The 67,945-nt window shown below is 48.4% G+C and overlaps 17 protein-coding genes and 5 non-coding genes across 22 annotated transcripts; 15 read left to right on the top strand and 7 right to left on the bottom strand.

Annotated features, from left to right (window-relative positions):
• Window positions 1-1,916: 1,916 nt before the first annotated feature.
• Window positions 1,917-2,002, top strand: VTN77DRAFT_t52. The gene has a single exon. It is a non-coding gene; the product is annotated as a tRNA-Tyr (tRNA).
• A 1,323-nt stretch (window positions 2,003-3,325) lies between these two features.
• On the top strand, window positions 3,326-4,651 carry VTN77DRAFT_2900 (uncharacterized protein; the record flags this gene model as incomplete). The annotated part of the gene is made up of 3 exons (XM_069418791.1): window positions 3,326-3,439; window positions 3,490-4,257; window positions 4,307-4,651. 3 exons carry the CDS (start codon window positions 3,326-3,328, stop codon window positions 4,649-4,651), a joined length of 1,227 nt encoding a protein of 408 aa, XP_069278958.1.
• A 1,532-nt stretch (window positions 4,652-6,183) lies between these two features.
• Window positions 6,184-6,966, top strand: VTN77DRAFT_2899 (uncharacterized protein; the record flags this gene model as incomplete). The annotated part of the gene is made up of 1 exon (XM_069418788.1): window positions 6,184-6,966. The coding sequence occupies one exon, from the start codon at window positions 6,184-6,186 to the stop codon at window positions 6,964-6,966; it is 783 nt and encodes a 260-aa protein (XP_069278957.1).
• A 1,264-nt stretch (window positions 6,967-8,230) lies between these two features.
• On the top strand, window positions 8,231-9,451 carry VTN77DRAFT_2898 (uncharacterized protein; the record flags this gene model as incomplete). Its single annotated transcript, XM_069418787.1, has 1 exon — window positions 8,231-9,451. One exon carries the CDS (start codon window positions 8,231-8,233, stop codon window positions 9,449-9,451), a length of 1,221 nt encoding a protein of 406 aa, XP_069278956.1.
• Window positions 9,452-11,514: 2,063 nt separating this feature from the next.
• VTN77DRAFT_t53 lies at window positions 11,515-11,601 on the top strand. Its single transcript has one exon. It is a non-coding gene; the product is annotated as a tRNA-Tyr (tRNA).
• A 527-nt stretch (window positions 11,602-12,128) lies between these two features.
• On the top strand, window positions 12,129-12,217 carry VTN77DRAFT_t54. The gene has a single exon. It is a non-coding gene; the product is annotated as a tRNA-Tyr (tRNA).
• A 12,034-nt stretch (window positions 12,218-24,251) lies between these two features.
• Window positions 24,252-26,771, top strand: VTN77DRAFT_2897 (uncharacterized protein; the record flags this gene model as incomplete). The annotated part of the gene is made up of 4 exons (XM_069418786.1): window positions 24,252-24,288; window positions 24,368-24,593; window positions 24,666-26,550; window positions 26,601-26,771. 4 exons carry the CDS (start codon window positions 24,252-24,254, stop codon window positions 26,769-26,771), a joined length of 2,319 nt encoding a protein of 772 aa, XP_069278955.1.
• A 1,835-nt stretch (window positions 26,772-28,606) lies between these two features.
• Window positions 28,607-30,951, bottom strand: VTN77DRAFT_2896 (uncharacterized protein; the record flags this gene model as incomplete). Its single annotated transcript, XM_069418785.1, has 4 exons — window positions 28,607-28,627; window positions 28,724-30,012; window positions 30,062-30,580; window positions 30,747-30,951. The coding sequence occupies 4 exons, from the start codon at window positions 30,949-30,951 to the stop codon at window positions 28,607-28,609; spliced, it is 2,034 nt and encodes a 677-aa protein (XP_069278954.1).
• A 2,616-nt stretch (window positions 30,952-33,567) lies between these two features.
• Window positions 33,568-33,670, top strand: VTN77DRAFT_t55. Its single transcript has one exon. It is a non-coding gene; the product is annotated as a tRNA-Pro (tRNA).
• A 1,119-nt stretch (window positions 33,671-34,789) lies between these two features.
• Window positions 34,790-34,881, bottom strand: VTN77DRAFT_t47. Its single transcript has one exon. It is a non-coding gene; the product is annotated as a tRNA-Pro (tRNA).
• Window positions 34,882-35,794: 913 nt separating this feature from the next.
• VTN77DRAFT_2895 (uncharacterized protein) lies at window positions 35,795-37,227 on the top strand (the record flags this gene model as incomplete). The annotated part of the gene is made up of 2 exons (XM_069418784.1): window positions 35,795-36,133; window positions 36,682-37,227. 2 exons carry the CDS (start codon window positions 35,795-35,797, stop codon window positions 37,225-37,227), a joined length of 885 nt encoding a protein of 294 aa, XP_069278953.1.
• Window positions 37,228-37,675: 448 nt separating this feature from the next.
• On the bottom strand, window positions 37,676-38,899 carry VTN77DRAFT_2894 (uncharacterized protein; the record flags this gene model as incomplete). The annotated part of the gene is made up of 4 exons (XM_069418783.1): window positions 37,676-37,920; window positions 38,006-38,246; window positions 38,600-38,692; window positions 38,840-38,899. The coding sequence occupies 4 exons, from the start codon at window positions 38,897-38,899 to the stop codon at window positions 37,676-37,678; spliced, it is 639 nt and encodes a 212-aa protein (XP_069278952.1).
• Window positions 38,900-41,179: 2,280 nt separating this feature from the next.
• Window positions 41,180-41,987, bottom strand: VTN77DRAFT_2893 (uncharacterized protein; the record flags this gene model as incomplete). Its single annotated transcript, XM_069418782.1, has 2 exons — window positions 41,180-41,911; window positions 41,979-41,987. The coding sequence occupies 2 exons, from the start codon at window positions 41,985-41,987 to the stop codon at window positions 41,180-41,182; spliced, it is 741 nt and encodes a 246-aa protein (XP_069278951.1).
• Window positions 41,988-43,022: 1,035 nt separating this feature from the next.
• Window positions 43,023-44,677, top strand: VTN77DRAFT_2892 (uncharacterized protein; the record flags this gene model as incomplete). The annotated part of the gene is made up of 5 exons (XM_069418781.1): window positions 43,023-43,363; window positions 43,420-43,454; window positions 43,561-43,733; window positions 43,801-44,467; window positions 44,526-44,677. The coding sequence occupies 5 exons, from the start codon at window positions 43,023-43,025 to the stop codon at window positions 44,675-44,677; spliced, it is 1,368 nt and encodes a 455-aa protein (XP_069278950.1).
• Window positions 44,678-44,787: 110 nt separating this feature from the next.
• VTN77DRAFT_2891 (uncharacterized protein) lies at window positions 44,788-45,714 on the bottom strand (the record flags this gene model as incomplete). Its single annotated transcript, XM_069418780.1, has 2 exons — window positions 44,788-45,123; window positions 45,199-45,714. 2 exons carry the CDS (start codon window positions 45,712-45,714, stop codon window positions 44,788-44,790), a joined length of 852 nt encoding a protein of 283 aa, XP_069278949.1.
• Window positions 45,715-47,563: 1,849 nt separating this feature from the next.
• VTN77DRAFT_2890 (uncharacterized protein) lies at window positions 47,564-49,721 on the top strand (the record flags this gene model as incomplete). Its single annotated transcript, XM_069418779.1, has 4 exons — window positions 47,564-47,619; window positions 47,695-47,761; window positions 47,831-49,423; window positions 49,491-49,721. 4 exons carry the CDS (start codon window positions 47,564-47,566, stop codon window positions 49,719-49,721), a joined length of 1,947 nt encoding a protein of 648 aa, XP_069278948.1.
• A 670-nt stretch (window positions 49,722-50,391) lies between these two features.
• VTN77DRAFT_2889 (uncharacterized protein) lies at window positions 50,392-52,003 on the top strand (the record flags this gene model as incomplete). The annotated part of the gene is made up of 7 exons (XM_069418777.1): window positions 50,392-50,430; window positions 50,532-50,591; window positions 50,845-50,873; window positions 50,928-50,965; window positions 51,031-51,094; window positions 51,151-51,217; window positions 51,290-52,003. The coding sequence occupies 7 exons, from the start codon at window positions 50,392-50,394 to the stop codon at window positions 52,001-52,003; spliced, it is 1,011 nt and encodes a 336-aa protein (XP_069278947.1).
• A 694-nt stretch (window positions 52,004-52,697) lies between these two features.
• Window positions 52,698-54,047, bottom strand: VTN77DRAFT_2888 (uncharacterized protein; the record flags this gene model as incomplete). The annotated part of the gene is made up of 6 exons (XM_069418776.1): window positions 52,698-52,834; window positions 52,940-53,568; window positions 53,627-53,722; window positions 53,778-53,817; window positions 53,869-53,982; window positions 54,038-54,047. 6 exons carry the CDS (start codon window positions 54,045-54,047, stop codon window positions 52,698-52,700), a joined length of 1,026 nt encoding a protein of 341 aa, XP_069278946.1.
• A 1,323-nt stretch (window positions 54,048-55,370) lies between these two features.
• VTN77DRAFT_2887 (uncharacterized protein) lies at window positions 55,371-57,851 on the top strand (the record flags this gene model as incomplete). The annotated part of the gene is made up of 3 exons (XM_069418775.1): window positions 55,371-55,418; window positions 55,476-55,929; window positions 55,990-57,851. The coding sequence occupies 3 exons, from the start codon at window positions 55,371-55,373 to the stop codon at window positions 57,849-57,851; spliced, it is 2,364 nt and encodes a 787-aa protein (XP_069278945.1).
• Window positions 57,852-58,205: 354 nt separating this feature from the next.
• On the bottom strand, window positions 58,206-59,234 carry VTN77DRAFT_2886 (uncharacterized protein; the record flags this gene model as incomplete). Its single annotated transcript, XM_069418774.1, has 5 exons — window positions 58,206-58,637; window positions 58,728-58,822; window positions 58,896-58,961; window positions 59,027-59,135; window positions 59,223-59,234. The coding sequence occupies 5 exons, from the start codon at window positions 59,232-59,234 to the stop codon at window positions 58,206-58,208; spliced, it is 714 nt and encodes a 237-aa protein (XP_069278944.1).
• Window positions 59,235-59,765: 531 nt separating this feature from the next.
• Window positions 59,766-60,379, top strand: VTN77DRAFT_2885 (uncharacterized protein; the record flags this gene model as incomplete). The annotated part of the gene is made up of 3 exons (XM_069418773.1): window positions 59,766-59,842; window positions 60,007-60,202; window positions 60,332-60,379. The coding sequence occupies 3 exons, from the start codon at window positions 59,766-59,768 to the stop codon at window positions 60,377-60,379; spliced, it is 321 nt and encodes a 106-aa protein (XP_069278943.1).
• A 4,815-nt stretch (window positions 60,380-65,194) lies between these two features.
• On the top strand, window positions 65,195-67,030 carry VTN77DRAFT_2884 (uncharacterized protein; the record flags this gene model as incomplete). Its single annotated transcript, XM_069418772.1, has 1 exon — window positions 65,195-67,030. One exon carries the CDS (start codon window positions 65,195-65,197, stop codon window positions 67,028-67,030), a length of 1,836 nt encoding a protein of 611 aa, XP_069278942.1.
• Between the last annotated feature and the right edge of the window lie 915 nt (window positions 67,031-67,945).

Here is a 67,945-nt window from a genome sequence, read left to right as displayed (position 1 = left end):
TAGAGAGAAACTCAAGAGACCAGATCCATCTACTCTCAAGAACAATCTCAACAAGCCTGATATTCCAGTGCATACGTGTCCAACCATGCTAGAAGAACTCTTCGACCTCCTCCGCTGCTACCCAGCATCGCACCACATCCGCGGCTGGAAAAATGTCTTCGCAAGTGACTCAGCAGGCAAAAAACAAAAGACCTGGATCAAGGACTACGAGGAGGAAGAACAGGAAGGGATTGCCATCCTGCAGCGTCGCATCTTTGTCGAGGAGGAGTTGAGGGGCTGCGAGGAAGGAGAGGCTGCAACGGGAGCAGTATCAGCAGGATAATTATCAGCAGCAGAAGCAGCAAGATGAAGACGATATCATCTGCGATGACACCGAGGACTATGACGATGACGATTGCTGTGAAAACTGGGAGAAGGAATTATCCGCCCTAAACCAGAGATACTTCCTGCACCAGCAGGCGCTGCACGATCTCCTCAAGGCCAAGCCACAGGGTGCGCACATCCGCGACTGGGCAGTAAATCGCCGACGCCACCTGAAGGGCTGGCGGTGGACGAGCATGAGCTGCCTGCTACAGAAACGCGCTCTGGAGGAGAGAGAGCTCTGCGCCGTCCGCGGCGGATGCTGTGGTCGAGAATGCGGCTGCTGCGACAGGTCGTTGGCGAGGTATCATGTGTATAAGAGAACGCGGTGGTATCATCATTACTCCTTCTTTCATCTTCTGGTTCTTCCTCGTCTTCTGCCTCATCTGGGCCAAGAAGAAGAAGGAAGACGGGCACGAAAGAGCTCTACGGGCATTGCACAATCGACTGCTCCTGCTGTGCTCGCTTCCGGGGCTTTCACAGACCTGATCCAGCGCTGGTGTAAGCGTGTGAGGAGGAGAAGAAAGCGCGGAAGAAGAAGCGAATGAAAGAGCAGAAGGATGAGGAGGAGAGCAAGGCGCAGAAGAAAAAGAAAGGGGGGTGCAGGAAGTAAATCCTAAGAGACGACAGTGAAAAAAAAAAACGCAAGCAGAACGTTGGAGGTTGGGAGGGTGGGAAGCAGAATAAAGTGAAATGAGATGAAGTAAAGGCAAAAAGGGGAAGATGAAGAGGGAAGACGCGAAGGAAGTGGAGAGAGAGTTTTACCGCCATATAAAGATGATGCAATTGTGATCGTGGTCATAATCTTTTCAATCATTGATTGCTACAAAGAAAAAAATGGAGAGGGATGCCGCCTCGAGATTGATATACCATATCATACTATTGCCGTGAGAATAGATAAATAGATAGATGGATGGATATATTCAACTAATAGCTTCGTATCTATGCTATTACGTGCTAGGTACAGTACCCGCTGGCTAACTTCTAAGTATGTATGTCCCTAAATAAATAATGAAGTATTGAAAATTGCTCTTCCTGTTTATATAAATTGGGATGCAATACAGATATCTCACGTAGCCTACGAATATAATAGTACAGTACCAAGACCATATATATATATATATATATATATATAAACCCCGATCAGAGATTGAAATTGAAATCGAGAGCGAAATCAGAGAGGGAGAAAGCGTAAAATTAAAATTGAATTAAATAAATCGAATCAAATCCTTGCGTGACATGAACAGAAACAGGATTGGGCTTGATCCATGGTCTGTATACCAGCCATCCTTTCTTTTCATTCGAGAAGTAGTAGCAATACGAAGAGAAGAAGGCTTGTATGTAGGACGAATTATACGATACAAAATGACATGACGTGCAGTTACTGTATACAAGTGCTGGATACTATAGTGTCCTATGAAACTACGTAGGTATGTCTTTCGTGTCTATATCAAACTGCCCCTTACTGCGTGGGCCTTTATATTAATGTAATGCCGAGTCTCCTGACAATAGACTGGTTAATAAGTCGCAGGTCCTCCCTCAGGCAGTCAACCCAGCCGCTGGTAGTCTAGTTGGTTATGGCGTTCGGCTGTAATAGTTTATTGTGACCGAAATGTCACCGGTTCGAATCCGGTCCAGCGGAGGAGGTGATGTCTTTTTTTCCCTCGTTTTTTTTTCCTCCTCGAGGATTCACCGCGAAAAAAAGGACCTCACGAGATTGACATTTCTCATCAGCAAGATAGTTGTCGACTGGTTCAATAATAAGGATAGTGGAGTTATCCCGCAAGAAGGTTCAGGAGCTATTGTTTTTTTTTTATCATGGGCTTTTTCCCCAGAGCGAATAACCGATTGAGTTTTGATCTTTAAGAAGGGTTTTGTATCAATCATTCAAATGATTCAGGGCTTTGCAAAATGAGACAGACTCATTTAAAAAAGTATTCGTAAGTTAGGAGAAATGAAAGACTCTATATATCCTGCGTCGAGTACGTTATGTTTCAAACGAAGTCCAACTCGAAAGCGATTGTTGAGGAGTTTAATTAATATAATTCTGGACGAATTACGACAAATACCCTATTTTTATGTACTTATTTGAAGCAAAATGTCAATATAAATAAAATATGCCGAACCCGTCCAGACAAACAAGGTGTTCTTGATTATGGTTATTTTTGGAGACTGCATAATTGTTACTGAAGATTTACAGCTCAGTACAATTGCCTAAATTGTGGTAATGCAGCAGTTTCTTCTTTCTTTCTTTCTTTCTTTCTAATTCAATTCGGAATCATCTTGGAGGAACAGAACAGAAAGCATACAAGATAGGAATGAGGGAAGGATTTTCCTGGTGACTGTTTTAAAATAAAATAAATCAGCACTACAAGCAAAATGAGTCTTTTGTGTTTGTTTACTCGCAAAATTAAAAGTGCTATATATACAAGGTAGGAAAAAAGCAGATGGGGAATGTGCGAATTCTAGAAGTCTTTGCAGGTTTTTTTTTTTGATCAATTTGGGAGATTATAATTGAGAATAAGACACTCAACATTATTCTTTGCCAATATACTCTGAATAATCTATACCGATATCGTCCATAAATAGTGGTCTCGTGGGGCAGTTAAGCTCATTAGTGGCGGTTCAGGAACGGCGGGACTCAGCCAGTCAGCGCCAAGCCTGCGTCAGCTTCTCCGTACTAGTTGCATCAAATAAGGACAGGTGTCAGTAGCTACTCCGCGGAGTCTTGGATGATCTGTCTGTACGGAGTGTCGTCCTGTACAGATCAATATTAGCAGGCGATGAACCACTTCATCGCACATTATCGTCCTTAAGCGGTGTCACTGGATGACTTGCTGATTGGAGGCTGTGCATGGATCGGCTGCGACCGCATCTCTCCGCATCCTCGAGCTCGTCGAAGCTCCACCAACAACACTCCCTCCAAGGGCCACCGCGACTGGCCTCGATCAATCAATAATCAATCATGGCAGAGTCATTGACTGATGTCTGCCTTCACTGTGTGGAGCTGATCCGCAATGTCCCCGTTTCCATCCTGCTTGTCTCTCTCGTCGCGACCTTCGTCGGGTTCATTGCGCTGGTACGATGCGCGTCGTTGAAGTCGATTGCCACTGCTAACACAACATTCAGGTGTATGCGTTCCTCTTCGCGGTTGCGCCCGAACCTCGAAAGCCCTTTCCCGAAGAAAAGACTTACCGAACATTGACCGATGATGGCGCCGTTACCGAACCTCGACGACTACCGTGTTGGCAGGATGCCTGGGAATCACAGAGAAAACGTGGTCTGAAGCAAGGCGCCGGTCTTGAGCCGGAAAAGCCCGAGCTGTTCATGTCGGTGGTGGTACCGGCTTACAATGAGGAGGAGCGTCTCGCGGGCATGCTGGAGGAGGCCGTCAACTTCCTCGAACGCAACTACGGGACAGGCCAGTCGGAGAAGAAGAGTAATAATGTACGACAACGAAAAGTCAATGGGAAAGCCAATGGACACGCTACCACTTCTGCGCCATCCAAAGGCTGGGAGATTCTCATCGTATCGGATGGGTCTACGGACAAGACGGAGGAGACGGCGTTCGCGTTTGCGCGAGAACACCAGCTTTCGTCACACCCCAAGGGCCACGTCGGTCCTTGGACGCCAGAGGCCCGCGAAGGCATCAATATTCCTCCTGGTAGCATCCGGGTCGTCTCGCTGACGAAGAACCGTGGCAAGGGCGGTGCCGTCACCCACGGCATGCGACACGTCCGGGGCCAGTATGTGGTCTTTGCTGACGCCGACGGGGCGAGCAAGTTTGATGATCTGGCAAAGCTGGTCACAGCCTGTCAGGCGGCTGAGGATTCGGAGAAGCGTGCTGTTGCGGTCGGTTCGAGGGCCCACATGGTTGGCAGCGAAGCTGTCGTCAAGGTATGATTCCGTCTACGTTTCGTCTTGGGTCTATCACTAACAGACGCAGCGCTCGAAACTACGCAATTTCCTGATGCACTCGTTCCATCTGATCCTGTGGTTGCTGACGCCCCCGGCGACGGCCAAAATCAAAGACACGCAGTGCGGGTTCAAGCTGTTTTCCCGCGCATCGCTGCCGTACATCATCCCGTATATGCATTCCGAGGGCTGGATCTTCGACGTGGAGATGCTGATGCTGGCCGAATTCGCAGGGATCCCCGTGGTGGAGGTCCCTGTCGACTGGCGGGAGATCAAGGGCAGCAAGCTGAATGTCCTCTGGGACAGCATCGGCATGGCTTGGGGGCTGGCGGTGCTTCGATTGTCGTGGGGGTTGGGTGTGTATCGAAGGACATAACAGTTGCCCAGTCACCCTTGTCTGTCCTTGTTTGTTTTCATCATTTATAGATATTGTCTGCTGGCGTTTGGGCTTGGGATTGTTTAGGTACAGTATATAGTACATATTACGGTATCGATCTATCTGTCGTGTGTCATTGAAGAAATGATGAAATAGATCTTGCATCTTGTACAGAAACATTGAACAACAGTCTTTTTTACCATCTAGATTCCACATGACGGTGATGACCATTTTTCAAAAAGACTAAGGTCACAATTCGTGTCTGTTCGTCAAGTTGGCCACTGCATTAAAGTAGCAGAGGTTCACCCACTCTCTTGAGCAATCCGACACGTCCTTGCCACTCGACTGGGCCAATCGGTCTATAATACCCAGAGTAGAAAGTAGTAGTACTATACTAAGCCACGATAGATAGACAGATCAGATACCTAGATAGTTTCACTTTCATGCCAATTCACATAGATAATACATAAATAAGCCAAATTTATAGGCTAGAATAACCAGTAGAGATTTCTTCAGTTGATAAGATCAGTCGGTGTAGTAATTATTAATGTAAGTGGGTACCGACGCATGCATGCTGTACATATATCGGGATCATGGATGGGGCCAGGGGCCAGGGGCGGAGGATTCCCACCCAGGCTGCAGCACAGGTACAGAGTACGGAGTACTAGGATCGTATAAACCTGGATTGATTCTTTTTAGAACGAAATGAGACAGAGACAATTCAAGGCTCGTGATATATCCCTGGATAGGCATCGGGCAATATGTACTCCGTAGGATAGGATCATGATCGATCGGGCCATGTTGCCGGGCCACGGGCAGTTCTGATTAATATATTAATATTAATCTTCAGCTAGAAGCACTTCCTGGTGTCATGGCGTCCTGAAACCACTCTCTTTCTTAGCCGAATAATCTGCAACAACCGTACACTCTCGGACCGATCAGCCACCCGACTCAGACCACGCATCCGAACGGCTGGACCCGATGGTCCCGTCCCGGCATTGTCCGAGGTATCCATTGGCATGGCATGGCATGTCGAACCCGGTCCTGGACAGGCGTATGATCTATCCTATACGTAAAGCTTAGAAACACATGCCCCAACTAACTCTTTTTGTAATTTTTTTTGAAACAGGATGGGCTGGCCCGTCAGGTACTACATACATACATACTCTGTACTCTATACGGTAGTTAAGATTTAGATCCCTGACTCATTGACAGTGTCATCGACGGTGACAGTGTCAGGAGATCCTGGTGCTGGCCTGATACTTCAGCAAGAGTAATGATTTAATCAGACTGTTCCTACCTTTTTGTGTTTTTCTTTGTCGTGTTGTTCTCTTTTGTTTGGGTTGGGTTTAGAAAGGGTTGGTTGCAGGTCAATTTGTTCATCAATTCAGTTAAATTCATCATCCATCATTCGTCGTCATTGCTCCTTTCTCACCTGTTCATCTACCTACCGGAGCATCTTCCTGACGTATCTTCTCCGTCTGTCGTTTCTCCTCTAATCAACTCCTCTCCTGTCCCTTTCTTCCCTCAAGATGTGGCAGATGCTGGATTCCGAACCGGTTATCCAGCCCAGCGGCTACTCCAGCAGCAACAGCAGCAAGTGCAGCGAGAGAAGCAACAACAGCGATAAAGGCTCCGGTCTCCTGCGCCTGCCTACCGAACTGCGTCTCAAGATCTACGAATACGTGCTCGAGACCCCCAACGACTACCTGGACCGTCCCCTGGTCGTGCTCGACGATCGTGGCAGCGACTTCACCTCGCGCGGCCGATTTCGCGCCCTGCGCATGAATCCCAGCTGGGTGGGCGGCGAGGATGGCCGGTCTCGCAAGCTGCTCTCCGTCAATCGCCAGATCCACGACGAGGCCGAAGACTTCCTGTATTCGCACTTCACTTTCTTCTTCCTCCACTCGTTCAATCTCGAGCGCGCGGGCGACTTCCTCGACACGCTGAGCGAGACGGCGCGCAGCCGCATCCGCAACGTCGGCTTCGAGGTCTTCTTCTTCGTGCATAACCAGTCGGGGGTGCCCAAGCGGACCCTGAAGCTGTACGAGCAGGTGGGCAAGATGATGCTGGAGCGGCTGCCACGGTGGAAATCCGTCATCTTCTACCTGGACCCGCGGTTCCTTTTCCCTACGCCGCAGGTGGGCGGCAAGGAGCTCGCTGCGCGGGGCGTCTTCTACCTGGCGACCATCTTCGGCAAGATGGGCAAGGAAGTGCAGTTCTATCCGGTCCAGCCTGTCCACAAGCACATTATCGAAGAGGCGGAGCGTCAAGTGCGACGGGGAAGTCGTTCCCAGGATCGGCCATCACTGTAGCGTGTCACTTGCCAGCGTTGTGAATCGGTTACGCGTGCTGACACGTTGCCTTTTTCAGGCTATTCCGTGCGGATAACGACAACAAATGTTCTGGCCTGGACACGATTAGCATGAGCGTGCATGGGGGACAACTAAAGCAACACAAACCACAAACTGATAACGAGAGAACAGTGCATATGGTTGGGCATGGCGCATAGGTGGATTCAGGTGGATTCAGGTGGATTCAGGTGGATTCAGGTGGATTCAGGCGGATTAATCAGGAATCTTCTCTTTTTTTCTGTGGGAACCATTCTACACATTGGCGGCATGGCGCAACGGATCTTCAGGGGCATTTATGTTTGTAGCTTGCGATGCTAATGACCATAGACATAATGCTAATGATCCTGATGTGAGATAGAAACTAATCAGAGGTTAATATCTGAGGTCCAGAGTAGCTCCTGGTGCAATGCACTAAATTAAATCCAATCCACTTTGGTCTGCGAACTACGTCATGCGGGGTGCATCAAGAAGGTATCTCCAAGGTGACCACTGACGGCATCCCGTGACTGGCCAGCCCGTCTTTCTTTACAGCCATTATCTCTTTATTATTCTCTCTTTACTGTCCTTTCTTATCTCTTCTAGTCTGTATTTTCCCTAGTCAGCCTGTCATCTTCACCGTCTGCTTCCTGTCCACTGACGTATGACGGCCCGTTCCTGGAGCTCCCCGCCTGCACTGATTGGCAGTCTTCCCCGCGGGGAGAAACTACGCCGTCAAGGGTCAACTGCGCGTCGAAGATTTAGGTAATTCATTTAAATTCCTGCTCTTTCTCGTTCGTTCATCCTCTGTCTTACTTTCCCTTTCCACTGCTGAGCCTACGCGTGGCTGCTCGCCGAGCTGCCTTCGAGGACCAGTGTTCTGCCTGCTGCACGCACCTCCGGACAGACCGCGATCGATCGATCCCTGTCTCCCAGGCAGCCAGCCCGGTGAATTATCTTTCTTACTGCGAACTGCACACTGCATAGTGAGGCATAACCTCGGGTCGTACGTGGTTCCTGTAGCCGGCTGAGGGCGAGAGAGCGGGGCCTCGCTGCTAGCACGGCATCCGGTCTGATTATTGAATATTCCTGCCCGACTACTGTAAGTGAAGAGGAACGACTGCCCTCGTCGTTGGAACGAGGACTAAGGAAAAGAAAGTGACAACTCAGCTGTCATTCCTCATCCGCAACGAAACCACGATACCCATCTTCAAACTGTGGAGCATCATTCCATCTACGAGTGAACAAAATGAAGCCATCATTATCTTCTTCAAAACAGCCCAGCAAATCAACGTCTTACAAAGAGGTGCGGTTTTCGCAGGCTACTCCTCGTCGCGCGCAATCGGTTGCTACCAGTAATCCACTATTGGATCCCGGCTATACTGCTACACATGCAGCCACCAGAACGCCCGAGGTTAGCAGCTACTATGAATTCGCCGCCTATATCGAACACTCGCACTCGCTACTGGAACGCCAGCGGGCCAATTTCGAACGCGAACGGGCTGCCTTTGCAGAGGAACGCAAATTATGGGACATGGAGAGAGCGCTGTTGAAGTCCAGAATCGCCGAGCTGGAATCGAGAAAGGACAACTCCAATGGTACTTCAAAGCCGGCCCACTTCCGGACGGACTTTACGTTCAATTCCTCTCAACGAAACGGTTGGAGCAACAGTAACGGCCAGAACGGCCACCACGTCTGGGAAGGTTCCAGTCCAGGTTCGGTGCGGCCGACGCGCGTGTTTCCCGACGAGAACAAGAAAAGCGATCTCCACATCTCTCCCGTCGAGGAAAACGGCTTCGGACTCCCGCCGTCGCTAGATGCCGCTCTCTCCCCGCAATCGCGACCCGTCGACCGGTCGGAGTCCAGCGTGCCGGTTCCCATCGAGAAGGTCGACAGTGAGCTAGACGGCATCACTCTGAAGTCGACGGCGCTGCCTGCTGAGGTGGCAGCCAAAGCCATGACTCCGCCGGCCAACTCTCCGCCCAAGTCCACGTCAGAAGGGAGGACGCCGATGAAGCTGAAGCTCTCCGATCTGGGACCGCCGGATGAGAACCTGACGCGGGATGCAGGACACACGCCCATGGCGATTCTGGGCACCGAAACCGAAGCCAGCTATCAGTCTCCAACGGAAGACATCGCGGAGGAGGAGAAACCTCTCGCACCGGCGACGACCAAGCAGCAGCCTGTGGAGAACTCTGATTCCTACTTTCCGGTCGACTTAGAGGACGACCCAGCGTTGAAGGGGCCCCTCTCGTTGCAAAACGACGCCAAGGCGGACAGCAGCTTTCTCTCCGAGCTGGACCAGAAACTTCTCGACGAGGCGAAGAAGGCTGCAGGACCTGCCGCTGCAAAAGCGGACGGGCATGATGATGACGACGATGACGACGACGAGCCGGATCCCGAGCTGAAGCTGAAGAATTCGACCAACTTTGGTACCGCTTTTGGTGTGTCGCAATGCGGGAATGTCTAGCTTCTGCTGTCTAGCTCTGGTTTCAGTGTGTCTGCAGTTTTGATAATCATGTTTGAGTATCTACTGTAAAAGCAGGATTTTTCTTTCTTTCTTTCTTTCTTTCTTTCTTTCTTTTTTCCAGCGTGACTTGATCTCTGCATTGCTGTATGATGTCAAATACGGGATGAATCTGTGAATCTGTTCAGAATATAATGTTGTATAAGTTGAATACCAAAATTTCTTTCTGATGCCTGTATGAGTGTTCTGACTGTCTGTATTTTGTATGTACTGTACTAACGGAAAGGAGTGTTTGCTTGTGCATCTCGGGAAGACACTGTCTGAAACACTCTGTTGCACTCCTTACTGTGAAAATAAACAAAGCTTGCATATTATGATATTGAGCCGTGTGACTGGTTATGTAACTATTGATTTATGAGAGTTATTTCTTTTTCTTTTCTCTTTCCCCTGCATAATGAGCCTCCATCTGCATATCCATCCCTTGCATTAGACTTTCGAGAATCTGCATCTGCATCTCCAAACGTCAATCCGATCAATTCTCAAACTACTTACTGAAAACATCCCGCTCGATCGACAAAGCTATTGAATTGAAAATGACGAAATCGATGAAGGCTGGGGGCTGATTTCTTCTCTACATATCTGATTCCTCACACCATCTGGAGTTTCCGCTCATGCCTATCACATGATCTACCTGCGGAGGAGACAATCGATCGTCTTTCGCACTGTACGTACACTCCTCCATGGCGCATCTCGACATCACGATCGTCTATCTGCGTCTTCTGCCTTGCATTTCAACCACAGCTATGGTGTATCATGCAGATGATGGTTCCGACGGTCAGCTAGACAGCTGAGATTGATCCCCCTTTTCTTTCGAGATGACGAGTCGACTCGACACTTCGCAGCAACAACGACAGCAACGACATAAAAGGGGCAAGAATCACTCCTTCAGATGAGTTCTTCATCAACCAGCAGACACTTACTTGGCAACCTTTGGTATTGAGACAATCCAACTTATTATCCATCCATCCTTCCTTCCTTTGCTTTGGATTGGCGTTTCTCTGACCTGATCTGACCATACTATACCATTTTTGACTTTCCTGATCTATACTTTTGCTTACTTGAATCCTGTTAATAAACGACAAAAATGAAGTTCAACTGGACCCGTTCTGCGCTCGCTGCGCTCCTCTTCATCAGCGGTCAGATGGCCGTTCTGGCTGTTCCTGTTCCCCAAGGAAGAGCACCAGCACCAGGGGTACTACAGGATCACACGCAAGGCCAGGTTACAAATGGCGGGGAGCTGCTGGGTGATCCGGTGTCATTGGTATGTTGTATCCTTTCTTCACTACTTCTGCTTATTTATTATTAAGCAAACCTCTGCCAATATCTTTTTCCATTCTCTACTGTACAGGGCAACAACGACCTCTTCGAAGGCGGTAGTATGCCGCAACTCAGCGGCCTCAGCACCGCCCCCGGCGATCTAGACCAGGTTCTTCCGTCTGGCAACAGTGCTGTTAGCAGTCAAGGAGGACACAGTCGCTTTTGCGACTCGGGACTATGATTATCACGAGAATCATCACGACAACCAGAAGACTCCTCGCGCTGCACAAGCTGATCTCCCTGTTACAGTGGGAGGCAACAACGCCGGAGATCTATTAGGAGGTCTGTTAGGAGGCTGCTCTAGCCAGCAGAACTGTGCTGGCGCCCTGCCACAGCCATTTCAGACCTTGACAAGCCGGCAGCTCTCGCCTGAGCAGTTGAGTGGGGTAGCCAACACAGTGACGTCTCAAGTGGGGGTGTAAGAGCAGTCTCAGCTCATCTTAGCATTCATTCCCCTTCACTTTAGTCGACTATGTGCCTGAGAGCTTAAACAGCTGTCCTACACATAAAACTAAATAGGTAAGTCAGCAAAAAAAACCCTCTTGTGCTTTTTGAAAATGTCTGGACCTGACTAATAATAGTAACAGCTCTTTGGGTACGGAGTATTTTCCTTTTTTTTGACCAAAAGTTGGGACTACGCAAGACAATCGGAAGAAAAATCTTTAGTAGCAGGTCATCAACCAATCAAGCCGCTGGTAGTCTAGTTGGTTATGGCGTTCGGCTGTAATAGTTTCATTGTGACCGAAATGTCACCGGTTCGAATCCGGTCCAGCGGAGGAGATTGTCATCTTTTTTCCTTTCTTTATACTTCTCTCTTTTTTTTTTACTCCTGACCCACACGTACGTATTTTCGTTCCTATTTTAAATCCCATGACTCTTACCCCTAACAGACAAAAAGACATACTCCGTATTTGGCTTATCTACCTGAATCTTAGTTACTTCCAAGAGCGGTATAGGCTTCCCGCAGGGCACCTAGGAACGTCAAATTTCTTCGTCCTAGTAATTGACCCTATCCAGAGTAAAGAGCCCGCGAAGCCCTGTAGAGCCTTATAAGGCTTTATTAATACGTCTTATGACTTTATAATGCTTTTAAAGTATACCTTAATAGGGGCTTCATCATAGCCGGTTTTTTCATTATAAAAGGAGTGTAGCCAAGAAATTAGTTCTTTCGGATTAGTAATACAGGCTTATACATAGTTATGCTCATTTATATTGTGACCGCACTAGTAGTGCTATCCGCAAAAAGCAGCAAGTTGACTTTCTCTTGATTTGCGCGCTCGATTGATAGAGTGTAGCAATGTAACCGCTGGTAGTCTAGTTGGTTATGGCGTTCGGCTGTAATGGGTTTCTTCTGTTACCGAAATGTCACCGGTTCGAATCCGGTCCAGCGGAGGGAAAAGTTGTCCTTGTTTTTTTTTGAATTTTTTTCCGAAACTACATCTGCTCTGCCATTTGATCAGGTCGAATTTTTTTCTCTTCGGTCCTCTCTGTAATATATATACAGTTCCTGTATAACTAGATAATCTCATCTACTAGAAGAAGCAACCTCCCCTCGTTTGTCAAGAGAGTAATTTCGTGGAGAGCCTAGATCTGGTACCAGCATGGCTTGCAATATTGATAGATATCATTTATTATATACTGCCATGTGGAATCACCGTTTGTTCGCCGGAAACAAATTTTAAAAAAATAATAAAAATAAAAGAAAAATCCTTCAATGTAGAACATCTCACTCGTTCGATGAGAACGGAAGAGCTTCTGAGCGTATGATTTTTTTTCTTTTTGATATTTTCTACTTTTCAATATTCACTCACAACAAAAAAGAAAAAAAAAGAATAACTTAATCTAGATATAAATTACGCAGCAGTTAAAGAAAAAAACATTTAGTTTAACTGGACGAGAATCTTCAGACTAATACTGCAGATAGCCTGGAGACAGGCACAGGAAATGGCAAGAGTGGGAAGGACTAGAGAAATCAAGTTTGTTTACCACTATTTGATAGACCTTTTTTTTTTACCTCGATTTACTGTACATACATATATTCATGCCTTTCTCGCTTTCGGCTTTCCCTTTGTCGCGCTTTTTTGAGCTCGTTAGTATTCAATAGTAATGAAAGATGACAACATACTACGTATACTTTCCTTTTCTTAATTCTTACCCTTTTGTATATTGTCTATTGATGATACTCAATACTATACAATATCTGCATCTCTGCTTTTAATGTTACACAAGTGCATCACTAGCCTCTCAACTAATGTTTAGGGCTTTATATTAGCAGAGGTTTATCTATTCAGCGCCGACTGAAAGAAAAATGAAGACTCCTGGTATACTATACACCAATATATCGGAAATCCTTACTGTCATGGCTATTTACTTGTTTTCAATCAGGTCATACTACGAACGGCTTCTGAAAAGGAAGGATCTTAGGGGTTCCTTCCTCAACGAGGTGCGACCCCACCATCCCCCACACAGATAGTATTTGCTGCAGAAAAGATGAGGCGACGATGTGCAGTTTATTTTCTAATACGCTGCTTTTCTTGCCTTACTATCGTCATGATGCCGTTCAGTTCAACTGACTCTCAAGTCGTCAAACTCGGGAGATTCCAGCATCTACCATACAGTGGTTGAACAAATCAGAGCCTATGCCCATGTGCTGCATGAATACGGCAGCAAGCATGGGACATCCACCTCAAGTCGCGCCCTGACCAGGTGAAATGAAAATTGGTCTGGATATCCTGGCATATTTACTGCCTTTGGTAGGTCAAAATTCTTCCTCTCTCAATCAGAACCGTTGTGACAGTGAATTGAGGTGCATCGGCGTTCTCATCACACGGCATCCATGCATCCAAAACAAGGCGCTTGAGATAGATCATTTCCTTCCAATGCATCATTCTCCTTGCATATTGCTTTTTTCACCGCCTCACTCAGGTCGTTCGACATCCGATTTCAGGAGCAGCATATCCAAAGTAATGCCTTAATCTAGTATGATGGAAATTGCTGACTAGAATTTCCAGGTTCGTGTTTGCGACTGGACTCGAGCATTGGGCCAGCTATTTGCGAGATATTACAATGCCAATGTCCAATGACCTTGCCTATTAGAAAACATCATTCCATGGGCTAGCTGGCCGAGCGATTGACCTATGAAGAAAGACCCGTGCGGCAGTACGACAATCCAATCGAAACCAGTATCAGAACCCTCCTTGATGCCTTACCTTGCCTCAGGATAACGCGGGCACTAAGGAGCATCCATAAAGAAATCACGTCCACTAAGTGTCCATACGAAGCATATCGGTTTTAGATATTTTCATTGGTGGTGAGTGCTGCGACCACGCCTCCTATCAAAGCAAGGACTAGGCGCCAATTTCCTGCAGCAAGCCCGTTCCACGACACCCGACTCGTATAATTCAGCCTCAGGGTATCTGCTATCTGCGTTGCCTGGAGATGGAGATTGAGAGGCAAGGCCGATGTCCGACCTCACCGGGTTCACCAGTCGCCTACCAATTTTCATGCCTGCCCTGCTGCCTGACATGATATATGCGGGAGGCGATTTCAGCCTCAATCGGAGAGACGAAAGAGGCAATTTCCTGGGTTGCCTTATGCCAGTCCCTGATAAAGATACGAAAAGGCTGGCTGAGATCAAATGATCAGCTTGAGTGCAATTCTGCAGCAGCGTCATCGACCGGTGCAAGGCCCTTGCATCTGATCTAGCAAAGAAGGCAATTTACTTCTTTGCCCGGGTGTGTTCACCTGTCGACCGGTCTCGATCATCTCAAGGACAAGGCCAGAAGAAGATATTGTACGGTACATGTACATGTACATATATGTGTACTTGGATGGTTAACGAAACGATTCATGACCTGGATTGTCCTATGTCTAGGCCAAAGAAGAAAACTGTATTGTATTGAATTGATTCTATGTAAGTGCTTTCAGCTCAGTAATTTTACTCAGGTCTCAATATTCATAAAATACCATGACAGGAGGGGTTCACATACCGTTTTCATCGTACGTACAACTAGAGAAGGATTTTCCCTACGCAGATAGGTCTGCTACATGCGTATGTATCTACAGCATGGTGTACATACTATGCCTCTTCTCCAAAGGTTTGAGATTCAATTTCTTCCACGGAAGGAGGACTCGCATATTCACCTACGAATATCAACATACCAGCTCGAAAGCAAGATAATTATCAATATAAAGATTAATCAACTTTTATCTAAGCAGTCAATAAATGTACAGTACAAAATACTCTGGAACGAAGAATAAATCTAGACATAGCATAGATCTCATCTACTGAATGGAAGATAGATAGATGGTACATTATATCTATCAGTCTCCTCTCTCCCAATCACAAGAAGATACTCATTTCAGATAGCCTGCAATAACAACGAACACTCAAAATAAATAGCCGTGCTATTATTAAGCCATCTATTATATTATATGACAATATCCTATCTACTACTAACTAATATTTAGTAAAGAATCCTCCTTAACTATTTTTCCTTCCCTTTCTCTCTTAGGTAAAACTTGGCAGCAGGTATTATAATTAATTAGTTTATAATAATTAACTCCCTAGTTGAGGAGTTATTATAGCCCCATCTTATTATTTATTATAAAGTCTACTACTAGGGCTAACATCTGCTTTTTTTTTTCCACAAATCTACTGCTGTGGGAAGATACTGAATGCGTAAGCAGAAAGTCAGTCGTAGAGGACCACTTCGTAACCTCAAGGTAAGGTATCCCGTAACTCTTTGCAGATATTCGACCCGGAAGATGCATATGATAAACCAGCGTTGAGGTAAAAATGGAGAATGTACAAATGTTTGCGCCAGTCTTTTTTTTTTCTTTGTGTGTTTTTTTTTTCGCTTGACAAAGAAGAGAGAGAGAGCTCTCGTTGGAGCCACAGTGGAAAACCAGTGAGGTGATAATGAAGACTTCAAAGGAGAAGATTTGCACGAAGAGACCATTTTCGTTCTCCTAAAGAAGAATAGAAGGCGTAGCAGTTATAATATTCTGTCCTGTTGAAGGGATATCCTGAACGAGATAAGTATATTGATCTATCTTGTTGGAACTTGCCACGAATACATTAAAAATACATTAAAAAGAAGTTCTCGATAAAAGCTGTAGTATATTTTCATCCAAAAGATAGGATTTATAGGATAAAAATCAAGGAGATACCTGCCCAGACCCTCATATCTATTATATTATATCACATAGATATATTCATAGTTGGCGCTCTATCGACAGGCGGCAGGTATTTCCACGTTTAATCTGACCGTACAGTACACTCCTACAATAGGCTCGAAAGAATTTTCTAAATGGAGCGAAATAAGCCTGAAAATAGCACCTATGAATCTGATTCTATATCCATGGAAAGAGCACCATTAACCCCCTTGGTTGGTGCATACACAATATTCCATCCTTTATGCCATAGATTGTAGACAGTAGATCTCTATATTCCCAAAACGGCAAGGCTCTACTATCTACCTAGGGCTCGCGCTCACACGTGGCTGACAGTCTGACCAGCTGTTGCCTAATTTGAATTTCTTATGTGAGCGTACTGTCCTCTATTAGGTATATTTTCTTTTCTTTTCCTTTTTTGGTCCTCTCTCTCTTGTTCTCTTCAGTGTGATTACTTTTTCTCTCAACCATGTCGTTCGCCAGCCAAGATGACCCTATATTTTTCATCTTTCGATCTGCCGCAAGCAGGCAAAGATGTTTAAACAGGCAGGAATTCATCGATGACAGCTGATATAGCTGAACTTTTTCCTTCGATTCGAGTCATCCTGGATGAGCAATAAACTGCCTAGGACTACTGCTCAGTCCTCGTCGCCTTTGCTTTCTATTCTCACAGTCGGATATTGTTGCCTATGAACAGTATGTGTCTGCGTGCTGTCTGACTGAGATAGAAACTCTATATCAGACTCCATGCCCGGCATCTGCCTCCCAGAGGTGCCCATCTTGCACACAACACTCTTCAACGCCACGTACCCGGGTGAAGGATATCAGATCAGCTGCTCATTTCGAGAGAGCGGCCTGACATGAGATGATATTCTCTGACGAGGAGCTGGAACCAGCTGACCCTGTCCTGTCAGTTGACATGCGCATCCTGATTATATTCTCGGAGACGTTCAGTCTCAGCCTCCGCCTCTGGTTTAGGTTATCCTTGCCTTGTTGCAATTAATAATGCTCTGTGGCGATTTATATCCTTTTTGAATCCTGGTGTTTGATCATGTATTGAGCTCGCCACTCCCAACCCTATTTATCTGCCTGCTGCTGCGCCCGAGTCGTACCTAGATGTAAGTACGTAAGTGGCGAGAGACATTGCTCGGGATTTGATCAGATCACGATATACGAAACTTTGTTTGTCAGATACGAGACTTGAGCGCCAAGCGAGTCACCTCGTGGCTATATACAGAACGCAATGAGCCACGTGTATATATATCTACCTGACTACAAGACTACAAAACGAAGTTAAAACTGCTTCTGCTCTCCGCGTGGCTACTTGGGTAGGTACTTAGGCTAGGCAGACATACCTCACTAACCTCGTATTCAAAGTCAATATTTACCTTAGGTACCTAACCTCGTGAAAGATCTTAGATATTCGATTAAATCGACTCTGCGCCATTACTCGCCTCGATCGAAGAGCATACGATAGGAATAGCCTTTCTCAGCTCCAGGCAGAAGTGTTACTTCCTTGACTCAAGGAAATGGTAAATAAGACCACAAACAAAAAAAAAGCCTTGCTGAGAAGTAACAACGTATATACTGTATACAGAGTACATCCTTATCATTGGATTGGATGCCTAATTCAGTCTCTCTAAAAGCTAGTAGATACCAACCTATCTATATATAGCAAGAAATACTTCCCTGCAGATCGGATCGGATCGAAGGCTCAGCCAGCCACCACTCACCCGGGCAACGAACATTCTTCACATTCCTTCCTAGGCTCCGCTTGTTAATCGGAGTCAGAGTCAGAGTCAGAGTCGGGGTCAGATGCTAGTAAAAAAATATTTTTTTTCAGCTCACGAGGTTGATTCTTATTTGTTGGGTTGTCTGTGTACATACTTAAATTGAATTGATGTTGGTTTGTTGGTTGGTTTAACCGATTACCTTGTAGTCAGATCGATATGTAGAGTAAGTAAGTATGTAAGTAAGTAAGTAATATGTAAGCTTACCTTGCTTACGATTGTATTAAATTAATTGATTGATTTATTATCGCTTTCAATAAGAATAGAAATGGTAGGGCGTGTCTCTATCTGTTGTGTACAGCACAGTAAAGTACAATGACTGTTCTATGCTATCTGCAGTATATACTACAGTAGATATTGTATGTACAGCAATGCATACATGTATTTTGTACCTCTCAGTCTGATATATGTACCTATACACATACTGTATTTATGTCAACAACTTCTGTAAGGCTATTCAGGATTGCACATATGTATATACTTTCCCTTATTGGTACCTACCTACAGTACCCGATAGATAGGTGCTACTTAAGTGACTGGCAACTTGCTCCGACCAGGTAGCTGGTATTACCAGGTAGGTTATTGTGTAACTGTCCATCCGTGGATGATGATCTACGAAGAGCAGGCCGCATGTTGGCCAGGCTGACATATGCATGCATGGACGCATTTGCGGGTACACATGTACTGTAAACCTAGATAGGTAGGTTTCATATTGGATTGGACACACAGGAGCAGTTGCAGGAGGAGTTGCAGGAACCGCAGTTTACCTACTAGGTAGGTGTCACGACTATTCCGCCATTTGCTTAAGGATTATTAACATGTCAGATAATATAATCCGTTCAACCAATATATAGGTGGTTACTAGCTTGAGTTATTAATGCTCGCGGGGTAAATAACTGACTACTTGAAGGAACACGTTGGTATGCAGGAACAGTAGAGCAGTTGGTTTTCAATAAGTAAAGGCATCCAATGCACTCCGTACTCCACTTGGCAGGCAACCGGTCGGCTAATATTTTCGGAATCCGAGTTGGACAGTTTCAAGGTTGTTCATACTACTTACCTATCTTGGGAGCACGCACATATCTAGTTTTTCTGCCGAGTCATGCAGACGGCTTCAATTGGTAACAGCTCGACAGTCTGAACAATGAGGGTGTTGTAATAAAGGTGTGCTGGCTAGCAATATCATGCAGAAGGACGAAAATTCGATTGGCATTTGAACACATCTGACACGTATGAGGTATGGTATGGGGGTGCAAGTGCATTGTGCATGGTTTGCCCGGGGCGAAACCTCACGGCCGAAATTAATTGATTCATGCAGGATGTAGGATCGCAGCATGTAGGTAGTATGAAACTGCTAGTTGCCGACGGTGCCGCGGGTAAATTCGTTGACAGGGATAATTTCGATTTTCGATGGAAAAAAAAATGAGAGAGAGAGGGAGGGAGGGGGAGGGGGCAGAGAGCCTTGTATACAGAAAGAAGGAAAAATGGGGAAAAAGGGGGGGGAAAGGGGGAATGAGAGGAGGAGAACCAGGCTGTTGCGACTCGCGAGGCCAATTCAGCCCAGAATGACGATAATAATAATATAAAAAGAGAGAAAGAGAGAAATACCAGCGATAATGAGAAATTATTTATCCACTATGGAAAGAGCCAAAAATAAAGGTATATGTAAATATCTGGTTGGATTCCCCTGTTTGGCAAGGGAATAAATAAAGGACTTTTCTCCCGCCAGCTGGGTGAGAGATATGAATATAGATGCCCTGAATTCTGCCACAGCAGGGTACCTCAACATGCGGCTCAAGCTGGTCCGCACCGTTGTAGGCAGCCGCTAAGTTAACAGCCGCATGGCTTGCATGATCCAGCTTCATTCTTATTCGTCCTGAGGCGGTCGATGGAAGGCCGCATATGCATCGTTGTCTTGGAACTAACGGGCTAATAATAATATTAATAGATAAGGTTCGACTCTCGATATCCGCCGAACAATGTCTTTGCGTGGCTAAACAGGTCGACCTAAACCTCAGCCCTACTAGTAGATACAGATACCTAGCAGGGGTGCTTACCTAGCTAGCCACATATGACTTGCAGATGACTACGGAGGACACTACTGTTTACATACGTAGACAGACGGTGCCACGCCTGTTGCCTTACGGCCTTGCCGGATCTCCATCTATCTGTCCGGTTCCTCATTAGGTCCTGCATCTGCGTCTGTAGGCTAGAGTAGACACTAGAAGTATGTACAGAACACACCTATCCTATCCAGCCTTATAAGCTCCTAACGCTCCAGTATCTTAGTAGCCGAGTTCATGACAGGTTCAGCTGATCGACAGTACAAGCAATTCGATGAGGATAATGCGCAAGGCTGTATACCCTACCTATCCTACCTGTGCCCTAATCTGGGAGTTTGAAAGAGCCTCGAGGTGAGTTGAGTTGAGCTGAGCTGAGTTGAGACGCGCAAATGCTCACCATCTTCTCTCTTGTGAGTTTTAAGAATTTGATTCAGGTCAAAACTCGAAGACACAAGGCGCCTTCATTTGAAAGAGTCCTATAGGCGATGAGACGCGCAAATCAAAGGAGAACACCCGTCCCCCTGTGAGGGGCCGCTGAACTGCCTACTTAGGTAACCTCCCAACCTATAGACTCTACAGGGATATAATCTCGCCCCCACGATTCGTTCAGATGTCATGCATAAACATGAAAATTAACGTGCGTACCTATATTTTATTCTCGACTGGACGCCCGAGATGCGGCCGGACCATCCGAGTACTATGCACTAATTGTACCCTGTGTATTTATCAGCATAGCGACAATTGGATATTAATACTAATGCCGCACATGTAGTAGCCGCTGGAAACCCCTGTCTGTCACACTGTCACCGGCAGTGGCACTCACACTAATAAAGCGACAAAACAAAGATGGAAACAGGGGCCATTCCGAAACTTCCTCACCAGACAGCAATCCTAGTTCATAGCAGAAATTAGATAATGGTGTTGGAACTGACCACACCGGCCATGTTGTAGAGGTCTGAAGATAAGGATGGTCCTTGCCATGGATGGCTGGAGGGTGCGAAATGAGACAAGGCAGCCAGTTTCTGGTTGCCATGCGCTCCCCTCAAACTAGGCGGGCGCCTAATCGATCGACTGACTGACTGACTGAATCATTCGCAGTGGCAACGCCGGATGATGCGGATACAACCTAGTAACCTCGAGACATTGTTCATAACCAACCAAGCAACAACCCAATGGACGATGGACGATGAGTCGAGGATCTCATCTCATCTGATGACCAGGACACCTGATACTATGGCATGACCCAAGTTGACCTACCAGACCACGTTGGAGGAGTGAGTAAGCAAAGGGAGGTGTATTCTGTACTGTACAATAGTAACTCAATCTAGAATTCAATATTACTGTCCTGTATGAAAACTGTATTTGAATTGTATTTCGCCAGATGTGGTTGTACCTATACCCGTACCTGTACCTGTACCTGTACCTGTACCTACCCTTGTACCTACAAGGCTGCACTTGTACCGAGCAGATCCATCAGGATCTATCCACCCATCCACCAGGATCAGGATCCTAATCCTTGAGCCTTGATTAGCAAAGGTCTTGCCTGAAAAAAAAAAGAATGAAAGAAAAAAAAAGAAAAAAAGAAAATGAAACAAAGCCATCTCCACATCGCTGATAACTTCATTCCGTTTGCTTTTAATATTGGACCCTATGCATGTTACCGAAGGAGACGAACCAGAGGGGTTGGGTTCAGGGGCATTCACTCGGCAGCACGCGTTGTACATACAGTACACACATATGTATGGTACCTTGCTAGGTAGGTAGGTGGGTAGGTCTGTACAGGCGGAATACCTAATGTAGGTACACACATACATAGGGTTATACTATATGTCCAGTGCAGCTGACCACACTGCTTTCATGAGGAAATTATTTCCTGACCAAGCAATTCACAGGATTCATGGTTAAACTTCTAGCTTGGCCTGGTGGAATGTTCTATAAAACTTTATATACTGCACTACAGTGCTACACTTCATCTTGATCTTGATCTTGGGATTAGCTACTGGAGGTCTCATTTAATTTTACATAGTAGTTTATTCCTGCGTCTGCGTCTAGTATACTCTGTAGATAGGCATAGATAAGCCGGCATATTGATGAAATTACAGTTGCATCCTGCAATGTAGATCTGGTGTAAATCTCGTTTCACCTTTTTGCCCTTTCCTCCCATGTGATAGGTAGGCACATACAGTACAGCACACACGTAGCTCAAACAAAGGGTGAAACATGTGTTGCACCACATCATGATGTGAAACATGAGGCAGGGAATAAGAAATGAAAAAAAAAAAAAGGAAAAGAAAAAGAAAAAGAAAGAAAGAAAGGTTCACCCACACTACCCCATTATATCCAGGATGGCAACGTGGCAAGTCAAGAATGGCACAGGGATTCAATTCGATGAAATTCAATTCAATGCTATATGCCTAGAGAAAAAAAAATATAAAAAATTATTTCCTTGCACTTCTATTTTTTTATATATTTTATTTCATTTATTTATTATTGTTTTTAATTATTTTTTGCACCTTTATTATAGTTTATTCCTTTCACAAAGAAAGAAAGGCTACATGCGTATGTAGTAGATAGACTGTTGTCGTCAAACTGTCCACAGAGTAACTGTACGGGTAATAATCTTCAGATATCAGATAAAATGATCCCCCTTGACAAAATTGACACCCTACCTGCTGTCCTGCCGGTTCATGAAACAAAGAAGATCTAGTAAAATAATAAATTTATCGTAGTTGGCAGGACAAATTTTAAAAAAAAAATAGAAAAATTTACTTGAAAAATGGTCTACTACATCTATATTTCTTCAGGATTAGAAGAATGGTTAGATGTAAAGCTTGTTTGTTGTGTTTATATCAAAAAAAATAATAATAATACCGTATATAGTATGAATCTGAATATACTACGTCTTAAGTCATTACGAGGGAGACTTCAGGAACTGTATCGATCGGTATGTTGAAAGGGAAATAAATTCTGGATTCATGACTGGTGAATTGTCTTCTTGTCCTTTACAGCTGTACATACCAGTAGGAGCTAAACCGGTGTTGGCTGATCAACTGCCTCGCCCGCTGTACCTATCGAGCGCTGACATCTGGCCATAACAACAGAAGGATGGATTTGGATTTGATAAGATCAATCGAATGGCGTGCAACTCCCCTCGAGGCCATCAATGACTGCTCTAAGTTCATCGGTTGACAGCTGCCTGTCGGGCACCGAGTCAGAGTATCATTGCCTGATGCGAAAAACCTAAATTAGAAGACACTCAATGGGAATGGTTTCCACTTCTTTAGCAGGGTGATCGTAGAAAGCTATAATAATTCTGTCTTACCCCCGAGCTATTGCTATTTGGTGGCCCCATTGGCAACCAGGCTAGGCAACGGCGGCGATCTAAGTAAGCTACTCTGTACAAGTCTGTCTGCCTTCAGTTTTCCGGGAAGCCACGAGGAGCCAGCGGGATCTGGTGGATCATATTGCCTCTTGCGTCATGCCTGCTGAAGCTCTGCCAGCATGTTGCTGCATGAGCCGTCCTGCAGCGGTGTCCATTTTCAGTGGAGACGCCGTCTCCGGCCGACATTCTTTCCGAACAGCAGCGAGTGATCTTGAAATCTTCGCCCGGGCGAACAGAAATATGCTTCTGGAGTTGACAATGCTGAATTCCTGTACTGGACAAACAAGGGGGACCGCGTCTTGACCAGCGTCGTCGGGCAATTGGGACGGTTGAACCCATAAGAATGGTCGTATGAAGCGGTGTAGATTGCTAAGTTCTGAACTACGGAGTATGCCGATAGTTCGTTCACCGATGGCCATCAGCGATCAGCTTGTACGGAGTACGGAGTAAACAGAGGCGAAACTGACTTTGCATTTTCATTGTGACAGCTCATGTCCCTGGTAGAAGCACTGGTATCTTGGATATACACTGAGAATCAGGAGATGGCAGACGGCATGGATGATTCTTCTGAAGAAAAGCACTGTCGTAGTCAGAAGACAGCGTGACTAGCGGAGTCAGGCATCAGCGTCGTGCCTGCCTAGGCAGATGGTGAACAGACTCTGTCTGGAATGGAAATTACGGTAATTAATTTGACGTGGAAGTACTGTAGAGATGTACCTATACTTTGAGACAATAATTATTCACTCTCAGCCTTGCAATGCTAGGAGGGGGGCTGGCGCGGGGGGGTGAACCCGGGCCATAGCGCCAACTATGTAGTTGCCTACTTTCCAATATTTCCAAATTGCAATAGTCCGCCAACTAATGAGGCTCAAAAAAAAAAGATACAAAAAGCATTCGACAGGTGGATCGAAGGGTGGTCTTTGAGGCTCGATCAGTGGCACCGGTTCTTTGATTCCTTCTCTCGGAGACGCCGGCTCGTTTCTCCGCGGATCCCCATCCTGTTGAACGGAACTTGAATGCAATTGCGAAGACAGTCTCGTAAGCAATCCTTCGGTGTGTCTCTCTCTGTTTCTGTCTCTTGTCACCTGACCAGGATGGTTTGACTGATCGATAGTCGAGGCCTGATATCTAGATCGATCATCAAGCATGAGCGACCGCAGTCGGCTCTCGTGCCGTCGCCACCGCGACTCGCCGCGCCGGATAAAAGGCGCCAAAGCCAAACTCCCCGCGGCAGGCGACTCGCGCAGTGCCGGCTCAGGCTCCATGACGAGCGACCAGAGCAATCACCATCATAATTATTATAGTCAGCATATTAATAATGATAATGGAAATGAAAATGAAAATGTGAATAACCCAATGTGAGAACTGGACTCTCTCCCCTCCTGCGACGTTTTCTTACAGCTGTCTAACGATCGAGTCGCGCTCAGCAGCAATTTCCCCGTCGACAGGACATCGTCAGAGTCATCCGTTCTGGATCATGCTGGAGGCGTCGCCAGTCCGTCGCTCTCAGCCGGCGCTTCTCCCGATGCCCGCTGTGTGCGCGCTGAGAAGAGCAGAAGAAGATCCCCCGAGAATGTACGCCGCATCAGCCGGGAACGACGAAAGAGATCTTCCAGCACGTTAGACCGGCAAGACATGCGCAAGACCTCTGGTCTCCTGCCCAAATCAGCTACGCTGGGCGAGAAGCCAGATCCGGTAAAATCTCCTGCCACGCAGGAATCCAGGCGAGGAGGCCCGAACACCGTCAATCCGGCAGACGTCGTGACCACCGGCGTGTGTCTGCAGCCAGAGACCCATCCCATCACCGAAGAGCAGCTCGTCAATGAGGTCCGGGGCATCTACGCGGGGTTGGTGATGGTGGAGAAGAAGTGCATCGAGATCGATCGGCAGCAGTCGGAGAGCACGGAGGAGCTGACGGACGCGCAATGGCAGGCACTGACTGCCCTGCATCGAACCTTGCTCCACGAGCATCATGACTTCTTCCTCGCCTCGAATCACCCTGCCGCCAGCACGGTGCTGAGGAAATTAGCGGAGAAGTATGCCATGCCCGCGCGGATGTGGCGATATGGCATCCATTCGTTCTTGGAGTTACTGCGCCATCGCCTTCCGGGCTCTCTCGAGCATATGCTCACCTTTATCTACATCGCCTACTCGATGATGACGTTATTACTGGAGAGCGTGCCTTCATTTGAAGAAACCTGGATCGAATGCCTGGGCGATCTGGCCCGATACCGGATGGCCGTCGAAGAAAAGGACATGCGGGATCGCGAAGTGTGGTCGGGAGTGGCCCGATATTGGTATAATAAAGCCGCTGATAAGAACCCCGGAATTGGCCGGATCCAGCATCATCTGGCGGTGCTGGCGAGGCCGAACATCCTGCAACAATTGTTTTACTATTCCAAGTCATTGGTTAGTGTGCAGCCCTTCTTGAGTACCCGAGATAGTATTCTACTTCTTTTCAACCCCCTGCTGGATCCTGCGAAGCCAGTGAGCAGTCGCTATCCTCCTATTCTGACCGCGTTTGTCTGCACGCATGGGTTCCTTTTCACGAGAGGCAAAATCAGCGCGTTTATTGCCTCTGCCGACCAGTTTCTGTCTGATCTGGATAAATATATCGGCCGGATTGGCGCCGTTTTCCGCGAACAGGGGGTATATATTGTCTCCTCAAATTACGCAGCCATCTTCGACTTTGGCCAGCCTGATGCCGTTATGCCATCCATGTTTGACCAGAAGGTGATTCAAGAGAGTTCATCTTCAGAGCGATTCGAGTCTGCCAAGAGAATGTGGGAAAGCCATCAGTCTCAATCGCCCGACCAGTCTGTGCTCTCGCAGCGGGACGGACCGTGGTCGGAAGACGACCGGTTCAGCAGCTCTATCCAGGTGCTCTCCTTCGCCTCGCATCTGGCCTTCTCCACGTTGCGGATCATTCTTGAACGCATTGGCGACAAGAACGTGCTCCCGAGCGTGCATCTCTCCTTGGCTTTCCTGTGGAGTGCCGCACTGGTCCCTACCAGCATGACGCACATCGAAGCGGACGTACCGTGGGTGCGCCTTGCTTCGTTTCTCAATACGCTGATACGGCCCGACATGGACATGTCCAAGGTCGAGGACGAGCGCTTCCCGAGCTACGAGACGGGATCGTCACGGCAGCTGCCGGAGGATTTCTTAATCCGCGGCCAGGCGTGGAGCCAGCTCTACTACCCAGAGGGCTTCTTCGACGAGACGGCGGACGAGGAGGAGCGGTCCATCGAGCTGCCGTCGGTAGTGGTGCCCCGAACGCACCGGTGTTTGTGGCTGGGGTGGCGGATTGCAAGTGTAAGTTGATCACCAAATATACTGCATGTAGATATACTAAGATCATCCAGTTCAAATGCTGGATCACGTACGATTCCGAACGGAAACTGTTCTTGCCGACGCCGTTTGCATATGAGCTCGAGAACGCAGCCCGAGGACACAACCCGCTGGATCTGTCGAGGGCGAGGCCTGAAGCATTACAATCGTCGCAGGACAACGATACCCTCATGACGGGGACATGAGATGTTGCCTCAAAATGCATCTGTTGACATCTTACTTCTTATCTATGGATGAGATAATTCTTTCATCAGTAGAGATGATACCATATGATACCATATGCTACGACACGATACAATATACGATGTGATCGATATGATCGATATGATCTGTCTGCCATGCTTACTCACTCACTCAGATCGATTTGATGAGATCGATCAGGGAGTTAGCGTAAGTAGGTACAGTACAGTATACTGAACCGCGTATGGGGGCAGAATCCCCACACGGAAACGTTCATCCATTCATTCATCCTTCCTTCCATTCTTCATTCATTTCATTCTTCAAGCTTGTTCCAACCGCCCTCAGTCAGCCAGCAAGTCGCAGGATTGACAAACAAGAAGATACGACCACTCACCACACGGGAGGGCAGGGGGGGTGTGTGCCTTCAGTCTTCAGACTCGTAAGAGCAACGATTCCAGTCCAGTCATCGACACAATGATGATAACAATGAGATGGGACAGGCATCTTCTCTTTTCTTTGCATCTCTCCATTCATGCCGCGGATCTATTATCTATCTATCTATGTATTTATTTATTCTACTTCATCTCTGGGAGTTTCTGGTTTTTGGTTTCGTTTCTAGTTTCTCTCATTTCCGGTCTTTCTTCGCTTTTTTTTTTGGTTCCTGGGTTTGGTTTTTTTTTTCTCTTTAAAAAGGGTGGCATCTATCTTTTCTATATCCTCTTTGTATTGTACTGTACTGTATCTTTTTTGTTTATTTATTGAAATGCTTTTCTTTTCTTGGGCATTACATTGATTTATTTATTTGTCCATTTATTTATTTATCATTTAGAACAGAGCAGATCAGATCAGGGGGGAAAAATGTTAAAAGAATATTAATATTCTATATTCTTTTTTTTTTCAATTTCTTTCCATTCCTTTTTTCCCTTGTTTGTTCCATAATGTCATCATGAGATTAATTGATGATTTTGATCCTGAATCTGGATACATACATCGATAATAGATTAGATTGGATTAGATAGGGTCTTCGTCTTCGTGGAAAGGGAAGGAGAGGAAAGGATAGTGAAGGTGAAGCTGAAGGCGAAGATGAAGAAGATATCCAGTGTCGGATTCGGAGGGGATGGGATGTGCCGGATACAAGGATATACAGGACGTCCCGTCCTTCTTCACATTTTCATATTCATATTCGTGTAATTATTAATTAATTGATTCTTGATTACTCAGCCAGTCAGTCAGTCAGTCAAGACAATACTGTAATTACTTACTTGGAGTGCTTTTTTTTTCCTTGTGAGATCTTCCTGTGTGCTTTTCTCTTTTCGTCCATTTCACTGCATTGATGCTGTCGATGCTGATGCTATGCATGCAAGCTAATAGTTCTACACTGTACATAAATACATACATACACACACGTCCATCTCCATAGTATGTATTTCATTTCATTGCATTTCATTTCAAAGAGAGAGAAAAAAAAAAGGCAAGGTCCCAAATTCCCGAATTCCCGTACTTCGTCCGTACTACCATCATCAAGAGAAGAGAAAAAAAGATTCGCGCAACTCGGGCATTTCTCATTCATTTGTTCATGCGATTCGATTCATTTCATTTCGATCCGTTCGATCCATTCCATCGGATCGGATCGTGGAGTAGAGATCTTCGTTTCCTCCCATTTCATTCCTAATAATAACGTAACTTTACGCCCGGAGTCATAGCTGTAGCTGTAGCCGTAGCACATGTGTATCATCTCCATGCCATGGTTCCGGTTCTTAGTTTCAGAAACCAGATTCGAGTAATAGAATGAATCATCTCGTCGATACATGTGATGATGTACCTAGTCGAGTACATCAACCTAGTTGAGGTAGATGCGCCACTGCAGATGGTATGTTAGCTCAGTTGTACAGTACCAGATATGGGCAAGGCAAGGCAAGACAAAACAATGTCAAAACAATCCGGGACAAGTTCTTACCGTCTGTCGAACAGGCCTCCGGCACATCGGGCAGGTGGCAGTGGCCTTCGAGCGAGGGTGATGTGCCTGCACGGTGCTGCTGCCGCCGCCGCCGCCACTGCGGAGCGATGGCAGGGCCTGGTCGGCACACCACCGGCAGAGAATGGCATGGCCGCACGGCAGCAGCACCGTGTCCACCATCTGGCTCATGCAGACCTTGCACTCCAGAGTCACCTGCAGTTCTTCCGCCTCCTTCGGCTCGGGCCGGTTGGCGCGCGGATCGTCCAGTCCCCGGGGCGCGTTCGCATCGTCGGAAGCGGGATTAGTGGCAGATCTTCTGGCGACGGCAGGCTCCTGCTCATTATTCATCTGCATGTCGGCGGCAGCATATTCGGCGCGAAGGTTGCGCACCGAACCCTGCGGACGGTGATGACCAGCAGCGGCGGCTGCATCAGAACGGCGCGGTTCAGTGAGCACCGGAAAAGGCGGGATGTTGTCATTGGCCGAAAGCACTGTGCCAGGAATCGGATAATACCGTCCTGGTCCTTCGAATCGAGGCGGAGACGGGCGACGTGCAACGTTCGGGCCCTGGTCGTCCGGACGTCGGGCACGGCGACGACTGTTCGGACCGCCATTCTGCATCGGACCGCTCAGACTGGGACCATCCGACGCAACACCAAGACCCGGATGATGATGTCTGTAGCCAAACGTAGCAGCACCGCCGCCGTGGATCACGTACGGATGAGCGTGGAACCGGGGCTGGACGGCCTGGACCTGGGAAAACGCATTGTTGGCGACAATATCTGGCACGTGCTGGGCCTGCATCTGACCCGAAAAGCTCAGCGGGGCAGCAGACGACACGACTGGAATCGCAGGGAGAAAGGCCGGAGCAAAACCAGACGCAGCGCCTGGTTGCAATGGTCTGCCTGCATGCGTACGAGCTGGACGCTGTAGACCGCTCCCGTATAGGGCAGCCGTACCAGCCGCTCCAAATCCCTGGGGAACACGCATGGACGCCATCTGAGGGTCAAGAAGCCAAGGGTGCTGCGAGCCATCACCAGGCCAGATTGGATCAAATTCCATGGGAGTCATTGTGGTGCGCAATCCATTAGCACCTGCACCTGCGTTGGCATTGACATTGCCATTCGCATTGCCATTGATATTGACGTGACCAGCCGGCTCTGAGACAAACCCCGGGATAGAGACGGCCACAAACGGCAGCTGAGGCAGATGCACAGGCATCTGCTGAGATCCTTGATTGTTTCCTCCAGCAGTGGTAGCCATTCCGGGAGTATCAGTATCCATGTTCTCTACTTGGCAGTCAGCAATGATTCTACAAGGAAAAACGGGCTTCCATACGCGAGACCGCAGACTGGTTGACGCTCTCTTGAAGCTGCTGGAACGACTCGTCAAGGTCAATCAAAGAAACAGTCTGATTCTGATTCGGACCAGGGAGTCCCCTGGCAGCAAGCGATGGCATGTTGCCGTTCTCCAGAGTTGAGGGTTCGCGTAACGCGTCCGTGTGGTTCTCCATCGGTCTCTGAGGATGGTGCAGAGAAGAAGCAGCGCGAGATACCGGAAGTTCCCGCCTGAGATCGTGGAGACTCGACAGGACGCGAGAGATATCGGTGTTGATGGCTTCAAGCTCGTGTCTCAAGTTGGTGATGTTACGGCAGTGATGAGAGAGAGAAATGCGAGGGTGAACACGTGGACCTGGAGGAGGCCCTTGGCTCTGGTAGCTGTTGCGAATCCTGCCAGCGCGGTAGGATTCGATCTCAGCTGTAGTCTCTGGGAGATTAAATGCTGCCACAGACGACTGCAGGACCTGGCTGAGGGGGGTCTCAGGAACAGAATTGCCGGAATGTGTCCGCCAGTATTCTAAATAATGGGATTATGAGCATGGAACAGAGGTGATGGAAGATAGCAGGGAAGAAAAAAGCAGACTGAAGCAGACTGAAGCAGTACAAAGGAGTGAAGCAACAGATAGGTATTGTCTCTGATGCGACTTCAAAATGAAAGCTGTATGCAGCACAGCAATACTAACCCCGACACGACGCGCAGTATTTGGAGAGATTGAAGCTCGGCACGTGGTTGCGATGGCTGTCGCCGTGATCAACGCCCGGCAGAAGCTCAGAGACGCTTCTGCGGTCGGCACAGCGACAGCAGAGGGAAGAGTTCAATAAGAGACACCCAATAGCATGTCGATGCACACAACTCAATGCTTCAGGCAGCACGGGCAGGCTGGACATGATGTTGAAGAGACCAGAAAGAAGATGAGGGTTTGCTGGCGCTTCCTTCACTGGGTATCTTGATGATATCCTGCTCACCGCTTTGGTATTCACAGGATCAGCATCCAGCAGTACTTAAAACCATGTTGGACCAGCAACAATGGTCTTCTCTCTTTGAGACGGCGTTCAGGATTATCAGTGAAACGACAGATCTGCCCCTCGTGCCTGTGTAGTGCCTTCACAGTCACTCTGGATGGTCATCGATCTGATATCACGGGACGGATCTCGTGATGCGCAGATTGCCCGATCTGGTCAGCCTGCTGAGTTCCAAAGTTGTCGATGTCATCAACCACCAGAGCCAAGACGAGCGAGCCAGCTGCGAGGACGAACTCGGAACTAGAAGGATCTTTTTCCAACAGATGCAAGGCAAGACAGGCAGAATCAGCTCCGCAGGTATCATGAACAAGGTCGATTACGCTGGAGGCCTGGCAGCTGTCGATGAGCAGGTTCGAGATGGATCGCAGAGAGAGGGCTGACGTCCGAACAACGTTTGCTTGCCGGCGGCACCATTGGCCGGACAGCCGTTCCAGACATGTTGCAGACCTGACTGTCGCAGAGGGGATAGGCTGGCTGAGTTAAAGACTTGACTAACCCGCAGCCGCCACGCGGGCAACTAAGACGCAAGGCTGGGATAGGAAGGGGATAGACGGAGGGATGGGATGCAGATGCAGCTGCAGCATGCATCATCAATGCTCTCGGGCCCAACCAGGCTGTCGCTGAAACAGCTGATCCGTCGAACCCCGCAGAGGGAAGTCCGAGCGAGCAGACCATAGACAACAGTGGACACTGGACGGTTAGGTATGGTTCAGACTGAACCCGGCAATGGACGTCATCGAGTCGAGCTGATAGACAGCATATTTTTGCTCCGAGTGACCATCAGGCGGGGTCTGACCGTCTGACTGGCCGAGGAAGCCCGAGCCGGGCAGTTCAGCACATTAGGTAACTACTACTGTCGGGTACTCCGTAAGGTACGAAGTTACAAAGTTACATTCCGAATCCAGGTTGGCCCATTCCTGGTGAATGGAGCAGCGATTTGCTGGCATGAGCGACGTCATACCATCTGTGCATGGCAGTCTACGACGCTGTTAGCATATTATTAGCTGAGGCCCATGCGTCCCGAGCGCTTGACTATCCCGATCGGCAATATAGCCACGAAGCCAGATAATCATAAATTCCATCTAATTACCTATCCCTCGCATACCTTCAAGAATCTACATTCTTCTGCATTGATCGTCCAGCAGCTTCGAAGAAAAGATCATGTGTCATCACGAATCAGTCAAAAACCACCCAACCGAATCTGACTCAGTACAACCTTCAGCACACAACGTCGCAACAAAAAAATAAAATGACTGATCACAAGCAGGCCTGCGACAGGTCTTTCGGCCGTGGGTATGTACACTTTTCTTGATTTTTCGCTGTCACAGTGGTACAAGAACCAACAGAGACGATGTTCGTACCCGCTTCGGAGCTGTCAATGCGGCAAATCTCTTATCCAGTCTTGTTGGGAATCGATAATATCAATTGACAGGGAAAGTTTTACCAGAAATTCATTCAGAAATATTCATTCTCATCTTCATAATTGACGCAGAACGCAAAGGTTACGATTCCGGAAAGGCGAGGTCGATTGACAGACCTCAGTCAAGATGATTGAGAAGAATCCCTTGATTGCGTACAGTCGTAGTATATCATTCTAAATCTATATTAAAGAAAATACGCCTAAATTTTTGACACGATTTCAGCAGAGCAATATATGTCTTGAAAGTATTCTGATGTTCTTTTTGCTAGCTGGTCAGGAAAGCATGCTTCAGTAATTTAGGCTTTCCACATTAATATAAATAAATGAACGTATCAAGACATCCAACATCTGCTCCGTACATAATCTATCTACCCACGAATCACCCTCCAATTTTAATTTAAAGTCATGGTGACTGCATGCTGAAAGACTCCGCCGCTTACTCAGCTTACTTCAATCCTGCCATATATACATGGATTGTATGTACTACCACTACTGATACTACCTTCATGGATTATACGGTAGGTATGTACATACATACATACATACCTTGTTTGATATCCATGCTACCTCGCTAGTTGTCCTTGTCCAGTCAGAATAGTTACGGAGGGGACCTCGTAGTTGATTTCTCCAAACTGGGCGACTTGCATGCTTCCATTGCAGCTGTAAACTACTACATCGGCACATATTAATAATTATTACTGACACAGGGAAGAATAACTATCCTCCCTTCCTAAACATGAGTAGGACACCTCTAATAAGTAATAATAGGAGGTAATATGAGTGCTCTCGTCTTAAAATCAAGTCGGTGGTAAAAAAGAAGGGGGGGGGATAATAGTTGAAAACCTATTTTCAGAAATTTTTTTTAAGTAGTCCATCATAATTTTTTTTTCTTCGCTGCTCAATGTTCTATTCTAATAATACGAGTCTTAAGAACCAACATCCACACACGTTTCTGTCATATCATCACCTTACACAGAACCCATTTCTTTTTTTAAAAAATAAACCCGATCAGTGGCATCTGAACTAAAAGAAATCCATAGCACTGAGTACACATCAACAAAGCCCGGATGGTCTAGTAGGTATGATTCACGCTTAGGGTTTGGGTTGAAATAACCCTAATGCCCCGTATGTGTGAGGTCCCGCGTTCGAATCGCGGTTCGGGCCATTACTTTTTTGCTCTCATATATTAAATATGTTGCTTTTTGTGGAACTTTTTTGTTTTAATCTGCTTCAATTGTGGGCCGTGATGGATCCATGGATGTTGCGGGTTGTGCTGTACTGTGGATGGTTAGAGGCTAATTGTCTTGGCACACACACACTTTACCTTTGGGAATGCCAAGACTTCTAACCAATCTTTTTTTGTAGGCACGCCGAACTTGCAACCTGGACCAGATTTACAAATTTGGTAATTATATTAATCTTACCCAACTCTCTTTCTTTGTCTCTCCCTATTTTTTTGCTTTTATTTATTTCATTTGTCCCTTCCTTTTTTTTTTCAAGTTCTAGTTGGTATTCTGGTTGAGAAGATTTAGTCGTGGATGGTAAGGAGGGTTAGACTTAAACCTGATGCTTGATATTAATATTTCGTAGATATGGTAGTCAAAACAATTCGGATTCAAAAAAAAAAACGTGTATTCAACTGTCAGGAGAGAATATAATGGCAATGATGAGTAGCTTTCCAAAGCGGTCATTTATGCCAGATTTAGTTGGAGAATAGAATTTTTTTGATAACTGTGCAGGAGTGTGATCACAGGAAGAGACGTTTTGTACAGTACGATTGATTGATGATGGAGAACCTGATTTGTAGTCGAAAATTTCCCTTTCCTTATTTTGTTCGGACGAGGAGGACTCATGCAGCCAATCTGCTAGCGGATGTAGAATTATTTGAGAATGATCGACGGTATGAGAGAGGATGGGCCAAACGAAAAAGAAACGGACGAGACCACAGCGGTAATTTCTGTGCTATGTTTTCCCATAGACTTTATCAGATAAACTTGGTAGTTTCTCCGGACATCAAGCAGATTATCTATCTGGTTGGATGACCAGAAATGACTAAAAGTTTGTTAAACGAGCTAAATGAATATAGAGAGGAGGGGGGATTCAGAGCAAGAAGCAGTGGAATCTATTGCGAAGCTTATGAGAAGCCCACGAAGCACGAGAAACCCTTATTAGGTAGATTTCATGTGGCAATAGGTAAAAAAATGAAAATTGTAAAAAAAAAAAAGGATTAAAGTTGTAAAAGGAAAAAAAAAAGTTTTGTGATTACGCAAAAGAAAAAGAGACGGCCCGAGCCGGGATTCGAACCCGGGACCTCGCACATGTTAGGATTTAATTGAACCCTAAGCGCGAATCATAGCCAACTAGACCACCCGGGCTATTGTTATTTGTGGATCCGGAATTGCATTTAATCAACCAGAGAGACGCTCATTTGATGAGAAGCGAATCTCATTGGTGCAGTATTACCTCCGCCAAAGTTTCCGCCACAGAACGAACCGTCTTCTTGCAAAAGTTGAAACTTTTGAATTATTTCATTCTTACCAATATGTAGAGAACTACCAAATAAAAACCTTTTGTATTTAAGACTTTTTTATGGTTTTTGTTATGGAGGACTTTATATAGAGAAGTCGAGACATCTTGAAAACCTCCCAGTTTCACATGGAACCCTCCAATATATATTTAATTTAGGAGTTGCCTCTACTCTATACTCAACCGGCATTGCTATCCCCATAAATCTACAGAAATCCAATATATTTCTGATCGATTCAGGTATACTTAAAAATTCAAATAATATTTATAACTAGAATCATGCAGTTTTTAAGGAACCTGTTGCATACAAGTCAAACGAAGTAGCCCGCACTGCAAAGAACAAGTAATACCACCAAGACAGAATGAAACCCCCGAAACGTATGCAAAAAGGAGAAAAAACTGATCAAGCTGATGAAGATGAAGCTGACACACAGGAAAGATCATGGCTGTCGGAAGCTAATTTTGTAATTCTCTGCTTAACTTTCATTCGGAAAGGTTCCTGGCATGGCATACGTCAGTAGCCGCATAGCTACAAGCTCCATACCTTTTCCCCGCAATCGACCTCATCAGCTCTTCCGAGGTCAACAATTCCTTTCCCAGTGGAACAAGCACAGGACAAACTGGAAAAGAGAAACACTTAGATCTATTCCATCTTTCTAGACTTCGTATATACTATCCATGACATCAAGATTGCTGTTGACCCCCCGCCATCTGCACAAGTCGAAACCGAGCTTTACTACATATATCCGACGCAAACGCACCATGGTGACCTTCACCATCCCTTCCAGCGGGGACGCAGTCGATGCCAATGAAGTGACGGTCAATTCGACGCCGGACAACCTGTCGCGCGAGCAACTGCTGGCTTTTCCCGCGTTCAAGATCTGGCTCTCGACGCTGCAGCGCTCATTGGCCCGGCAGAAGAACCCTTCGCACGAGTTCTATAAGAACCCCTATGTGCTTCGTAGTATTGATATTCAGGCCGTGGATTTCTTTCGTGGTGGTCGGCTTGGGTTCGTCAAGTTGAGGGCGGACGTGTCGAATCAGGCTGGGGAGAGTTTGCCTGGGAGTGTGTTCCTCAGAGGGGGGAGTGTTGGGATGTTGGTAAGTTAGTTTCTTTTCTGCTCTTTCAAAGGCAACCTGAAGAAACAGTCCAAACTGGTTCAAGCTGCTAGTTGTGGGAACTGGCAAGGACACAAGCAAACACCCAGACAAACAAACAAACACGTGCCGTATATGCCACTCTCACGTTGACCCTACAACAAAACTGGGGGCTGTGGCCTGGTCGTCATGACTAGGCTAGGTTTGAGCATGTCTCACCTACTAGGAAGGCTCCAGTTCGATCCCCTTCCTTGTCGACAAGAAGTAATCTTCTTGTCATATGATGAGGCCGGGGATCGGTAGTAAAACCCTGCCCGCCAAAGGCGCAGCGGGGTTTTCGTAGCACCTTCGCTTCTCGAAAGAGAATGCCGGGGGTGTGAGCTTTTTTATATCATTCTTTTTTTTCTTTTATAGCTGTATATCTATATATCTATCTGTATATATGTTCCTGTTTGACGAGTGTCTTGTATACTGTAGAGGTGTTCGAACCCAAGATGGGCTCCCTATTTCACCACTTTTACCATTCATCCTTCTGACTTCTTCTTTTCCAGCTCATTCTCCAACCAGACGATACCCCTCCATCCTCCGACGAAGGTAAACGCGTCATCTTAACCGTCCAACCCCGGATCCCAGCCGGTTCGCTCGCCTTTCCGGAGATCCCCGCAGGGATGCTCGACGACAGCGGGACATTCTCAGGCAGCGCAGCCAAAGAGATCTACGAAGAGACAGGCCTCTCAATCTCGCAAGACGAACTCATCCACATGACCTCTCTAGCTCTGACCTCTCCTCAGAGCGAACAAAACCAAAAACAAAATCAAAAACAAGATGACTACGACGAGGAGACCCTGCAAAAAGCAGTCTACCCCTCCCCCGGCGGCAGCGACGAATTCATCCCGCTCTTCCTCTGCCAGAAGCGGATGCCGCGGCAAGCGATCGACGAGCTGCAGGGCCGGTTGACGGGGCTGCGCCACGAAGGCGAGAAGATCACGCTGAAGGTGGTGCCGCTGGAGAAGCTGTGGAAGGAAGGGTTGAGGGATGGCAAGACGCTGGCTGCGTGGGCGTTGTATAAGGGGTTGAAGGGGGAGGGGAGGATATGAATCTACCTACTCTACTTAATGTCATAAAAAGAGAGGAACTGAGTGAATGGATAGGATGCGTCAGGGCACGGCCTATTAGCTAGGTAGGTGATTGTAATAGTAATCGGAGTAGACAACCCAATGCTCTTTTTTTTATTAAAAGTATATTGAAATGTAGTGAGTTTGGTAGGATCAAAATAATGCCTAGCGCGCTAAGAGAATTGGATTATATATGAGTCGTTAATCGCGGATTGGATGGAATAGAGCAGAGCAAAAAAAAGAATCTAGGTATTCTATCGCTTGCAAACGATAATAGATCAGTCCAACAGAGCGAAGTAATCAGCAATCAACCAACCAGTCAGTCAGTCGAGTCGATGATAATCATCGAGTCCAACAGAACAACAGGCATGCTGAATTTATTTACATTACACCAGCCACATCTCCCCTCTCGATGGTCGATTTGTCGCAGTCAAAATTTCAGACCCAACTTCCTCACCAATTCAATTCCCTCCGCCAATGTCCCGACTCGCGCGTCGATGGCATAGCCTTCCGCCTCGAGCTTTTTCGTTTCCTCGTACAGCGACGCCAGCGGCACGGAGAAGCACTCGATGAATTCGTTGTCCTCGAGATGCGGTTTCGGGTTCTGGTTCTCGGGGAGGGACATATCCACGCGGACGTGGACCATGTTGAGGTTTGTGTTGCAGAAGCCGGGGTCTGTCGGTAGAACGATGATTTCGTTAGCGAAGATGAACCTTTTTTTTTTTGTAACGAACACTGCACCTAGCGAACGACGTCTTACCATTGTACATGACCGTGCTGGTTGTTTCAGCCGTCCCCACGTATCCAGTCTCCTCCTTCAACTCGCGAACGGCACATTGTTCTGGCGTTTCACCCTCGTCGATAAGGCCGGCGGGCACTTCGATCACTATCTTGTCGATCGGGGGTCGGTATTGTTTTTGTAGGAGGATTTCTGGGCCGGTGGGCTTGTTCAGGATCGTTACGACCCCTACGCCATCAATCTGGGCATCTTTTGGGCGAGTCTAGAAGACGTAAAGGGTAGGAAATCAGCGTGTATTCATAAGGTATTGCTGGCTGCGCTGGAGTGAAACGGCATGAAACCCAATGCAGTAAAAGAGAAGTTTCTTCAGGAAATGCAAAACGCAAATCGCTAAATTTCCAATTGGGTAGCCGGGAGAAGATGAAATAAGAGACTGGAAAAAGGATTGCGTAAAAACTTTTACTAAAACGAAGGGACCGAGAGCAGGATGAAACAAAGAGCCAGAAACACGAAACAGCAACACAAGGAATAGAATCCGTATTCGGGGCATGTAGTGAAACGAAAACAAAGAGAATTCATCACCAGCCCTGGGTGACGCATAAGTTTTGCACATACCGGTCGCTCTGCCGACTCCCACGTTCGCTGTACACCAAGCGGATCAACGTATGTCGTCTTCACCAGCCGTGTCCAAACCGCTTCTTTGGGATCCTAGGGTTCAATTCGAAATTAGTCAGACTGTAAGCCTCTCAATTCGGCACCAAACTTGTGTAGAAGACAAGCGCAGGGATCTTTTCAAATAACACGCAGTAGATACTGATAAAGAAACAGTATAGTGTGGTAGGAGATCTCACGTACCAATGGTTCTCTTGAGATGAGCTTGGAAGCTTTAGCGGTGCGGGTGCTCGACTCGGGCATGTTTGTTGCCGACAGAATATTGTCCAATCAATAATCCTAATAATAAGCAGAAAGTTGAATGAGTTAGTTGTAGTGTAGGCAACTGCCAACTTTCCACACGAATTGAGTGTCGAGAACGAACGATCTGAAACAGTTGTTGATCAGGTGGTAGGTAGTTTGGCTGCTGGCATGGTGGAGAGAACCTGGACAGGTGATGTCACAGCCCGCCAGGGCTTGGCCCTTATCTTATCGCTTCGTTCAAACTTCACCCCTCATTTAAGGCATCAAGGCAGCCAAGCCCGCCTGAGATCAAGCATTGAGTTCTCCTACACAAACAGCGATATTAATATTTTCTCATACAATACATCTCGTTTCGGCCATAGTGAAATATCAGTCATGCTTAGATACTCCCACAGCAATATGGATATCTTCACTAGCTAAATACGCCTGTAGGCATACCACCGAATAACCCAATTCAGATTGCATGTCGCAAGGGCGGACACCAGGCAGTCAATAAAGGACTTTTAAACTCATATCACTCTCACAGCATTTTGCATCCCAACCTGCTTTGCCCAAGGGATCATTCTATTTTCCCGACATTCCCCATACGAGCGGAGCTAACATTCAATGCTGGGGAAGCGCGTCTCACATTCCATTCCGAGTCGAGCAAGCTGCAGATTTAGGTCACTGAAACTGCCTACCTGCATACCCATCCCCAGACCCCATATCTTTTCTAGTTAGTCGGGTCTCCATCAGCTGGGTGGGTACCTAAATCTAGAGCAAGGTACGGAGTACTCCGTACAGTAGATACCGGTAGGATGTAATCATACCGTACCAACCCATTGGGCTAGATTAGTCATTTATTTTATGGGTAGGTACCTGGTACCTGGCATGTTGGATACCTGACTAAATGAACCGAGTTAGCTAAAACACACAGTTGAAGCGGTGAGTTTCTTGATCTGCATGTTTGCCTACAACAGAAAACCCGCAGGGCATATGAGCCTACCTGCCTAGATACTGGCATACTGCACCTTCTAAGAATCGGCCCTAGCACAGGTGACAGACCTGAGACCTCTAATAGAGAGCCAAAGTAAGACATAACTATTCCCTTACATACCTACCTAGGTAGTAGGTACCCAACCTGGGTAACTAGATCTCTGTGATACCTTGACCTACGACTCGACATGTGAGCAAGTCAGCTGCCATCAGGATTCACCACAGCAGTACTATACTACAGTCACCCAATAAAAGGTACAGCACATGCAAAATGTGCAATTGCTCGATTCAAGAATGCATATGGTGATCGTGCATGCTGCCAGTAAGAAAGATACTATCTGATCGATCAGATGACCTACCAACCAACCTAAATCACTCATTATTTAATATTAACATTAACTTTCCGCCACAACCCATCCATTCCCAGGTACCTAGGTACCACTCAACTCAGCCATCAGCTGGATGACCAGTCACGACTCACGGACAACATCCATGGCAATCAAAAATTGAATTTCTCCCGTGTCTCCGTCCTCACTACTACCTACCTAGGTATTTATTGCAGGTTTTTGATCGTTCGGTCTAGATTTGCGCCACTGTTTCTGGGCAGGCAGGTAGGCAGGCAGGTAGGCAGGCAGGTAGGCAGGCAGGCAGGCAGGCAGTCATGCGTTGGGTGGGCAGAATGGACTGGATGTAGGTAGGTAGGTTTGATTGAGGTGTGAGTAGCACAGATGTCTTATCTTGAGGAGTCAAAGTCAGGAGTCATTTGATGATGTACGTCTGGACTAGCTACCGAGGCTGGCGACGGTGGGGTGTTCGCCTGCTTTAGTGTCGGTCCGGTGAAAATTTTGTGGGGACTATGAGCAACGGCGCAATTCTACTACTACTGTAGTACACTCAGGAACGACGTCTGACGTCAGGAATATTTCTCTTCAAGCAATTCTATTTCCTAGAGGCTGTAGCTATTGACAAGTCAACTATCTATTGCCTAGCAAGGAAAAAATGCAAGAGACTCGAAGTAGGCGGGCAACAAAGGAACCCGCAGAAAGAAAACCCAGACCCATGCGTGAGAAGGATGCCCGCGCGTATTCGCCTGTAAACAGTAGAAATTCATGCCGTTCATTAATCCATTGCTCATCAGACAACTGGGGGAGCCTGCTCCATCGAATCATTGAAGATTCGAAGAGGAGAAATCAAACCCGAAAAAAAGTTGTAAGAAAATCATCGCGCCCGCTGTCCCAAACGCCATTTGCCCAGAGTGGGAGGGGGAATCGAAAAAAGTCGAATGGGAGTGAAGAAAAGGCCGATCTAGTAAGAATCGGTCTCGATCTGCTGGAGGCAAGACTCAAACTCGGACCAATCCTTCATGACAACCTTGGCACCCAAGTCGGTCAACTTCTTGGCCATCTCGGCTCTCTTCTCGTCGCCGTGGTAGCTACCGACATAGGCAATGAGAGGAATGCCGGCCCGGATCGCGCTGAGTGCACCACTGCGACTGTCTTCAATGGCGACACACTCTTCTGCCTTCTTGCCGATCCGGTCGAGAGCCCAGAGGTAGACGGCGGGATCGGGCTTCGAGGTTGGCTTGGGCAGCGAGTTGGCAGCGCTGAAGATGTGGTCCGGACGGAAATACTTGTCCTGGCCCACCTTCTTGAGGGACGCCTTGACCCGGCGGAGAGCGGATGAGGAGACGACGGCGAGCCCGTATTTGCCAGAACGGTAGAGTTTCTCCAACTCTTCGTTGACTCCAATACAAGGTTTCGCCTTGGCTTCCAACTTGGCGATGACCTGGTTCTCTTCTTCCTTGACGTAGTGCTCCATTTCGTCCTTGGGCATGTCGAAGTTGTACTTGGCCTGGAGCGAGATCATCATGCCCCGAAAGTTCTGTCCCACGAAGTCCTGGATGAGCTGCTCGCCCGTGTAGCGATCAGTGATGTTCCGCTTCGCCAGGATCTCGTTGGCAATCTCGGCGCAGGCCTCAAAGGCCAATTCCTCGGACATGACGAGGGTGTTGTCGCAGTCGAACAGGAGTTGGGTGATCTGCGCGAGGATGCTGTCAGTATGGTGCGTCCTTGATGTCACTGGTAGATCAGAAGCTCCATCATACCTTAGGCATGATTGCAGGTCTTTGATGAGCTTGTTGATATGATATCAAATTGATGTAGCCAGAGTACGTGGAAAGTACTAAATTGGCAGCGTTGAGGATGAAAGGCGTGAGAGTGGGCAGAGATGGAGAAGAGACAAAGAGATGTTGAGAAGATAAGGTGAGGTGGGGTGAGGTGAATTGATAGAAGGATGGATATGTCGTGATGGTGAATGGAAGAAGGAAGGATGAGGGAAATACCAGGACTGAAAGGCAGATGGTGGAACCTTAAGTACCCAATATGGGAAGAGCCCAGAGAGTGACGCTCATCACATCGTCGTCCATGAAACAGGGCGGTGATGACCTCACAGTACAAGCCCAGCAAGGCAAGGGCGGGGGCCTCTTTCCCTTCGGGCAAGAGCGGGATGGCTGCCTCAGCCTTCTGATCGGTGACGTCGTTTGGAGGGTCTGGCGCTACCTAATCGGGGGCCCGGGGCGGCGTGTCTTTTGGCTGGGGTTGGCTGCAACAGCGGCAGTGTTATTGGCACCCTCTCACCCAGAGTCCCAACTGAAGCGCAACTCCCGCACCGCCAAGCGGGGCCCGAAGCGTCTCACCGCCCTCGAGGGCCCCTAAGAGCCCCTCTAATCTGCCCGCCGGGAGGACGTGCCCGTTCCACTCGCATAGGGCAATTCACAGCCGCACATTGGCTGTTGAAGACATGGTCCTTCCATTGAGTCCCGGTCAACCATTTTGGCAATCTCTTCAGAGGAGCAAATTAAAAGAACATTCCGGTTAACAGAGACCCGCACAGTCCAATTAGGTACTGTTCATTTCCTCGTCTTACCTACTAACCTGTCTTAGCCCGTCCTTCATACTCGAGTGCCCGCTACGACCTCATTCTCCGTCCGGATCCTGCCTGGAGCAGAAAATACCAAAACCTGATTGGGTGCCGATTTCAGGAACGATAATTTCTCTTCATCTTCTTGTCGTCCTGAGAACAGGCTTCTTTCTCTTTACAGATTATTACACAGGAACTAGGGATTCTTGGACCGGTGAAAGCGGCGAAAATGGGTTCCGATAATGCATACCCGGTTTCCGTCTCGTCCCTCCATTTCCCCTCCGCGGCGCTATCTGTCTCGCAAACGCTGTCGTCGCTACGGCGATCTGCGCTCTCGGTCACGAATCGACTGCGATCCATTGAAGCCGATGCTCGCTTTGTGGAAGAAGTCGCCAACCACTACCATCTTCCTCTAATTGCCAACGAGAGATGTGGGAGCTGGTATATACCGCCGGAGAGAAAGGCGGGGAGTGCCTACTTCAAGAGCACTGATGGCCACACTGGCCAGTGGGATTTCAGTTTCCGGAGACTAAATCTCCAGATTCTTCCTATTGCACGAGAGCATGGCGGGTAGGATGTCCGGGGCCCCTCAACGCTTTCTCTACGACTAAGAAGTGCCTGCTTAGATGCATTATTGTGGACTCCACGCGCAGGGGTAAATGTAAGTTTTTCCTTCCCACTGTGCCTCTGCGCTGTCAACCTTTAGCTTTCCTTTTTACGGTTTGCATGTGAGCAACATGGGAGTGACCATAGGACAACATGTGCAGTGATGCCCGACGCTTTGTCGAAGACGGTCCCGATATGGTGCGCTGTAATGAACAGAGCGCTATTTCCATCAGAAACCGGGCTCCATGCGGTGCAATTCCCGCCTAATTACCTGGGTGAATCGGAAGAATATCAAATCGAAAAGAGAATAGATGGGTTTGTAAAATCCCTGAAAGTAAGCTGCCAAGATGGGACCAAGTCGTCGCGTGAAACCCCGACTGATCAATATGTCTGTACGATAGGAACTGAAATTAGATCTGGACGAATTGAGGAGGAGCCTTGGTAAACCCATTCGAATCGCATGGGCCAACCAAGCGTATTTCTACCCGACGGACTTACAAAAGGGAGACGACTATACTCTTTTCGTCCTCTGTTCTGCTTCAAAACGAGTACACGGAGCTGAGATATCCGAGGGCGGTTATATCCAAGGGGCTGGTGATGATAGCGAGGGATGGTCTCATGGCCTGACACCGCCCGTGTTCTGGGAAAACAAATACACGCTCTTTGCTACAGAGGAAAGTGACTTGCCCGAGCTAATTGAGCAGTTGATGGAAGAACATCGCAAGCAAGGAGCTGGTCCACAAGCAACACTGATCCAGCCAACTCGGAATCTCTACATTGGCCAAGCAGGTGATGCCTCGAGCAAAAGCGGTGTGTATGACCTGGTCATAGCCTGCCACGACAAGCCCCTTGAGTCTGGAGCGGATCCAAAGAAGCTCAATCTTGGCTGCAGCACCTCCAAGCTTGGTAGTCGAGACCTGCGAAAAGCCTTAGACCAAGTGAAAGCATTTGTCGAGACTCATCTATCCGCAGACCCGTCTCGCTCACTGCTGGTGACTTGCGAAACGGGGAAGGATCTTTCTGTAGGGACACTACTAGCGATCATCTGTTTATTCTATGACGATAACGGTAACCACTTTTCAATCAAGGATTGATTGTTCCCTGTTCAACTGACCGTTCTGGGCAGGCAACTTTGTCGGACTACAAACAGGAACTCCAATGGACAAACAGTTTATTCGGCAGCGCCTCGCATGGATTGTCACGTCCAAGCATGACGCAAATCCTTCACGGGCGACTCTCCAGTCGGTCAATGCATTCCTCATGCAAAGACCAGATTAGAAAGTGGTCGTGTCTGTCCTTAGGCATGATCTGACAGGTATTGAAGCTTTATGGCTGGCGCCTTTTGGAACCTGGCTCCAGTATATATATATGTTTCCTGCTCAGAGGATTTATTCGTTGACGACTGCTTCAACGATAGCTCCAGCGCTCCCCTGATCTAATCCGTCCAACACGGCCATGTCATCCTCGCTGATCTCAAAATCATAAACATCCGCGTTGGCAGCAATCCGAGAAGGGTTTTCACTCTTTGGCAGAGGAACCCATTGCTTCTGCAACCCGTAACGGACAAGTATCTGCGCCGTGGTCTTTCCGTACTTCTGCGCCACACCAACTAATGTAGGGTCGTTGGCCTTATAATTTCGGACGAGGGGCGAGTAAGCTTCTACGACGATGCCATGCTTCTTACAATATTGATCAATGACGCGCTGTTGACACCAGGGATGGAGCTGTATATCGCACCAGTTAGAACACCACGCTGGAGGTGAATTCAGTTTAATGGAAACCAGGGGCAGCATGCTCACCTCGATCTGATTGACATGTGGTGGCCAGACCTTGGCGTAGGCCTTCATCTCCTCGATATGCTTCACTCCGTAGTTACTGACGCCGATGCTTTTCGTCTTGCCCTCCTCCAAAAGTCTCTCGAGGGCCTGCCACATTTCTTTCCGACCAGCTGGGCCAGAGCTGGCACTGTGAATGAGGAAAAGATCCACATAGCCATCTTTCCCAGCGATCTTTTCGACGCTATTCAAGGCTTTCTCGTAGGTCGCCTGCGGTGAACCACCAGGAGTCATGATTTTCGTCGTGATAAACACCTCCTCCCGCGGAATGCCCGATTGTCGCACCGCCTCTCCCACTTCCTTCTCGTTTCCATAGAATTGCGCAGTGTCAATGTGACGGTAGCCGACCTTCAGGGCGTTCAGACACGCTTGCACGCATTGTTGCTGGTGAGCGCGGTAGACACCGAAGCCCAGACGGGGAATTCTGACGTTGGAATTGGGGAGAGGTAGGAGATCGGTTATTGCGTAGTTCGTAGACATTATGACTCCGACACGGCGTGAAGTGATTGAAGATGCGCTTGGATCAGCACCCGAACGTTCGCTCGCGATACGACGGTGAATTGGGTCCGCAAAAATCCTGAAGTAAGGTATGTACAGAGCTGCTATGACATATCTTGCCAATGGCTGTCAAATTGATGCGTGGTGGGAAAACGTTGGCACTCTGACGCCCTCGAGGATGGTTTAGTTACCCCCACTTGGAGGGGCTCCCGGAAAATTATTGATGACATCTCCAGCCGGCCCGCGACCGGGGGAGGATTCAAGACTCGAAGCATCGGCCTGGGTCCGATGCAGTCTGTGTCATTCAAAACGTCGTTCACTGTACGACATTATTTCTCAATCAGACTCGGAAATCATAGCAGATCAGCGTTCATTGCCACGGCCTGTGATGGTTGTGAAGGGTTCGGGTCCTTGCAGGGACTGCGGCTAACTGACGGAAGCTCAATTCGTGCCGATCCCAGCACCTCGGTCATTTCGATCAATGCGATCTTTCAGACAAGTCCTGGTGATCTGTGATATTATTGGCTATAAAATTTCTCGTTGAAGGAGAGGTCGCTGGCAGGAACCATTCCTCCTATTTCGCAGCCGGAGGAAATCCAGCGTCTAATAATGTACTCCGTACCCTACGTTTCATCAATTCAACCAACAGAGGTTCACAGGCCAAGTTGTAACCCTGGGCGACTGCCTCAGCAAGCAGCAATTGGTTGTGGTTTGTGAGTCCTCACCAGCCCCTCATTGTCAGGCGGTCGTCTCGGGGGACCCGGACGCTTTGGTTCCTAATCTGGCGAGGATCAACCCTCCACTTGTTCGTTCCATCGCTATTCACTGATCTTTACTGACGAACGTGTGGTCATGATATCTCACGGAGTTAGCAAAATTCCCGCTCACCAATGACCATGTAGCTCGGAATGAACCCTGTAACCCTCCCTGTGCTGGTGTCTAGTGGAAAATCAAAAGTGAAGACGTATGAATCGGATTGGTAGTAGTAGTTTGTCAGATACTACCTAGGCATTTGCACCTTAGAGATCGATCATACGGAGTACATGGTTAGTAATTGGTTGAACGCAATAGATCTATAATATAATAGGTCTAATGTTTCGCTCGAGTCGTCACGTGGGGCTGTGGCCACTGGACCTGGTGGTGAATAGCATGTTGCAGGCTATGAAAGCTTGTGGCATTGCAACGTGGTGTGGAATACGGAGTACTGTTTTGAGTGTAGGACAAATCCTCTGCCACGCAGTCTGCATGTGACAACGCTTCATTCAGCAAACAGCCCTCCTGATTAGTTGATAGCAAGTCGATGAGGAAAGACATGGCAGACCTCATCTCATCTCCAAGCAAGACACAAAACATATTTAGAAATTTAGATCCCGATGGAATGCTTCACATGATAGGGCAATTGTTTGGAACAGCAAAACAAAGTTGGTGGGTGAGCGACATTGCCGGAGCACGGTCCCTGGTTCGGTTGCTGCGGAGGCTGCCATTGTTGACAACTTCTACTCTGTATGCCAGCTAGCCATAGCGGGAAAGGGAGCCCTCATGGGGTCCCGCAGTATCCTGAGCCCCTAATCAGCAAACAGACAAGCTTTTCCATGCGTTACTATCCATTGTCAAACTCGGGCTTCCTGACTACTAAATAAATAACAATACTTTGCCGATCTTCGGTCGAGCGTTTCACAGCGCCGAACTGGCATCGATAGCAACCCCTCCCTAAATCTCGCCTTCCTTATCCTCTACAACTATTGATTGCTCCAACACTGACCTTACCTGTCCGGCCCACCAACCCCTTTTTGTCTCTTTGGAAAGCCCTTGATGAGTGTCCACCACCACCATGTTGATGGTCGAGAAGCAGTGGATTAATGTGCAGCAAAAGACCTTCACAAAATGGTTAGTCGTGCCATGATTGGATATCTATCCTGGTTACTGTGACCTCTGAGCTGAACGATCCGTGCTTGACAACAGGCTCAACAACAAACTCAAGGTCCGAAACATCGTCATCGAAGACCTAGTGCATGATCTGTCCGATGGCGTGAGTCTCTTCTCCTCTGCCCGTGCGCCTTCCCTGTCTACAGCATCTCTCTGACCTCCCTCCGTTCAGGTCATTCTCATCCACCTGCTTGAGATTCTGGGCGGCGAGTCCCTCGGTCGATATGCTGCCAAGCCGAAGCTACGTGTGCAGAAATTCGAGAATGTCAACAAAAGTCTTGATTTCATCAAGGGGCGGGGGATACAAATGACCAACATTGGGGCGGAGGACGTTGTTGACGGCAACAGAAAGATCATCCTGGGATTGATTTGGACCCTGATCTTAAGGTTTACCATCAGCGACATCAACCAAGAAGGTCTTTCGGCAAAGGAGGGCTTACTGTTATGGTGCCAGCGGAAGACTGCCTGTTACCCCGAAGTCGAGGTCAGGGATTTCTCTACCAGCTGGAATGACGGGCTGGCCTTCTGCGCCCTTCTTGACATTCATCGACCGGACCTGATCGACTTTGACTCCCTGGACAAGAATGATCACCGCGGGAACATGAAGCTGGCGTTTGATATTGCTACGAATGAGATTGGCATTCCGGACCTGCTTGACGTTGACGACATCTGCGATGTGGCCAAACCGGACGAGCGATCGCTCATGACCTATATCGCTTACTGGTTCCATGCCTTCTCGCAACTGGAAAAGGTCGAGAATGCCGGTAGACGGGTGGAGAAGTTCATCACCAATATGCAAGGTGCCTGGGAGATGCAGAGCTCCTACGAGCGGAGAATGAGGGAGCTGCTGCGCCAGATCGCTGAACAGAGAGCTCAATGGCGCGAGGCATCCTTCGAAGGGACCTACGCCGACGCGAAGGAACAGCTCAACCAGTTCTCACAATATAAGAGGACCCAGAAGCGAAAATGGGTGGCGGAGAAGTCTGATCTCGCCGCTCTGCTAGGAAACATCAAGACCAAGCTCAGCACCTACCGTCTGCGCGCCTACGAACCTCCTCCAGAGCTGCGGCCGGAGGTCCTTGACCGCGAATGGGAAAACCTCTTGAAAGACGAGCAGGCGCGCAGTCGGCTCATCAACGAAACTATTCGAGATATCAAGAACGCCCTCCGTCGCTCGTTTGCAGACAAAGCCAACGATTTCGCACTCACACTGAAAACGCTGTCTTTGGCCATTTCTGGGTTGGAAGGTGATGTGGAGGATCAACTCGCTCACGTCCAGCGCCTGAATGCCAATCTGCCGCCTCTCGATGCTTTCTTGGAAACCATCGCCGATCTGGATGAGCAATGTCAGGAAGCGAACATCGAAGAGAATGACTTTACGACGTACACCTTGGATGAGCTATCATATGAGCTCGGGCTGGTAAAGTCCAGCGTAGCCAAGAAACTGGCATTCCTCGAGAACCAAATGGTCGCACGGAACATGACGAACCTTACACCTATCCAATTGGAGGAGTTTGAGTCGGTGTTCCGGCACTTCGACCGCGACGGTTCAAACACTCTTCATGAAATTGAATTCTCTGCGGCTCTTGCGAGCCTGGGACTCGTCTACGATGAGGAAGAGATGCACGAAGTCTTTATGCAGACGTCTGGCGGGGGCTCAAGCGTCAGCTTTGAGCAGTTCATCCGTTTCATGGTCAGCGTAACAGAAGATCAGAACAGCGCGGAGCAAGTTTTTCAAAGCTTCCGTGAGGTCGCCGACGGAAAGGTATGCCAGATCGTTTGTTTTTTTGTTATCAACTGCAGATTCCATGCGCATGCTGACGCCTTCACAGCCCTATGTTACGGAACTCGATCTCAGACACTCTCTCATTCCTGACGAAGTTATCGAAAATCTCCTTGAAACGATGCCTCGGCATGAGGGTCCGGATCTTCTTGAGGATAGGGATGTTCCCAAGTATGATTACATCACCTTCATGGAGAGGATTATGGACCACGGCAAACCTGGCCAGGCCGAGTCCGGCAGTGGCCACCAGAAGCAATCCTCGATCAACGGGGGCTATTAAAGGATATCCGGTTCCAGCATTTATGGTTTTTGCGGAGTGTTTTTTCTTTTTTCCTCGGTGGGCTGGGCTAGCGGCGGTCTGTCATTTGTCTTTCTTCATGAATTCTTAATCTTGCATGCAGGGCAGTTCCATTTTTTCTGCGATACGCTTTCTGGATACAGCCCTTGGCCTCTCGTTTGTGATGCCAGGTACGTCACTCACGTCCTTCACGTCCTCTAAAATTGAGATTACTGCTACTGCATGTTAATACTTCGAGCTCGTCTATCTTTCATTCAGAGTACAGTAAAGCCGAGACCCTGGGATCTGTATGCTTACAGCGTAGCTTAGTTGCATAAGACTGGAGAAAAATATCGGTTTGCATCAGTATATAATTTTTCCAAATGACGATCATTGCATCCACTCTACTCCGTAAGCTTCAAATTGCACAGTACATCTACGTACATACACGTCACTTGATTCACTTGTACTCTGAGCTTCCCCATAGACCCAGAATCACGTGATAGGCCTTCCGTCTCAGCCACAGGCCCAAGCAAATGATTGGTGTCTTGTCATCACAACTGTGCTCGCAGGAGCTCAGCACACTCACTTTTCCAAAAACTTCTGTTCTGTTTTCTCAATTTCTTCTTTCGACTGATCAGTCTACCAATCGTTAGAGCCAATTGTTGCAGAGATGGATCGCAGCCTGGATGAGATCATCGCTGAACGTCCCGTAAGCTCTCCGTTGCCCTGCTACGCGTGACTACTGTTACAGCATAACACGGTTGGCTACATCACACGATAGAGAGGCTAACATGAGCGTTTGTATCATAGAGGCAGAACCGCCGTGGACGTGGAAGTCGTAACAATGCTCCCCGCGACGGCGTCAAAAAGGTACAGTTTGGCCAACTTCTTCGCCCTGACACGTCCTGATCGATCTGATATCTGACTTGCGTCTCCTTACCTAGGTGTCATTCCTCCTCCTTCTATCGCGTCCTGTCGCTCCGTGAAAAGCATCCGGTGGTCGGGTTCATGGTCCTTGGACCAAAACCGCAGCCACAGTGCGCGCAGAAAGATGGATCGTTATCATGATAACCTAGAATTTGACCCCAGCTGACCTTGTCCTCTTTTTTCTCAAATGTAACAGTCATACCGAGAGCGGGTTGATCTAGATCGGTAAGAGTCTCTGGGTTCCGGGAGTTTTGACACAGGGGTTGCTAATTCTGGCAGTGATTGGGTTCACGACAAGTTCGAAGACGACACAGACAGTATGTCCTAGCCTTCGATCTCGGGCAATGTCTTGTTCTTTGTCTTACCTCTTATCTCTTTCCAGCGCGAACATTTCGTCGCGACTCCCGCCCCCGACGTGGTGATCGTTATTCTCCCGAACGCGAGCGGTATGTCTTTCCACATGTTGATAGTTTTGTACAAGACACTAATATACTCAATTTAGTCCCCCTGCAGGGGCTAAGCTCCGGATTGACAATCTTCACTACGATCTGACAGAAGACGATTTGGAGGTATGTCATTTTCTTTACTCCAAATACATTCTTGCCACATAGCAGCCACTAACCAAGCTTTTCGTCGGGCAGGATCTATTCACCCGAATTGGACCAGTTTCTCGTGTATCTATCAAATATGATCGCGCCGGACGCTCCGAAGGTATTGCATTCGTCACATACGATCACATAGAAGATGCGAGAACGGCTATTCGTGAATTTGACGGCGCCAACGCAAAAGGCCAGCCCATCCGTCTTACTCTCATTTCTTCTGGTGGAGCACGCGGAGGCCGGAATCCGTTTGACAATGTCGAGAAACCGAAGGGAAGCCTGTTTGATCGCATCGAACGCCCGCGCGACAGACGCAGCCTCAGCCCGGAAAGCGAGAGTGACAGTGCCGGACGCCGCCGGCGTGGAAGATACGGAGGTCGCCGTAGTGATGTGTCCAAACCTCCTCCCGACCATATTGATCGCTATGTGCCGGGACAGCGCTCTCCCGTTCGCAGGAATGGTGGCGGACGACGACCCGGTGAACGACGCGAGTCGAAGAGAAGAACGGACAGTCAAGGTCGCCCGATGGTCAACGGCCGGCCGAGAAAGACCCAGGAAGAACTCGACCAAGAGATGGATGACTACTGGGAAAACGCCAACGTCGGAGCGGCCAACAACAATGTCGGAAAGGATGCCGCTGCCCCTGTCCCAGAGCAGGCCCAGGCCCAGGCTCCGACTCAGGCTCAGGCTCCGCAGGTGGCACCTCCTTCGACCACTGCTGCGACTGGCGACGATGATATCGACATGGTCGAGTGAGCAGCAGATCAGCCAAGTTTACTAGCTGTGTGCTGTGTGTACTCTCGAGTCCGGCATTTTAATTCTTCGATCTCGTTTCTCCCCTTCACACAAAAGAAATTGCACCGGTGTCAGGTCAGGTTTTATGGTTGATATTGTTATTATTACCAGGATCGATAATTTTTTTTGATATTTCTTTTTGTTCAGAACAAATGCATTAGTATAATTAGCATTGAAATGAGTCTCAAACAAAGTCTGTTGTTAATTATTAAGTGTGTGTCTTGTGTCTTGTCCTCGGTTCGGCTTCGGGCTGTGTAGTGTCCTATATAACGTTCTCCCGTTGATTTTTTTTTTCGCAGTAATAATACTCCAGCAGCAGAATATCCTTGATTTCCCTTTTCTTTCCCTCTCTCTCTCTTTTTTTTCTCTGTCCGGTCTGTCTGTGGTAGGTAGGTACCTAGGTAAGGGACCTGCTTCCACTATGTACTGTACCTGGGATCGAGTCATTTAATTAAAAATGGGAGAGGATGGATTAATTATTGATTGGTCGATTGATTGATAGTTGATGAATTGATAGATTCATAGATTCATCATCATATGATCTAGGTCCCTTATCATAACCTATTATAACCTAAGCCTATACCTGTCTGCCTGCCTGCCTTCCTGCCTTCCTGCCTCCCTGCCTGCCTGTCTGTATTGTATGTCTGTCGACTGTCTACCGCCAAAGCCCGTATGGCTCCCGACAGGCCTTCCACAGCTTGATGGTTCCGTCTTCACTTCCTGTGCCGTAGAGCTTGCCGTCTGGCGAGTAGCTGACGGACCAGATGGGGCCGTGGTGACCTTTTTGGACCTCTGTGAGAAGGAAAAAAAAAGTGTTAGCCTTCAGCTTCTGTGTTTTTGTTTGGAGGAGGCAAGATAGTCGAGAGCGAGAGGGAGGGATAAAGAGATATTACATACCAAGCTCCTCATCAGTGTGCAGATCGTAGACTCGTGCCCAGGTGTCCTCTCCCGCACCACCGGTGACAAAACGACCCGTCTCGTTGTTCACGGCTACACTGGCGACCTCGTACTTGAAGTCGACCTTTTTGAGCAAGCGGCCCGGCGTGGCGCCGTCGAAGAGATACACGCTCTTCCCCGCGGCGACGCTTAGGATCCCGGGGTCGTTCGGTCTCGTGGCCAGGCTGTTGAGCTCGCAGCTGCCGATGGTACCTTCGACCACATACTCGACGACCGGATGCCGTGAGCGCAGGTCCCACCATCGGATCTTGCGGTCTTCGGCGGCCGTGGTGAGGATGTTGTAGTCTTGGTTCCAGACGATGGACTTGATCGTTCCCCCGTGGACGCCGGGGCCGATCTCGTAGCTCGTCATGGACTCGGATCCTGAACTAGGTCCGTTCGTCGACGAGCCCGTGGATGATCCATTCGTGGACTCACTCCGGGTCAAGTCGAAGATGCGGAGCTTCTTCTCGACGCCTCCGGTGGCGAGGACCTGAGGGTTCAATTGGATAGGAAAGGCAACCGCCCGCACGATGTGGGAGTGCTGCAGTGTGTGAAGGCACTCGCCTGTGTGCGTGTCCCAGACTTTACTGTGGGAGTAGTTAACAGGATGAATGCTGTTTGATATATCAGGCGGTCTTGACGTACGCTGAAAAATCTGCAGCGGCGGTAGCTGCTATATTGGCGTCTGCCGATAGACGAGCCTGCCATACTGCACCTTTGTGGCCCATAAAGGTCCCAATCCTGCTCAGCAAGTTAGTACACCCATCAACCTTTGGTGAGTAAAGCTAGAACGAACCAGTCACCGGTTATACCATCACGGAGCATAGGATTGTTATCTACAAGGGAGGTCAGCTGGAGACAATTTCGAGAAAGGTCTGCGATGTTACCTTTGCATGCTGAGATCAAGTAATATTGATCATCTTCCACTATGGAAGAAAAGCTGAGATGTGGAACTGGACGCGAGTGTCCATGGCAGGTCAAAGGAACGACTTTGGGGATATCTGTTCATGGTCAACAATGCGCTAAGCAATTCCCTTTGGCATCGGCCACACTCACCCGAAGCCATTTGGGCTCCTTGAAAGCCAAAAATCGCCAGCCCACGAGACAGATGAAAACAAGAAATTCCTTTAGACGATGATTCCCAGAGTGATGAATACGATACTGTCGATCAAGCACCTGGCATGGAAATCACGCAGAATTCTCCTCAAGCAAAATCAAACGAATATGACGGATTAGAAGATTCAGATGACAGTAGCAATGCGATAATAAATCAAAGCCCTGAATAATGAAGAAGCACCGAGTAAGGCATCATATTCGTCAAGTCGTAACCGCCAAGAAAATCGAAAGCACACGATTGGTTCACCAGAGAGACTGCGGGGCTGAAGGATTGATGTAGATGGCAAAGAAAAAGAAAGTAATAAACGGCCAGTATCCCAGTTACAGGTCCCTAGCAACGGGTTGAAACTCGGGCAAGAAGGTTGCGGTCTCTCCGGACCCTGGCAGTTGAGAGGCAGGCGGGTATTCGACGGTATTGTTAGTGCCAGATTGAGATGGAGAAAATGTCCGATATGAAGCGCGACTAGCCCTTAGCCCTTCCAAGGCCCCGGTGGGGAATAGCGCAGTTGACCTGACCAGCACGTGAGAGCCTCACGACGAGTTGGCAACCACCAGCAGGAAACAACACAGCAGGAAGATATCCTCGAGTTCCGGCGTCTATTATATTTATGCAGTTTTCTACTCCGCATCATCTCCTCTCTAGCCTGAGTTGTGTCTGCTATCTGTCCGTCCAAAAACTCATCAACAACGGTCAACCAATTCAGAGACATTATCTGCAAGAATCAGATCCAACCACTCTCACCGCTCTTTCTACGCTTCCCATCTTGTTGATCTTACTGCTCTTGACCCTGCTACATGTGGAGGTGATTTCCAAGAATAATAATACAAGTCAAGAGATAGCTAATAGTCCACTCAGTCCAGATGCAAAGCTCCACTGACAGTGCATAGTACAGATACCTGCATAGAGCATGAAACATATCTTGCCAGTATTATTTCACAAGCTCCTATTTAATTAATATACATCTCTCATACTACTCCGTACATGTACTGGGGATTTAAAAATACGTTGCACTCCAATAAGCAACACAACGCGATTGACCTTGATGTAAGCTGCTCCTCACCGCCCACGTGATTCCCGGCGATCCACCCCGCAGATGACGGCACATTGCGACACAGGGCGGGCGGTGACTCCAGCTGTCAACAGATGCAGTGTTATTCTTGGCGGGAGCTCACGTCTCTCTCCTACACTTGACCGGATGTCTCCATTCGAAAGTGGTCTCTGTCCCTCGTAATCTGCGTTGCCTTGACAGTTGTCAGCGCATGAACTTTATGCATGTCTGAATACAAGCTTTCCGCATCACTGGAGGGCCACGGCGATGATGTAAGTCCCCTCTTCCCTGAAGATGTGGCTATTGTTCATACTGAATCGAAACTCTAGGTGCGCGCTGTGGCCTTCCCAAACTCCCAGACGGTGCTCACAGCCTCGCGCGATGCGACAGTTCGGGTTTGGAGGCAAGTGTCCTCTCAGCCGCCATCCTACGATTACACCATCTCCTCTCACGGCTCCGCGTTCGTCAACTCATTAGCGTACTATCCACCCACTCCAGAGTTCCCTGAGGGTCTGATATTTTCGGGAGGACAAGATACCATAATCGAAGCGAGGCAGCCGGGCAAAGCAGCGGGTGACAATGCGGATGCAATGCTCCTCGGTCATGGCCACAATGTCTGCTCGCTCGATGTCTCTCCCGAAGGCGGATGGGTCGTAAGTGGGAGCTGGGATGCCACAGCAAGATTGTGGCGATTGGGCAAGTGGGAAACCGAGGTGGTATTTGAGGGTCACCAAGGTAGCGTCTGGGCTGTATTGGCCTACGATAAGGAAACTGTCATTACGGGTAGGTGACATATTCTTCTTCGAGACTGTGCTGTGGCCGCAAGATTAATTCATGTTCCAGGCTGCGCGGACCGTATCATCCGTATCTTTAATACATTTGGAAGACTGCTGCGAACCATCAAGGACTCTCGCGACGTCGTCAGAGCGCTGTGCAAGCTGCCTGAGAATCACCCCTCTGGAGCTCAATTCGCCTCAGCAAGTAACGATGGGATCATCAGACTATTTACATTGAATGGTGTTCTTGCCGCAGAACTTCATGGACATGAGAGCTTCATCTACTCTCTGGCTGCTCTTCCGTCGGGTGAGCTCGTCAGCTCCGGAGAGGACCGAACTGTGAGAATATGGAACGGCACCCAATGCGTCCAGACCATTACTCATCCCGCAATATCTGTATGGGGAGTAGCAGTATGCAAGGAGACCGGAGACATTGTCACCGGTGCAAGCGACCGTATCGCCCGGATCTTCACCAGAGATAAGGACCGCCACGCAGAGCCCGCTGTGATTCAGCGGTTCGAAAAGGCCGTAAAGGAATCAGCAATCCCACAGCAACAAGTGGGAAATATCAACAAGGAGAAGCTCCCTGGTCCCGAATTCCTCAAGCAGAAGTCCGGGACCAAGGAAGGCCAGGTTCAAATGATACGTGAGGCAGATGGCAGTATCACCGCCCACACCTGGTCAACGGCAACCCGAGAGTGGATAGCCGTAGGCACCGTTGTCGATTCTGCAGGGAGCTCCGGCAGGAAGGTGGAGTACCTAGGTCAGGATTACGACTATGTTTTCGATGTGGACATTGAAGACGGGAAGCCTCCGTTGAAGCTCCCTTACAATCTCTCCCAGAATCCCTACGAAGCCGCCACGAAATTCCTTCAGGACAATGAGCTTCCTATGGGGTATCTCGACCAAGTTGCGAAATTCATCGTGCAGAACACACAAGGTGCGGCTATCGGATCAACGGAGTCACAGCAGCCTGCCGGTGCGGATCCATGGGGTCAAGAACGACGTTATCGTCCAGGAGAGACGGCCACAGCCCCCCAGCCTCCGTCGTTGCCTGAATCACGTCCGACTGTGCTTCCGCAGCGATCTTATCTCTCTATTAAGTCTGCCAATATCAAAGTCATTGCCAAGAAGCTCCATGAGCTGAACGACCAAATCGTGAACTCAGGTTCCAAGGACGTTTCCCTCAACCCGCCAGAATCGGAGACCGTCATGGGCCTCTGCCGTCTACTAGAACACAATGAAGCCCTCCCTAAGGATAACGCGATCGTTGAGACAGGAATACTACTCGTGTACAAGGTAGCGACTAAATGGCCCATCGCCAATCGACTCCCTGGTCTCGATCTTCTTCGGCTGCTAGCAGCGGCTACTCCATTAACCGCTCAGACAAAATATGACGATCAAGACTTGATCTCTGCGATCCAGCAGAGTGGTGTGTTCAGCAGTCCGGTGAATGGCAACAACGCGATGCTTGCAATCCGGCTGTTTGCCAATCTCTTCGAGACTCCTGCCGGTCGCGAGCTGTCAGTCAGCAAATTCGACGAGATCCTGGGGATGGTGAAGTCAGTCACCACGGCTGAAGAAAACGCGCCGAATCGCAACCTCACAATTGCCGTGACCACCTTGTACATCAATTATTCGGTCTATTTCACTTCGAACGGGCGGGCTACGAGTCCCGAGTCGTCGGAACGCGCCCTTACCTTGCTTGAGGAGCTATCCAAGATTTTCTCGAAGGAGAAGGATTCCGAGGCCGTCTACCGCGGTCTCGTGGCCTTGGGCACGCTCGTCAAAGAGCTCGGCGACGAAGTCAAGAGTGCCGCAAAGGAGGTTTACGACTTCAACAGTGCGCTGAACAAGCTGCTGGATGCCGGTCTTGGAAGGGAGCCCAGAATCAAAAACATCGTGGGGGAGATCAGGGGCCTGCTGTGATTGGAGATTGATGATATGTGATATGACGGTTGAACGGCGTAACGAATGTGTCGAGAGCTCCTTCGTGGGTTCATTAGCGTGCATCAATGCATAAAAGTATGAAGTTAGAACTGCTCGTCGTGTTTACAGTAGAAATATAGATGCATTCCAAACCATGAGTTTTCTATCTTGCATTCGATGATCACAGGTAAAGCCCTTTTTTACTAGACGTCTTTGACATATTACCTCTCAGGTAGATTTGAATTGTACTGCGCTGCGTATCGTGAATGCGTGGTATTATTCATGCTGTTTGCTGTGGCAGGTTTCTTTTAAGGGCGAGAGCATAGATGCGATCTCATATTACGAAGTATATCCTCAAAGCTTCTCATCCGCATTCACCCCAACCTCAACAATCTGGTCGATCCCAGGGTACTCCGGCAAATCCAGATCATATTTCTCAGCGATAGACTTGGTCAGGAACCGGCCACCAACGAAATGTCTGCCGCGGTACCATTTCACGCACGGCTTTGGCGCCGTCAGACTGACCAGCGCCCCCGGCATGAATTTTGACCCGGGGCCTTCCTTGGGTGGCCCACTGGTGATGTCCCACGAGCTGGGGGCGTCGATGCTCAGCACGGGCACCTTGGTCTCCTCCATCTGGGAGATGATGGATGGAAAGGGTTCGCGCAGGGGACCCCCGAACGAGAAGCCGAAGATGGCGTCGATGACGAGATCGGCGGATTTGAGGGCTTCGGTGAAGTCGGGGACGAAGGGGATGTCGAGGTTCTTTAGTTGGGTTTTGAGACGCTAGTCAAAGACACGAGAGGGTCAGACGAATAATTCAAATCTGAACTGAAAATGGTACTGTAAGGATTGAGGTATATATAGATCACTCACTTCGTATAATTCATTCTTGCCCTGTTTAGGGTAGTAGACCGAAGGCTTGTACCCGTAATGAGCGAGATGACGAGCTGCGACCAGGCCATCTCCTCCTGTAGATGAACAAATCAGCCTCTCTCTCTCCATATGGAGTATTTTGCCAGCATCATTTCAACAGGTTCATACCGTTATTCCCTGGGCCGCACACGACGAGAACGTTCTTCCCCTTGCTGAGAGGGTGGAAACGGTACACTAGCGGTCATCTCAGTTTCTTGTTTGGATAAGCAGGCAAATAGACATGCGGTTTTTGAGTATACCTGCTTGTGAAACAGAAAGGCCAGCCAGCTCCATCAACTGATCGAGTGAGAAACCGCCCACGTCCATGAGGTCCTTATCGAGAGCTGCAGCATCTTTGGGGGAAATGGCCTGTTAAGAGGTAAGAGGTTAGTGGACCTATGGTGAAAATGACAGAGCTAATTGATGTCAATGACCAGGACATCTATCCATCCATACCTTAAGGGACATCTTTGCGGTCCTGCTGTAGCGCCGGCACACAGCGAGTATACAATTGTGCTTCTTGAACAGCGTCGAGCGAAGCATACAGCGCCTTAGGCAGCGCAGGGCTCGTTCAGTGTCAGTCGAGAATGCCCCTCCAAATTGCGCTCTCCGATGTTATCTGTTTGGAGGGGTTTGGAACTCAATTGGGTAGAAGTTAGATATTAGCTGATAGTTGATAGAGGAAAAGAAAATTGTAATGGTTGATTGATTCCGTCAAAGAGTATAGCTATTACAAAATATCCTGCATTTATCAATCATGAATTCATTGCGTTGCTACAGATATCTCCTTTCAATAGAAATCGGGTTGATTCCCATTGCATCATAGTTAACCAGGGCCCTAACCTCTAATCTCCGCCAACCACCGTCCCGGACGGATCAATTCATCATCCGAATCGCCGGACCTCTCCCGAGCGGAATTGCTACCGATAGATAATACTGGAGAAAAAACACCAGGGAACCTTCTGCTCGAGAATTGGGGTTCGTATCAGTCAATTCAATATGGTGGTCAGGATTCGTCTCTCGCGGTTCGGCAACCGGCATCAGCCGTTTTACAACATTGTCGTTGCTCAGGCACGGTACGTGAGAATTTGCTTTTGCAGTCGTCCGGCGGGCAGAAAAGACTGCAGGAATTCCCTCTGCCTTCTTCCTATTTATATAATTGCTTTACAATAAATTCTGCTATTCGAATGGAATTCGCGTTCATACAGGGTTAACTTAATGCTGACTCGATTTTCTGCAGATCAGCCCGCGACTCCAAACCCCTCGAGGTCATCGGCACCTACAACCCCATCCCCCAGAAACCGACGAATCTGTCCGATGAAGAAGCGCGGGTCGCGAAGCCGTACAAGGAGATCACGCTCGATCGGTCGCGCGCCAAGTACTGGCTTGGTGTGGGTGCGCAGCCCAGTGACACAGTGTGGCGGTTACTGAGCATGGTATGGCTGTTTCCTTGGTGTGCTGTCATGGTTGATTTCTTTTTTATACGTGTGATGCAGTTCCTGGAATTACGGCAGCAGTGGAGTTCAGCGAATGTGCATTGCGTGCTAATTGATATGTCTTGACAGGTTGGCCTCTTGGAGCCTAAGCCGCCGAAATATCCGCAGAAAAATTAGACGATAGCTCCTCGATGTTCTCCTGACGCCAAAAAGGATAAAGAAAACAGGGGGGATGGAGATGACAAGGTGTCTGTCTCTTGAATTCTCCACCATGAAATTCTTTCGATTTGATTTCTCGTCTCGTCTCATTCGACTCTACGAACGAACATGTCTGAGAGACATGTGGACGGTGTCTTCTTGTCCTAGAAAAGAAACTGGTACAGCACCAGTTGAATATTACACGAATGGAGCAGAAAACAGGGCTCTATGTTCTATTCGTCCACCCTGATGGCGCTCTTCTTATATGTGCCAGTGTGAACGGAATGCACGGTGTGGATTGTTATCATTATGGAAACAAAAAATCAGCATTTCCATGGCGTTTTTGTGTGTTTGTGTTGGAAACGAGACTTGCTCTGGTCTCGTATGGCTGGGTTGAACTCACTGTATTATGTATGTATGTACGATGTAGTTTTGAATCTCTATCTTGTACAGTACCTTAACAAGGATTCTTGATTACTCAACTATACTTTCAAGGAAAAAAAAAAGACAGACCCCTTACTTACCTCCCGTAAGCATACGGAATAGTTTCTCTGATTCCTAAAAGCACGACTAAGTTAGTTCATCTTGGATTCTCGAGTTCTACTCCCTTTTATTTTACGAGATAGATATCTATGCTTTCTTCTTGAAATATTGCCGTCTAGGCTCGTATTTTTCTCTCTTGAATCCAGGGCCGTTCTCTATTTAGTATCTCGCATGATTATTATTACCTATTTGTGGATGCGGCATTGAAACAACAAACATCAGAGACTGAATTTCACATATGTATGTACTGTACTACTTACTTGACTTCGAGTTTGGACTGGCAGGTCTTTTTTTGTTCTTGATATCATATCACTATGTGTGTTCTCGCTGAGAGAACCTGTCCGTGCCTGCTGTAATGTATGTACCTAAGGGATGCTCCGCAAATGGTGAAAGGATTCATTCCATTCTGCGAGGACGATGAGGTGTGGAGTTGATATAAATATTGTTTCAAAAAATATCAGAATTTATAAGGATTACCTTGTCCAACCCAACCCTATAAAAACCAACCAAAGGCAATGAATGTTTGATGACCAACCAAAGGAAATGAATGTTTGATAATAGGTAGGTACGTCCTAGCGATCAAATAAACACGAACAGCTAGCTTCTCTTCTCTTTCGAACGACCAATGAAAAAATAAGAAAAAAAAAAGCATACTACTAATCATTCTACATCTGTAATCAAACAAGCTCTCGGCATTAGTCCGTAAATTGGCAGACTAAGCGGTAGTACTTAGGTTAGGTAGTTAATAGTCGCTGTGGCTGTGGACATGGACTTCAGAACGGACGACCCATGATACTTCAATAGTACGGAGTACCCTGGCCATGATCCTTGTACTGTACATACATACATACAGTAAGCTGATAGGAGCATCTAGCTATAAGGCTTTGGGGGTGCGAAGCCTATGGAAAGCCTACTCCGTATAAGAAACCCCTATAGCCTATATAGTACGTTATTTTATATAAGCTTTAGTCACCTGACTTTCTTACCCCCTTCAAGCCGCCCGAGCGGAGCGAGGGGTTCAAGGCTTGTCAACAACAATAATAACTACGATATTTAGGACCTTAGCTGTGGCTGTTAAGTCGTAAGGATATGAGTTACGCTATCCTCCATTCATGACTCATAGCGGATTGGCAGTCAGCCCTAGCCCAATCCAATGGAATTCCATTCCTCCATGAGCGATAAGTAATAATACCTACAGTAAACCTTCTGCAGGTGCTTATGCTTGGTGGGTGAAATGTCAACGAAGCAAGGGGGTCTATTACCCGGGTCTTAAGCACAATGCACGGCATTGCATGCATGTAATATTCATTGGATGGGTCTTCAGGTATGGAGTTATATAACTTCTGATTCAGAATCAGCCTTCTTTCTACGGATGATTGACATGACAAGATGGGATATGAAGTTCTTTTCTCTTTCAACCTTGGAATGCGCCTTGCCCGAGGCTTCCATGATGATTCCATCACAGTTTACCTAACTTGCAGGGAGGACTGGAGAGGCGGCAGGCCACCATCTCAACTTGCAATTTTGGGATGCAGTGATAATGGGCCAAACCTTGGAACTAACCAACCATAGCGAGCAGAGAAACGCGTGACCCCCTGTACGATAATGACCAGGAAGCGCCACGGCCAGATCGGGGGCCCTGTTGTGGGATAAACCAATCTGCACGCCATTATCCTTAGTCTGGCGCTGCAAGAAAGTGTGCGCAGTTGGTCAACGATATAGTTGGAACCGTGATATAGTGATTTTTAAAATAATACTGGAAATGGGGAATAAATCCCCCGCGCTGGTTGATCGAGGTTGTCAGATCTGTTGGTCCCTGGATGGTTGGCCTCCGATCAGGAACCCTGGTTGTGGGAGTCACTGCAGATCCATTCCAGGCTAGCATCACCGTGCTCGTGACCCGTGACATGTAATGGCATCATGGACTTGTTAGTTCTCTCGACCCACTGGTATACAATACTCGATGGCTGCCTAGCAGGAGCCATGGTCGAGAGAGCGTATGGAGAGCTACTACTCCCTATGTGGGAGAAGTCTGTCACCAAGTTCAACTAGGTGGTGAGGAACTGGTCCAGCGGATACAACCACCTCTTCCAACATTCGCAGAGAGTAGACCATGGATTATACGAAATGAGACGCCTGAAGACAATGGAAACAGGTAAAGTTCATTCTTCAAAGTTGGCAGGATGCTTTTGCTCCTCCAACATTTCTTTGCCCCCGCATCTCCTCCAGTATATGCTGTGGCTCAATATCTGTTCACCAGCACTCTCATTCGTTCTGTTGCTGTGAGATCGATATAAGCTCAAACATATCAAGCGAGTTGCTTCTGCAGCTGCTTGTGAAGGGCTCACTCAGATCTCAGCAGCTTGTATCTTATCCCTGACTCAAGCTGGCTGCCAGCTGGTAAGCATTACTCCTTATCCTCGGTTGAACCTCACCATTTTTCCTTCAAAACCACTGGTTTTTTTGCCAGAGGTGCATTCTTTGCTGTGCAACCAGCAGACCTCCCTCAAGTTATATGTCCTGACAACTGTTCTGCATTCCACTCTTCCAACCAACATATCGGGCAGTCCGGGTGAAGTTTCCGGAGAAAAAAGGCCTCCTTTATTGGCTTCATAGCGAAACCACAAGGCGTCGTGCTACTGCAACAACGCTGCCTGCGTCTTGCTTCTTGAAAGGGCAGCATCGCCGAGTCGGTAGTTGTCGCATCATTCGTGCTGCAGCTGCAAGTCGTGTTTCCTGCTCGTTGTCTGCCGGCGTTACGCCACCTCATCATCCATCATCTGGGAGAGAGATATCTTCAAAAAATCTCCTTGTCTTCTTGCTTTCCACGAACATCAAGGCTGAACGAATAATATTGTCGCGCCACAGTCATCACGGCATCATCAGTCATCGGCCGTTGGGCGTGTGCCGTGCGCGAATCTTCAGGGTTTCGCGCGCTCGAGTCTGGACGCGAGGCTACTGCAAGGACCCTAGCCTGCCGGGGCCCCCATTCGCCCACAATTCGTTGTTCATGCCAGGCAGCCAGGCTCCCATCCAGCAGCGTCAAGCCACACCTGCCTGATTGGCCTGGGCTTGGCCTGTGCCACTCGACTCACGCCCGCTGCAGCTAACTTCCAGTCTCCAGCCGCCCACCGTTGTTATCTCGCCATCCGCCGCAGGCATTCCAAGTGGGTCTGCCCTCGACCTCCCACCTTCCGCCTTCCGTCGTCTTCGTCTGCTCTTTCCATCCCCAGCGTCCCGTCGGGGCACGCACTTTCCCACGTTCGCATCCAGCCTGCTCCCCTCTCCGTCCGTCCGCAACGCTGACTCGTCGCCCACCCAATCCTAGCCCGTGGCCGGCGCATCTTGCTCCTGGATCGACGAAGCACACTCCCCCCCCCCCAAGGTAAAGCTAACTAAAGTGGTGCCTCGAGCAGTCGAGTCTTCGCCTTTCGGGTCGCGCTTTCCTGTCCCTTGGGGCTGCTAGCCTGGCTCTGCTTCCGTTTCGTCCTAGACTCGGCCCTCTTGCGCGCTGAGTCGCTGACCGAGCGCGTGTCGGAGCTGCAGCCAAACAGCGACCGCGCCAAAAAGGAGACAAGAAGCTTACCAGCCAGCACTCCCCCGTTTCAGTATCCCAGCCCAGCCCCCATAGGATAGCGAGCATAGCGTCCCCCTACGGCGTGCCAGACTTTCCCTCCTCCGGCCTCTCCAGTCAGATTGTCTCCTGGCCGCGACCTTCATCACCGCCCACACCTTGTCACTACTCTCCCCCCCCCTTCACTCTCCCTCATCATCCTCCACCTCACCGTCCCTCGAATCCACCCCTCTCTCCTTCCTTCATTGCCGTCGCCCATCATCATCATCCTTATCGTTGCCGTATTATCGCGCTGTCTGTATCTCACGATTCTCACATTCCTTTTTGATGATCCGGTCGCCCATCGCTTCGCAACGTTGTGATTACGTGTGTCGTACCGTGCTCTCGCTCTCACAAGCAAAGCTCGTCGCGTCGCATCCGCTGTCATACCGCATCGATCGCGCGAGGAAGACGGAGAGAGAGATGGTCGTGTCTTGATCCCTTTGGACGATAATTACAACGCTTCAAGTTGGGACAGTCATATCCTTCCTCAAGTCACCCATTACCACCGGATTCCATCCTGGCATAGTGTACCGTCATCCTTATCGCGACGCGCAGACTTCCAACACAAAGTGATTCCGACGCGAGCGTGAAATCACCATACTACAGTCCGATTCCGTGATAAAAGTTGGCGAGGCATGGTCGACAGCTCGTCTACTCAGTCCAGCCGCACCAGCCCTGGGTCCTACAGTACCACCCAGCGCACCGCGTCCGTATCTTCGAGTTCCTCGCCGCCGCGCCAACCTGTTTCATCTTCGCAGGGGCCGTCTGGGGCGCAGAATGTGATGTCGACCGACGTGTACAACCCATCGGTGTCCCAAGCCACCGCGCCCTTGACTACCTCCTTCTCGTATCCGTTCTCTCCAATAGGACCAGCCACTTCGTTCGACGGTCTGGGCTCGAACACCATGCGCCTAGGGGATGCGGATCGTTCACCTCCGCCTCTCAACGGGTTTCACTGGAAGGGTAACGGCGCTGCGATATTAATGCGCAAACTTCCAAAGAACACCAGTCGCGAAGCTCTGCGGAGCATGTTTCTCTTTGCGAAAGACTTCGTGGACGCCGATTTTGTACCGTCAGAGCTGCCAGAGGATAAGAACTTCTTGAGTGCGATTGCGCGATTCAACACCCTCGCGGCTGCCGAAGAAGCTCGAGCGATGCTGGATGGGAAACCAAACACCAACAATGACGCAAACATGATCGTCGAAATGTATCCGGGACCTCTTCCAAATCGACGGAACACCATCGATCATACCGCGTCGCGGGGTCTGTCAGGTCCTTTGCCAACAGCTGGCTCTCTGCCGCGACAGTCTTCACGGTTCAACGGCACATTCCAGACTCTGGAGCGGCTCTCCACGACCAATGGAACGTCGTCACAGTCCAGCGATGCCCTTCCCGCTCCCGACACCAATTCCCGATTACACAGCATCTTCTCCCCCCAATCGCCCCTAGGAAATGGAATTGGGGAGCTGCCGCGTGTGAGCGGAAAGTCGGTCATCGATCAGGATCCGGACGAGGAGACTGGAGAGTTGCTCAAGGATCCTGTCGGTTACGCCCAAAACGGCCACCCCAACTCAATGCCGCCCATGCCACGGAGGTCCACAAATCCTCAGATTCCGACCAGTCGATTCGCTGCGCTCTCGTTATCTACAAATGTGGCGTCGCCGCCTTTGCATAATTACTCTGCCGGTGGTTCAGCGCGCATGGGAATGCCGACGCCTTCAACAACCCTTCCTCCTAATATCAACCATAACATGGGAGGGAATCCAACTTTCCATTATCCCAATCAACATAACCCTCGGCACAGCCTTCCCGCTGCCAACCCCAACGATCTGAACCCTCCTTGCAATACTCTTTATGTCGGCAACCTTCCGCCAGACACGCAGGAGGAAGAGCTGAAGGCGCTCTTTTCCAAGCAGCGAGGTTACAAGCGACTTTGTTTCCGGAACAAGCAGAATGGCCCCATGTGCTTTGTCGAATTCGACGAAGTGGCGATGGCAAGTAAGGCACTGAATGAGCTGTATGGGTACAAGCTTTCCAACAGTGTGAAGACGGGAATCCGTCTGAGCTTCTCGAAGAACCCTCTCGGAGTAAGGAGCGGACAGCCTGGTAGCAATGTGAACCCTTCTACTCCACACAGTCCTCAAGGTCCCATGCACGGCGTCAATGGGCTTGGGGGCATGTCGAATCCAATGTTTTCGGCCGCCAGTGGGCCTCCTCCCGGGCTTTCTGCTCCACCTGGCTTGGCGCATCCGATGGCAATGAGAAACGGAACCATGCCCCCTTCAGGGAATCCACATGCTTCGATGGCAAATGGTGCTCCATTTGGTGCGAATAGTGGACTTGGTATCAGAACCAACGGCATGAATGCCATCACCACTGCGCCTCTCGGAGGCGGGATTGCTGGCGGCACGGCGGGACCGGGCATGGGCGGCTTCGGCAACGTCTACCCTGACTATATGATGGGCCGATAAATAAACGGAAATTCACAGAATCATATCACGCATTGGTAATGTCTGGCATGTTTGATGATAACTGGGTTTTCTGGCGCTGGGGTCTCGGGGTTTCATGAGCTAGAGCAGCATTTGGAGGTTTTTTCCTCCCTTCACATTGATGCTTATGATCCTCTGATCTTTTTTATGTACTTTTTTTTCCCCCCTTCCCTTGCTTTTTTTTCCGGGTTCGGTTTCTTCGTTCGCACAGCGTGACCTTTGAACGACATGTTCTCTTGCTTTTCGAATACCTGCATTTCTGTGCTTCGTTGGCTTGCAGGCTGGAGCGATTCACCCTGCTAGTTATTTCTACCCTGTTTTCCACTACTTGGCAACGTATCCTTTCACCAGGTTCTACAGTTGTTCATGCCTCGGCGAAAGGTTTCGACAAGTTGCTTTTCCATTCCGATTTTTGTCTGGTTACCATGATTCCCCTTTTTGCAAACGAAAAGTATCCATTTTACGGCGTACAAGTATCATGGATGATTAATGTTGGTGTGGGAGCAAACTGATTGGCTGTTACGTGTCCTCATTTTTCTTATTTGGCATTTACTTGTGTCACCCAAGTTCTCTACCATTGCATCACCTCTGTTTGCATCCTGTTCCCTCTGGGCCTCGAGGTCCCGCCGTCTCATTTCTCTTTGCAGCGTGGTGCAGTATTCACGTCAAGGAGTGAGGCCTGGCAGCCATTGCGAGGTATTGGCTTGATATACACTACACAGTTACACATCACTGGCGCTTGATCTGTTTCTACACTGTAAGAGGGCGTTTAACTGTGGATTTGGCTATGGATTTGGCAGCATTTTGGATCATCATGCCCTTTCTCTTCAGTGGTTCTCGGTCCTGTTCAGGAAACCGCGACCCTCTATGGCTCTTTTCATCGCCCCTCCCCCCCCC

This window comes from Rasamsonia byssochlamydoides (genome assembly GCF_041956645.1).
Source record: "Rasamsonia byssochlamydoides strain NRRL 3658 unplaced genomic scaffold VTN77scaffold_20, whole genome shotgun sequence".
NCBI classification, from domain to species: Eukaryota; Fungi; Ascomycota; class Eurotiomycetes; order Eurotiales; family Trichocomaceae; genus Rasamsonia; species Rasamsonia byssochlamydoides.
This window is presented reverse-complemented; position numbering and strand designations above follow the sequence as displayed.